Source organism: Wolffia australiana, chromosome 4 (genome assembly GCF_029677425.1).
Source record: "Wolffia australiana isolate 7733 chromosome 4, ASM2967742v1".
In the NCBI taxonomy this organism is placed as follows: Eukaryota; Viridiplantae; Streptophyta; class Magnoliopsida; order Alismatales; family Araceae; genus Wolffia; species Wolffia australiana.
In genome coordinates, this window is record NC_135838.1 from 19,641,171 (window position 1) to 19,698,523 (window position 57,353).

At 38.6% G+C, this 57,353-nt stretch overlaps 4 protein-coding genes across 5 annotated transcripts; all 4 read right to left on the minus strand.

The window, feature by feature from the left end:
- Nucleotides 1–4,015: 4,015 nt before the first annotated feature.
- LOC144702274 (transmembrane protein (DUF2215)) lies at nt 4,016–7,165 on the minus strand. Of its 2 annotated transcripts, XM_078574251.1 has the most exons (9): nt 6,712–7,165; nt 6,477–6,637; nt 6,245–6,390; nt 5,280–5,342; nt 5,104–5,196; nt 4,843–5,004; nt 4,665–4,771; nt 4,511–4,602; nt 4,016–4,439 (listed from the first exon to the last, which is right to left on the minus strand). In XM_078574251.1, the coding sequence occupies exons 1-9, from the start codon at nt 7,017–7,019 to the stop codon at nt 4,183–4,185; spliced, it is 1,389 nt and encodes a 462-aa protein (XP_078430377.1). In that variant the 5' UTR covers nt 7,020–7,165; the 3' UTR covers nt 4,016–4,182. The 2 variants fall into 2 exon arrangements, with proteins under 2 accessions (XP_078430377.1, XP_078430378.1); XM_078574252.1 differs by lacking the exon at nt 4,665–4,771 and having other exon boundaries at nt 4,301–4,439.
- Nucleotides 7,166–7,232: 67 nt separating this feature from the next.
- Nucleotides 7,233–7,816, minus strand: LOC144702275 (uncharacterized). Its single transcript, XM_078574253.1, has 3 exons — nt 7,577–7,816; nt 7,461–7,510; nt 7,233–7,377 (listed from the first exon to the last, which is right to left on the minus strand). The coding sequence occupies exons 1-3, from the start codon at nt 7,785–7,787 to the stop codon at nt 7,291–7,293; spliced, it is 348 nt and encodes a 115-aa protein (XP_078430379.1). The 5' UTR covers nt 7,788–7,816; the 3' UTR covers nt 7,233–7,290.
- Nucleotides 7,817–7,878: 62 nt separating this feature from the next.
- LOC144702273 (nucleobase-ascorbate transporter 4-like) lies at nt 7,879–10,832 on the minus strand. Its single transcript, XM_078574250.1, has 13 exons — nt 10,393–10,832; nt 10,221–10,318; nt 9,966–10,142; nt 9,798–9,898; nt 9,647–9,722; nt 9,505–9,564; nt 9,248–9,432; nt 9,079–9,175; nt 8,847–8,933; nt 8,713–8,771; nt 8,478–8,647; nt 8,249–8,409; nt 7,879–8,177 (listed from the first exon to the last, which is right to left on the minus strand). The coding sequence occupies exons 1-13, from the start codon at nt 10,481–10,483 to the stop codon at nt 7,959–7,961; spliced, it is 1,581 nt and encodes a 526-aa protein (XP_078430376.1). The 5' UTR covers nt 10,484–10,832; the 3' UTR covers nt 7,879–7,958.
- A 34,650-nt stretch (nt 10,833–45,482) lies between these two features.
- LOC144702276 (cyclin-D2-1-like) lies at nt 45,483–47,277 on the minus strand. Its single transcript, XM_078574255.1, has 5 exons — nt 46,634–47,277; nt 46,470–46,556; nt 46,089–46,398; nt 45,889–45,998; nt 45,483–45,803 (listed from the first exon to the last, which is right to left on the minus strand). Exons 1-5 carry the CDS (start codon nt 46,910–46,912, stop codon nt 45,573–45,575), a joined length of 1,017 nt encoding a protein of 338 aa, XP_078430381.1. The 5' UTR covers nt 46,913–47,277; the 3' UTR covers nt 45,483–45,572.
- Nucleotides 47,278–57,353: the final 10,076 nt, after the last annotated feature.

Consider the following 57,353-nt stretch of genomic DNA (forward strand, 5'->3'; position numbering starts at 1 on the left):
TTCTAAGAAAAATATTAATATTGACATGATTGGTAAATTATGATGGATGCTCTTATCTTATATATGATAGTTTGCATTAGGTCTTGATGAGGATTCTAGAGATAGAACTATTGATTTTGAAAAATCTGCTTAAGTGTGATTAATAGTTTTTGGAGGGCACATGTCATTGTTTTAATAACAGATGGCAAGTGGAATAAAGTATGAAGGCAAAATAGGAGAAACAAGTTGATGGCGCACGCCATCGAAGATCGTCGACGACGTCATCCACGTCACCCGCCGCCGTCGTCGATGCTCAGATGAGATTGCTCACTTATCGCTCTCGTTTTCATCGTTCTTTCTCTCGTGTTTGTCTTTTCCCGTTCTCGTCATTTTTTTTTCGTCGCATCCGCGATGCGACACGTATGTCCGTCTTTGTCATCATGGGAAGGGGCCCTTTTCCCTTTTTCCTTTCCCCTTTTCCCTTCCTTTTATATTTTCAATCTCCTCTTCTATTTTGTAATGAGGGGGCCCAATTTATAAGGGCCCCCTTAATGGACCCTTCTTTACCCTTTTGTTGACCCACTTAAGGGCCCAACCCTTCCCCCTTTAGAAGGGAAGAGGGGGGGCGCCCTAGTGTCTTAGACCAGGAAGAAGAGAGAAGCATCGTTGTTTGTTTCTGGTCTCACCTCCCCATGCAGAAAGGCATATCAAGAAGAGGAGAGGGGAAGGGCGAGCAAGGCAACTGAGAGTCATCAGCAGATCAGGGCGGATCCCATCCTTCCCCTGTTTTCCCTCTGCCGTGACCACCCAGTCGAAGGAATTCAACGACCGAGAAAGAAACTGCGTGTGCGCAGACGCAGGGAGAAAGAAACTCTGCCGGTATCGCCTCTTGATCGGCGATCTCTGGAGTTTGCCGTGGCCTCTCTGCAAGTCCTTTGACCACGCGTTCGACGATCGCCCGCGGACGGGGCTTCCATCACGCATGATCTCTCTGCCATGGTGAACGTGGACCGACTCGCTCAGCCGATTTCTCGGTCGCGACGCCGCGACGGGGCGCCCTGGGTATTCTCTTCATGCGTTGACTGGTCTATGGTCTGCCGACAGTCCTGGACGACCATTCTTACCAATCGACTGAGGAACCCTTGGTGCGGGCATTGCCTTCTGAGGTTCCAGCGCCCTTGAGGGAACCTGCAGCACCCGGGATTCCCATCTGGACGCAAGGTGGAACGGCTTGGGCGTGTCGCCGACTCTAGGCCCGGCCTGCCTACGCTGCCTGTGCGATCGATATCCACTCGACGAAAGCTCCAACCCTTCCTGGCTCCCTGCCAGTCGCCTGACCGCCCTGCCTCGTCCCGCGGCTGACTCGCTAGGCTTGGTTCGTTGTTTGAGCTCGTGACCATCGTTCGCCCTGCTCTCTTCTCTTCCAACTGCTTCAGCATTGCATTGCTCGTCGAGCCGCCACCGCTCTCCGGCGCCTCTCTGCCCCACCCGTTTTGGTCTCCGCCGGTCAACGACAAATCGTGCAATCAAGCCCGCCGACGAGGTAGGCCGTCCCCTCCCATCGCTCGATTAATTACTACTTGCAGTAGATTTTAGATTTGACTCTACCGCGCTCGGGCTAGGTAGGTGAAAGAGGCTTTGAGAGAACTACGAATCACTTGAGTGTCTTACCGATACGGACGAGTACGTCTGTTACGTGCGAGGCCAACGGACGGCGTCCGTTCGGCCGTAGTCGCCTACATCGCTCCGATGAGGTTCGAGAGGCCACCGTCCTCGTCACTCAGTGACCCTGTCCCAGCTTGGAGCTCTGCGCCTCCCTCGAGTCGGAGCCTGGATGTACGACACGTAGGGCACTCATTTTGCTGCGCATCGTAGTTACATCGATCTGTTAGGGTTTTGATCCGTCAGACGACGACACCGTCGACGTTCCATACCATCATCTCTTATGGGCACCGAACTATCATATTCGGTGTCGACCGGACGACGTCCTAGACGACGTCCGACATCACAAGTCACTCTCCATCTTAGCTCAAATCTTACATATCATTCTATTATATATTAAATGATATTCACTTTTTTTCTGTTATTCATTTATTTCAAAAAATGAAACTCCTGGTATTTTATTTTTGTAATGATACTAGTCATTTACAATTTATACGGTGAATGCATGTTTAGTAAAATCAATCCTACACACCGTTGGTAATTAAAACTTATTCCTCATTTTCATCCAAATTGTAATAATCCTAAGTCCTAACAGACCATATGAAGTCATAATAGCCATTTATTTATCAGTAAAAATCCCACCTTGATCAGAATAATAAAAATGTAATATTACTCTAGTGATACAGTAATATTAATCTAATGATACCACTTTACTAATATGATAATTCTATGCATGCTAAAAAATTTACGGTCGAAACCAAAAATATTAAAGTATATCAAACTAAAAGAACTATTGAAACATGATTTTTCATAAAATATAATAATTATATTTTAAAATTCTAAACTAACAGTAATTTCGTTCTTGAATGAAAAACACATCATATTTCATGTTAAAATGGGGATTTGATACTTCCGTGAATGATACCTGCTTATTTCTTTAGACCTTCTGTCACTTCAGACCATAACATGATTTCCCACTTTCTCATGGAGACCTTCTACACGCAAGATTCAAACATATATATATATATACTATATTGTGCAATATGCTTCAATAATATATAGTGAATTTATTAAGAAAGAAATAAACTTCAAAATAAGACCAACCTAATAGATCAAATGGACATCATGATGAACGATGAGATATTATTAGGTAAATAATTTATGCACTCTTTTTCTGGAGAAAATTAATTCCACGAGATACTGAGTTATAAATCTCATCAGTATGGATACTTCAAACTGGAGCTTCATGATAAATCTTAATGTTTCTCATGACACTATGTCGTAGAAGGGTAAAATACATTTTAGTTTATAGTTTCGCTTAGTCAAAATTCATGTGGGATCTGATAACAAGTCATTATTATCTAGCGGAAGCACTAAAAAGACTTGTTTAATCGTATTGATTTTGATCCGTGTACGTTTTAATCGAAATGTGTTTCATAAATTCACAAATAATTTTCCTAGGAAGTTACTTGCGAAGTTCTTGATATTCTGGTTGTGGCACCATTCTGCCTGTTTCTATATCTCCTCTATTTCAATGAAAGTATTACAAACTTTATTACCCTACAAATTCACGCGTGGCCGTCAAAGTTTGTTCAATCACACACACAATAGGATTGATATTTGATGCTTGAAAACCTTGTATTCCATAAATAATAACTATTCATTCTTGTCGAATCCAATTTGAAGATCTATTTTTCATTGCGCGATCAAATAATCTCTCTGCTCATCCTGCCATGCTTTCGCCCTGAGAAGATGCTCTCTTCGCGTACAAATGGGATCAACCTTCTCTCTCGGCATGTCGCGGTGGTAAAGAATGTTTAGTTTATCTCTTTTTATCATTATATCTCAGAAGCGATTCACGTAACCCAACTAATGGAACTAAGGCATTTCATTGAATATACGTTACAAATGGGCAGAGACTAAGTTAATTTCAAAGGAACGGATTAAGTAGAACCGACTCCTGGGAATTATTAAGTCACCCCTTGTCCGTAAGTCATTCAGTTTAATCAAACCAGCAAGATTGTTCTTTAAAATGAAGGGCAGTCCCTTAAAAGGAAAAAAATCTCACCTTTGGGATAATCCCAAGAGCAGTAAACACAGTCCCAATGCCTCGTCCACAGGATTGAGGGGTAAGAAGAGACCTTCAAAAGACAGGAGTGGCACAAGGCCCACTTTTAAGAGGAGGATCTCTGATTGGAAGATAATCGATTATCCTCCGCACTTGTCCCGGGGAGAGGAAGAATATCTCTGCCGAATACTTATTGACGGGGATTTCTCAAAGATCATAAGGCCTGAAACAACGCTGGACCTCTCGTTTTTTTTTCTATATATTGCAACAGGGGCGTTTAGTTGACGAAAATACATGCAAAGAGTATCAAATATAAGGATAAAATCAACTTCAAGAAGATAGGAGGTGTGCCCGAGTGAATACACTTCGTCTTGCGTCGAGAGAACGCAAAGTGGAGAATTTTTTTAATCAATCTTTCTTCAGACAAGCTCGAGCAGTTACATCAGTTCGAATCCGGAGAAAGATCGAAACCGTCAGGTTCTCAAAAGCCAATGAAATCGGCGGCGCTCCGTCGCGTCGTTGTCGCCGGCGGGGGGTCGAACGGAGATTCTATCGGCGTTGTTCGCTACCCAGCGAGCGAAGTCAGGAGAAGACGAAAGCTCCGCCATGGCACTTCTAGTCGACTCTCTGGTGAACGCCTTCCACTCCTCCTTTGAGAACTTCCGCTTCTCTGGCGTGCGATGAAAGGTGGAATAATACGTCTCCTCTAATGAAGGTTTCGCCGTTATCCCTGAGAATTCTTTCTTGATTAGAAATTGATGGAATTTTGCCGGGATCTGGATTTGGATTCGTCCCACGGACCTGTGCGCGTAGACGATGCGGTTGATTTCCTCGGGGGAATTCTTAACGGCGAGTTTTCGACTTGGGTTCTTCTTAAAAGTCCACGAAATCGCCTGCAAGGTGGTATTTAGTCGCCGATCGAGTACAGACGATGATGAAACTGAAGAAAATTCACCTGCACAGACGCCGCACAAGTCTCAGCTTTTTCTTCGATCTGAGGCTTAGCGTTAAAATTATAGCCATTATAAGACCTTCCGTTGCCAAAAGAGTGTCGATTGAGCTCTGAAAAATAAAAATAAAAAACCGAAGTTTCAAACAAAGATGAGCAACCCATCTTGCTAATCGAAATTTACCTGCAGAATCATGGCTGCGGCGAAGATCAGCAACGACCACTCCACGAAATAGGCGACATCTTGGTCAACGGACCCCGATTCATCAAGAACAAGCTTCCGAACGCCCCAAAACCCTAGCCAAGCGCCGGCCAGGAACAGACACAACAGAAAGAAAATTCCCAGCTGAAAGGGAAGGTGAGATCAACTTAAACTCGTCTCGCAAAACATCTCAAGCAATCGACAGAATAGAGGGAATTGTTTCACAAAATGAAACTTACATACAGGTTTGTGAATTTCTTCACCGATACCCAATTCTGTCAATGCAGATCGCAGTAATCCAGAGAGATAGTGCAGAAGAAAAGTGGCCACCCCAACCTGTCAGGACGGAAATATGGTATTATAAATAGAAATTAACCGCTAGAAGTTGATGCCAAGACGAAACGGATTCAGGATCTTACGACAGATGAATACAAAAAGATTGCCACTGAGCTCTTTCGGCCTGTCGGCAGTAACTTCATGCCCTGCAGATCATCAATGATTAAGCAATTATATCAAGTAATACAGAAAAATCAGATATTCAGTATTTCGATGTCAAATAGAAATATTTGCACAACTAAGAAGATCTAGTACATCGTTGAGAAAGCTCAGAGAAATTGGAAGCATGAAGATGTTTCAGTGGCAAAAAAATGGATGAAAGTTCAGGAAAATATAATACGAAGTTGCCGATAGAAAACATTGCAATACTTGTGATGATCACTTTAGTGAGCCTCAAGCTTATCTTGGGAGATATGTTATCATTAGAAGATAATTGTAATCCCAGCATAATAAAGAACATTAGGTATCCCCTAACTATTGTGAATCATGCAAATGATTTAACACTTTTAAGAGAAAACAGGAAGACTAAAGTGATCGATTAAGATTGAATTGTGAATTCGTGAACATTCATACATCCATAAATATCCACCCCTGATCAAACTTTTGGAAGAAAGGGTGCATCGACTAACACCAGGTGGGCATCAACAAGCACAGTCGACATAATCAGACAAAACTGATCGATTAAGATTGAATTGTGAATTCGTGAACATCCATACATTCATAAATATCCAACCCTGATCAAACTTTGAGCAGAAAGGGTACATCGACAAACACCAGGTGGGCACCAACAAGCACAGTCGACATAATCAGACTCCTCCGACTTACAATTCGCCCTTCTTTTTTTGTTCAATCATGTCTGCTTTCTTGTCCAGAAGAAGTTCATATCATAAACCAATTCTACATGCCTATTCAAGCTAATACGTAACCGTTTCAAAAACTCCTAGTTTGATCAATGGTTCGATATCATTGACGAGGAAAAACAATGGCCATAAATCATTGTGTTATGAAATAAAAGAGCAAATTTCCGGCAAATTAATCTGAGATGTACCTGAAAAAGAACCATTAAGAACACCAGGATGACACCTACAGCCATCGCACCGCCGTAGTAGAAAACAATCGACTCGCTTAGCAGACGAGCGAGCGCCATCAGAAGAACTCCAACGATCAGAAGCACCACTCGATGCGGCAAGAACTCTGGAAACAAAGATCAGATTAGGGCAAGAAGTCGGAATTTAGCGAATCCCGAACAAATTAGGGCAGCTTATCCCCAAATTCCTCACCATCTTCAGTGGAAATCTCAACAGCAGAGCACGGAAGACCAGGGTTCATCCGCACATCGAGAATCTTATCGGAGAAAGGTGAAGTAGCGTGAATCCAGGACCCTTTAGAAAGCTTCTGCCATTCGCCTGAACGACACATCCCCACACCCATTGATGAATTCCTGCGCAAGAAAAGATTACCGCGATCGGGCAATCACGACTGAAGATCGAACAGAGAAAGAGGAAAGCTGTTCACCTATGAAGGCAGACCTCGAGGGCCGGAATCCGCGAGCCAAGATAGGCCGCGTCGAGCTCCACCTTCACCTTCAACGAGTGAAAGAACAGATTGAGATGGCGTGCCCTAGAAACCCCCCGGACATGGATTCTGCCACACGAAAGCGCGGACCCGGGTTTGGAACCGGGGGAACCTTCAACGAGCTCACAAGGAGGAAGTTGAAGCTTCGCAGGAGGCCAACCAACAACCCGACCAGGATTTTCGTCCCTAGAGGCTGAATTCAGCGAAAACGCCATGAACAGGAAGAACAATCGCAGAGAAATCGGCATGGAGAAATCGCCCTCGTCGCAAGAAGTACTCTTTCTTTAAAAATTCCGACAAAAAAACAGACTCTTTATACCCTCCCCATTAATTAACTAGCGAGATTTCCGCCAAATTCAAGTTTCTCGGGCGGCGCTTCACGAGGGAGATCAAGACCGCGATCGGCCATAAGAAAGAAACCGACTTTCGGCACGCTTTTCACGAGTTTATGTTCTGAGACGAAGCAAAGAAAAAATTCTATCACGGGTTAGAACTTGGAACTTATAAACCAGAGAAAAATCAGATCTCCGAGATGCTCTGCAGCGACGGCCTCCACTGCCCCGGCCTCGCGACTCTACCGCGGGCGACTCTGCCCAATTCCTCTTCCTGGGCAAGAAATCGGGACACGATCAAACAAACAAGAAGAGAAAAACGAGAATTAAAGAAGAGATTAAGAACGAGGCGATCACCTTCTCCAGCCGAAGAAGAAGCTTCTCCGAGGAGAGCTCCTTCAACACCTCTGCGAAACAGCGAGACGAGTCAGTCTGAGATGGAGAAGGCGAAGGAAATCAGAGAAGAGGAGGACCCTCGAAGGAAACGAGACGGTAGACGCGGCCGGCGCAGAGAACATCGTCGGGCCGAAGAAGCTTCCGCCGCGTCGCCGCCGCTAAGTAGTGGCCCGGGTGAGCGCTCATAACATCGCTAGCGGCGATCGCACAGCGCACTCTCACCACCTTCCCTTCCTTAGTCTCCACACACACCGCCGAAGCCACCTCCGCCGCCTGGCAATTCCCCATCTCAACTCTCACAGACTAAGTCCCAAACAGAGAGCGAACGAGCGATAGAGAGAGCGGTGAAGCTACGTTTAAGGGGGGAGGGAATTGTAACTCAGGAAAACGCCATGGCCGCTGCCATTAAATTGAAGCACGTTTCTGGGTGTAAAACACCGAAAGGAATTACTCTTTGTCTTAGTAGGAAGGGAAGTATTTGCTGAGATTGTATGGCAGAGAGTAGAACTCCTCGCTTCTTGGGTCTCCTGAGAAGGTCCGGAAACTACGCCACCAGTGCCTCCCGCTGTCTTTCATGGCGTCCGCGTCGCCTCTTGAGAGAGTGCAATCGAGGAAGAACGCCGCCGTGGCGGCCACCATCGCCGCCGAGGAGAAGACCGCGTTGAGAGTATCGTTGAACTGCGGCCGGTGAAGAAGAGATTAGATCAGATTAGATTGTATTTTAATCTTGTTTGTTTGATTGAACTCACCGCTCTTGAACTCGAGTGGACTGGGCCGTGGCCGGCGATGAGGAAGAACTCTTTGAAGTACTGCGCCACGGACAGGCCGAGGAAGAAGGAGAAGCCGAGGATGAACTTGGAGCGGAAGCTGTTCAAGTTGCAGAATTGCAGAAGGCCGAGACCCGCCGAAGCTGCGCAAAATCAACGATTTTGATCTTCTCGTGACTGTGCGAATCTCTTGTCTGCGCAAAAAACTCACCGACGTAGGCGAATTGAACGCAGTAGAGAGCTGCAAAGATCGGAAGAGGAATCGACGCGAGGATCGCGCCGAATTTGCCGAGAATTGAGAAGAAGATCATGAAACCGGCGGAAATCTCGACGACCCTTCTGCTCCCCACTCGCGTCAACCCCAACAAGCCGACGTTCTCCCTTAACCGATTGAAGAACAGATCAGATTCGAACAGCGAGAGAAGAGAAGAAAGAGTTTCGCTTACACTGACGTAGCAGACCCGTTACCAGTTCCGAAGAGCCCGTCTAGTAAAACCCCGATTCCCTGGAAATCATCGGAGAAGAAGAGAGAAACGAGTTCAGAGTTTGGAGACGAGCGAAAGAGAGATTTAGATTTAACCTGCCAACCCACGCCGCGACTGAACACCGAGGGCGGCACGGGGGTCGAGCTTGCGAGCCTCTGCGCAGCGATTAGCGCGCCTGTCGACTGCGCAGACTCAGAAACTTGAGAGAAAATCGATCTTCTTGAAGGAGTAATGGAGTTGACAATGAAAATCGATCTTCTTGAAGGAATAATAGAGTTGAGAATGAAAATCGATCTTCTTGAAGGAATAATGGAGTTGAGAAAGAACCTCGACGAGAGCCACGAGAGAGGCCGCCATCATCGCAAAACCTTCTCCCGCGTTGAAGATGGGTCTTCCCCATTGAAGCGGATAAGGAATCCTAATCCTGCAAAACCCGGAAGAACGATACTCCTGAAGAACACCTTCCAATAGGAAGAAGATTCAAGGGTTTGATCACCATGGAGAAGCGGAAATAAGCTCTGCGCTGTGCCCTCCGCAGCTGAACTGAGTGGCTGGCTTTCTGTTCTTGTAGGCTCCCGCGGCGGTCAAAATGAAAGCGTAAACCCAAATAATTCCCACGGTGATCGCCATGGAGAATCGTTCGAAGATGATTCTCTTGCTCTTAATCACGTTGGGCGCGTACTGCAGATATATCCGTAGTTGGTGAAACGGTTCGATCGAAACAGTCTCCTGGAAAGAAAGACTGACAGATACCTGAGAGAGAAAGACCAGTAGAACGATCGCCGGAAGACCAATCTCCACGCAGTTGGCAGCCTAGAATTTCACAAAAAAAAAAAAAAAAATTGTACGTTGGAACAGCGGAGAAGAAGAACTGGGGAGATTGTTTGATCTTTACGACGGGGAAGCCGCTGCAGAAAAGCCCGAGCCCGGCGAGCGTGACGAGAGGTACAGCGGCGAGCGGGCTTAGAAACCTGCTCGAACCCAGAGAAGAAAATCAAGAATCGGAAAAGAGAAAGAGATGAGAAGATTAGTTGATTTGGTGAGACCTCACTACAATCCCCCAAACTCCCAAGAATCCGAAGGCTATCTGGAGACTGGAAGCGATGATCAGCGCCCCCTGAGTTGCCCTCATCGTTTGGTTGAATCTCTGATCATCCGAAATCCAAGATGAATGAACCACGGGTAAGATCGTAAGAACAAAGGAAGATGGAGACCTCTTGCGGGCTGAAAACGTCGTTGTAGCGCTGAGAATAGATGATAGAGAGAGTTGGGAGGATGAACGTCCGAGAGGAACTGATCACCGCTGGAAGACGTGTCCCGAAGTTGATTTGTAGCAGAGTGTTGATTCCGGTGACGAACACCATGGTTTGTATGACCTTACCCTTCTCCTCCTACAAGATTTGAAATCGAGAAACGCATAAACTAGTCTTAGAAAATCATTCATTGAGAGAAGATTGATGAATATCCACCCGTCCGCCTCCCATCCGATGGACTAGAATGTTGGCGATGAAGACCATGCTTCCCAGAGAAGCGACGTAGTGCTGGAAACCAAGTAAGATCGCCTCCGCTGCAACGGAAGAGAAATGAATTGACTATCGATCCGAGATTTCTATCACAATCTACGGAAAAATTGAAGTAAACCCCATCGAGGAGGGCTGTTTATGCAGTAATCGACGCCGGGCAGCTGCTCCTTCGCTGGGAAAGGCTGGAAATCGTCCTGCTTGCTCGCCATTGCAGGATCTCCCTGTTTTCACGCGTACCCTTTACAGACCGCAAATAGGAGAAGAGTTTAAACAATACGAGAATCTCTCTCGACGTACGTTTCAGAGGAAATCGCGAGGAAGATGGGGAGGTAGAACGACGACAGATTTGGGAATTTGCGTTGGTAACGGGGAAAGGAAGACGAACAAACTGGGCAAAATTGCAGAAGAAGAAGTAGAAGTAGAAGAAGAAGAAGAAGACTGCGTTCGGTATCATCTTTTTCCAATGTTGGAGACAATCCCAACGGTTACTGGAGACGAAGTTCGTACTGCATGCAGAGTCGTCGCCGGCGCAGCAGGCGACAATTCTCTGCCAGATCGACAAGACAGCCCGCCAAGTCATTCGAAGTGTGATATTTCTCCTTTCATAAGATAAACTTACGTCAAGGGATTCGTTTACTGAAATTAATTATCGGGGATTCGATCTGATGGTTCGAATGTTCGATCGGAGCGTTCGAATGATCGAATCCGAACCTCGATCTTAGGCTCGTGTTTTTCGATCCGGCCCATGTCCGGATCGAATAATGAGATTCGATTCCATTCGAACTGGCTGCTCGCATCGGATCGGATCGAATTGTTCGAATTATTTAGAAAACAAAATACATATATAATAAATGAAATGAGAGAGAGAATGAGAAAAGGAACCAAGAACGAGAACGGAGGTAGAAGAAAAGGAGTGGAGAGAATGAAGAAGAAGAGATAGAGTGAGGGATGATGATATTAGATCATTTGAAATCCGCAAACGTTGGTTCTTATTTATAATACCATATAATAGTTTTTTATAAACGTTTTAATCCTAGCCGTTATAATTGTTATAACGGCTAGAACGAGTTCTATCCTAACCGTCAGTTTGTTATCTACCTTTGATGAGATCCTATCTGTCTAAGTTTAATCCTATCTAGATTGAATCCTATCCGTCTATATTTGAACCTATATATAATCCTATCCGCCTATTTCTCTTAACGAGTATAGGGTATGTGTTCAATTCTTACTAGTTAATCTTTATTAAAAATCCTATTGGATCCGCTTTGCTGACGTGGCTGCTGGGTTGTTCACTCTACTTTGTCTTCGTCTTCTTCTTCCTTAACGCCCCCCTTCAAGCGAAACAGGGAAGGAGCGACATTGAGCTTGTCCCGAAGAATAGAAAAACGAGCTTTAGGAAGTGGCTTCGTGAGCGCATCAGCTATTTTTCCATTGCTTGGAATGAATCTGATTTGTAATTTCTTCTCTGCAACTTGTTCTGGGACAAAATGGAAGTCGATTTCCACATGTTTTGTCCTAGCATGAAAATGGGATTAGCTGCAAGATAAGTAGCTCCTATGTTATCACACCAAAGTATTGGGGCTGTTTTTGTGCTGATGTGGAGCTCCTTTAAGAGATATTGAATCCTCAGAACTTCTGTGGTAACATTTGCCAAAGCTTCATACTCGGCTTCAGTGCTTGACCTTGCAACTGTTGGCTGCTTTTTAGAGCTCCATGAGACTAAATTATTTCCTATGTACACTAATAATGCACTAGTAGACATCAAATTGATCTCCAGCCCAATCTGCATCACTAAAGACATTGATAGTTAAATCCGATTTTTTATGAAATAACAAATCATATAAATTTTTTCCTTTTAAATATCTTAATAAATGTTTTAAAAACTTCCAATCCTCATTTGTGGGCAAATGCATTTTCTGACTGGCTTTACTTACAGCATAAGAAATATTGGGTATAGTTAGTGTCAAATATTGTAAAGATCCTACTATCTTTTGATATAAAGTATGATCTATAGTGCTTTCTTCTGTAAGTATTGCTTTTGATAAACTACAAGGAGTACCAGATGCTTTGCAATGTTCCATATTGGACTGATGTAGAATTTGAGAAATATATTTTAACTGTGATAGTATATATCCATTGTCATTTTTAATAAACTCTATTCCAAGAAAATAATGCGCAGGTCCAAGATCTTTAATTGCAAAAACAGACTGTAACTGTGAGATTAAGTGAGTAATGTCATGGATGTGGTGAGATTATAACAACACCATCAACATAAATAAGAACAAAAATAGAATAATTTTTAAAAATTTAAAGAACAAGGATGCATCAGTTTTCGATCCAGAAAAACCATGTGTGTTTAGAAATACAGCCAATTTTGTAAACCAAGCTCTTGGCGGCTGCTTAAGACCATATATGGATTTATTATGTTTACAAACATGATTCGGAAAATTAGGAATTTTAAAACCCGGAGGTTGCTTCATATATATTGTTTCATTTGGATCACTATGTAAGAATGCATTGGAGAAATCCAGTTGATGAATTTTCCAGTCATGGCTTACAGCAATTGAAAGTAACAAGCGAATGGTTGTGTGTTTAACTACAAGACTGAAAGTTCATTGTAATCATAACCTTCTTGCTGGTTAAATCCTTTAGCAACCAGTCTGGCTTTTTACTTTTCTATACTACCATTTGAGTCAAATTTAATCCTGTAAACCCATTTACATCAAATAACATGAAAATTTTGATGTCTAGGTACTAAATCCCACGTGTTATTCGCATTAAATCATGTATTTTAGTAGTCATAGCATTCATCCAATCACTACTTTTGGATGCTATGCTAAAATTAGTTGGTTCATTATTATGAACATAAACAGTTAAACATTGAAGAAGTGTATGTTTCATTGCAGAAAATACTAAGCTTTTCTTTCGTTTTGTGCTCCTTTTGACACACAATTATTTAGATTATTTTCTTCTTGCAATTAGATGTCTGAAAGACTCTTATTCTTTAAGATATCACCTTGCTCAGGAGAATAATCCAGTGTACTTAGAATCAATTTTTCTAAGGCTGAAGGATTATTAGGATTACATGTTAATATTTTGATAGATTCATGAAGACACTGAATGTTCATAGGAATTTCAGCATTTTCAACATTTTCTGATGTCTGTTCTGATTGATCACTTAAATAAGCATCCATTGTGTCTCTGTTATAAGAACGATCTACCAAATCAGTTTCAGAATTTGAAATATCATCAATTTCAGGAAAAACATCACTACTTCTAGTTATTTTCGGATCATGAAATGACCCAAGCACTCCATCGTTGAGTAAACCTGGACATGTATCAAAAGGAAACATTTCTTCAAAGAATATAAAATGTCTAGAAATAAAAAAACTACGTGTAAGAAGTGACAGACACCTGTACCCAGATGTCGAGAGCTGTATCACAAGAAAACACACTTTCTGACTTGGGATCTAATTTATTCTTTGCATAAGGCTTCAGAAAAGGGTAACAAAGACATCCAAACATTTTAAGTACAGAATAATCTGTTTTATTTTTGAAAATGATTTCATATGGAGACTTATGATTCAATACTGATGTAACTAATCTATTAATAAGAAAAACTGCTATTACTACTACTTCATCCCAAAATTGTTTTGGCATTTTAGCATGATGCAGTAATGTAAGTGCAGTTTTGACTATATGTCGATGTTTCCTTTCAGTTGTACCATTTTGTTCTGGGGTATGGGGACATGATACCCTGTGAACAATACCAGCTGTTTTTAAGTATGGTTTGAGAGCTTGATACGCTCCACCCCAATCAGATTTAAAGTATTTTATTTTAGATGAAATTTTTTTTCAACTTGTTTTTGAAATTGTGCAGATGTGTCAAAAAGGTCACTCTTTCGTTTAAGTGGAAAAAGCCATGAATATTTGCTAAAATCATCTAAAAATATAAAATAATACAAATAAGACGTGTGAGACATGATCGGTGCTGGTTCCAATAGATCTGAATGAATAACTTCCAATACATGATTAGAAAGATGGTTAGTGGAAATTAAATGTAGTAAATGAGATTTTGAAACACTACAAGAATCACATATAAGTTTTTGTTTGCAATGAAAGAAGGGAAGTCCAAATTTATGGACAATAGTTTTCAACACTTTAAAATGGGGATGTCCTAATCTTTAATGCCAATTTTTAAATGAGGTCTTTTCTCCCATGCTGGCAGATTTTGTCGAAGGATTATCCAGAAAGTAGAGCCCATTCTTAGTTGTTCCTCAGAGAAGAATTTGGTTGGTTGTTTTGTCCTTCACAAGACAATAATAAGAATGAAATTAAAAAATATATATTATTGTTAGTGGTCAATTTATGTATTGATAAAAGATTTTTAGTAATTTTCTGGAACATGCAGAATATGATTTAGAAAAAGAGTTTTGTCAGAGGTAGTGATTTTTTATGATCATAAAAAATAATCAAGTTTTGACAGAGTTTTGACAGAATATGTATTGACAATTGTAAGCTTGAAGCTTGATGGACACAGCATTTCCTGGTGGAACAACAATGGAGACTCCTCCAAGAAAACTTGGGCTGGATGGAACAATGGCGGCAGTGGCAGTAGTCGTGGTGAGCTTCTCTTCAGCCATGCTAGATGCACTTTTGGAGCTCTGATACCATGTGAATATTCTTGAATCTTCTGTTTACTCAAGAACAAGAATGGAGGTAGAAGAAAAGGAGTAGAGAGAATGAAGAAGAAGAGATAGAGTGAGAGATGATGATATTAGATCATTTGAAATATGCAAATATTTCATCGAACTTTGGTTATTATTTATAATACCATATAATAGTTTGTTATAAACGTTTTAATCCTAGCCTTTATAATTGTCATAACGGCTAGAACGAGTTCTATCCTAACCGTCAGTTTGTTATCTACCTTTGATGAGATCCTATATGTCTAAGTTTAATCCTATCTAGGTTGAATCCTACCCGTCTATATTTGAACCTATATATAATCCTATCCGTCTATTTCTCTTAACGAGTATAGGGTACATGTTCAATTCTTACTAGCTAATCTTTATTAAAAATTCTATTGGATCCGCTTTGCTGACGTGGCTGCCGAGTTGTTCAATCTACTTCTTCGTCTTCGTCTTCTTCTTCCTTAACAAGGAGAACGTGAGACAGAGAGATCTAGGGAGAGAAGAAGAAATAGAGAGCAAGCGAGAGATAATGAGAGAGGAGAACTAGAAGAGGAAGAGACAGAGAGCGGGAGAGAGGCAAGAGAGAGAGAGAGAAAGAGAGGCAAGAGCCAAAGGAAGAGAGAAAACATCAGACAGCTAGAGAGAAAGAGGACCAGAGCGAGCGAGAACAAGAGAGAGAGAGAGAACGAGAGAAAGAGAGAGCAAAAGAGGGAGAGAAAGAGAGAACAAAAGAGGGAGAGAGAGAGAGCCAGAGGGAGAGATAGAACGACAGAACGAGAGAGACAGAGGGAGATAGAGAACGCGGAGCGAGAGAGAACAAGAGAGAGAGAGAGAGAGAGAGAGAGAGAGAGAACACGAGAGCAAGAGATAGAGATGTCCAAATGTGCGACCAAAACTTTTTTGAGCGATTGTGCGGTGCGGTGCGATTTTCGCACTGCACCTCGCCCTGAATATTCCACACCGCATCGCATACCGCACAGACCTCTGTGCATTGCGAATGTGCGAGTTTTTGAGGACCCATTTGAGACTCGGGAGTTCTCTCTTGCATGTCAGCTCGTATGAACGAGTACCAGACAGACTACGTGCTTATTAGAGCCGGCTCACCAGGCCTGAAACTCAGAGAAGGAAAGACATCTGCTGAGAAAGAGATTTTGGCTTACACGGGCTCCTGCGACGAAGATTTCTACGCGATTTTTGTGTCGCTACTCGTTCTAAGGACATGCCCAGCTTGTGTCGGGGATCATTTTGTTCGGTGACTCATCTGTGGACGTGGGCAACAACATTATCTTCCCATGCTCTTCAGATCCGACTTTCTGCCTTACGGAAGGGACTTCGTGACGAAGAGCCCTACCGGGAGATTCTGCAACGACAAGCTTGCCACAGATATCACCGGTGAGATTATCGCAGAGGCTTCTCTTTAAAGTGTCGAGAGATGGGAAAAACAGAAATAAAATAGGAACAGGAAATGAGATTCAGAGAATGAGAATGTTTTTCCCTTGTCCCTGTAAAGAGGTGTATAAAGTTATTTATAGGAAAAAATGTTCCTCAGTTTATAGAATGAAAGAAATAAATTTAAATGGAGTCCGACTATAGTTTAATCATGATGACGCTTAATGTCAGATTATGGGTGAAGACGCTTGGTGTCAGGCATCGGAGGATAAGTCGGTGGCGGGTCAGACGATTCTTCACTGGCCTGATCTTGACATGTGTCTTTAACACCCTCCGGCAAGCTCAAGCCTAGTAGAAAGTTGAGTTTGGATCGAAGAAGACATAATGGGGTACGAGTGATCAGTTTTGTAGTAGATCAGCAAGTTGGTCTCGCGTAGAGTTAAATGAAACCTGCATCAAACCCTTGGAAACATATTCTCAAACAAAGTGATAATCAATTTCAATATGTTTTGTACGAGCATGAAACACAGGATTTTTACTAAGATAAGTAGCATATTGTCACACGAGAGTGTGAACAGAGAAATTGATGGAATGCGTAATTCATGAATAAGGGATTTTACCCAGATTAGTTCAGCTGTGGCATTGGCCACAGCTTTGTACTGTGCCTCAGTGCTGGAGCGTGCCATAGTGGTTTGCTTTTTGGAGGTCCAAGGTTTCGTACTGCAAACTGGTTACTTAGAGCATGAATTGTCTGAGAGACGTGAGTTGAGTTAGGGCCAAGAATTAGAATATCATTGACATAAACAAGAACATATTGTGGAGTTTTATCAACTATTTTAAAGAATAATGATGAATCAGTTCGAGAGCCAATAAAGCCATCAATGGAGAAATATGAACTTAGCTTTTGAAACCAATCACGTGGTGCTTGTTTTAGTCCATATAAGGTTGAGACGACAGACGTGTTGAGGATGTGTTGTAGATACAAAGCCAGGAGGTTGACGCATGCAAATGGTTTTAGCAGGCTCACCATGAATATATGCATTAGAAATATCAAGTTGATGCATATACCATCTATAGCTGGCAGCCAGAGAGAGTAAGATTCAAAGTGAAGTCATTTTAAGAACAGGACTATATGTTTCATGGTAGTCAATACCTGGTGTTTGACTGAAGCCTTGCACTACTAAGTGTGCTTTGCATCGATCAAATGATCCGTCTGATTGTAAATTTCCATGAAACACCCATTTATATCCAACAAATTTGGTGTTAGATTGTGCGGGAACTTGATCCCAAGTATGATTCTCAAGTAGAGCATCATATTCTTCATACATGGCTTTCCGCCAGAGAGGATCCTTAAGAGCAGTGTTTATGTCTGTGGTTCTTTAGGAAGATTGATTGATAAATGACATGATGGCAGACGATGCTTAGTTGAGGTGTGATATAGCTCGAAGATTCTCCGAAATCATTTTGGAGTTATTGAGGTGGGCGGTGTGGTTTGAACTGGGGTTGTCGGTAACGGGCTGGAGGGAGCAGTGTTGGATGAGTGTGTTTTTGTAATCGGTGACTCTTCTTCTAAAAGTTGAGCTAAGGATGTTTTTGATAGGAGGTTTCATTTTCTAATAATAAGTGTGGTGTAGGCCAGGAAGATACAAATGAAGGACTTGGTTGATGGTTAGATAGTGGTGATGTGGGGGGGTGAGCTGAGGCAAAAGGATACGTATTTTCATCAAATAAAATATCTCTAGAGATAATAATTTTGTTTTTATGAATGTTGAGACACCTGTACCCTTTATGGCGGGAGTTCTAGCCAAAGAACACGCATCTTTCAAAGCAGGAGCTCAGCGTGGAGGTTGCATATGGCTTGAGATCTGGGAAACACAAGCACCCAAAATTTTTAAGAAAATTATAATTTGGAGGTTGAGTTTGAAGTTCCTTGAAGGGAGATTTTAGTCCCAACTGCACTATTGGGAGATGATTGATAAGATAGACTGCAGTTATAGAGGCTTCATCCCAGTAGCATTGAGGTAAAACTGCATGATGCATGAGCGAGAGGGCAGTTTCAATAATGTGGCGATGCTTTTGTTCAGCTACGCCATTTTGTTGATAGGCATAAGGACACGATATGCAATGTTGAATTACTTCCTTACGTAGTACTTGATGTAGACCAATCTGATTGAAAAGCTTGAATCTTGTAGTTGAATTGTCGTTCAACTGAATTTTGAAACATAAGTAAGCTCTCTAGTAGATCACTCTTTCTCTTTAGAGGAAACAGCCAGCTGTATCAACTAAACGCATCAATAAAAGTAACATAATATGAGAAAGCAAGATGAGAAATTACTGGGGCAGGACCCCAAAGATCAGAATGTATAAGTTCCAAAGGTTTGACAAAAACATGTTGCGATCAACCATATGGTAATTGTGTGGCCTTCGACATAGCACATGGTTCACACACACGTGGTTGAGGCAAATCAGTAAAAGGGAAATCAAAACGTAAAACGATATTTTTTGATGTACCACAAATCATGCTTGGAAATCAAAAAAATTTAAGGATTTATCAAGTCATATAATTAAATGAACATGCATTTTTATGTTAAATTCCATTTTCATGCAATCATTCATTCAGTATGTAAAATGTTCTATTTTTAATGATTTTTTGCATTACTAAAAAGTTATAATGAAACTCGCTGATTAAGTAGAAAGAAAATTAAAAGAAAAAATAAATGTATATATATAATAGCATTAAATAATAAAAAAGAGCTTCTTAGGAGCCGCTAAGGTGCGCAGCCAATGCTGCACCACAGGCGCCACCTGCAACCACAGCCAAGGTCATAGCTGCAAGCGACCCCCACAGACACAGCCAAGACCGCACTTTCAAAGCGGCTCCAAGGCGACAACTCAGCGTGAAGCGCCAACGTGGACAAATCAGACTTCGACACGTGGACGCTGGAGGTGACCTAGATGTTGCTGAGTGGGTCGAGTCCACTGAAACTAAAGATCGTTCACGGCTACAATTTAATCTTAGCTCTCGAATCCTCTAATAGACGATCTAACGGCTCTGGATCACCAACGGCCTAATTCAACCTCTGGTCGACATCTTCGTCTCTAGCGACCAAACACTGAGGACGAGGAGGCAAATCTCTGCCATCTCACCGCTGAAAAGCAATGAGAAATCATTCTACATCGCCGAATACAAGCTCAGGTGAGGTCCTACCCTATAAAATTCCATTGTATTGTCCTCAACAGGGATCTTTCGCCGCCGAATTTCAAGACATAAATTTAGAGTTTTCTTGAATGGAGGTGCCACATTTCCAGTATTCTCTTCTTGGTTATCTCAATCGTCGGTCTTGACAGGTCTGTGACCTGAAGGGAGATCTAAAAGAGAAAGACATTTGAAGAAAGATCAAAATGCTCTTACCATAAGGATGACACGGCTGGAGGCGGGGTCAAGAGTCATCGGCGACCTCCACCTACTGCAGAAATAAAGTAAATACAAACTGGTTATTTTTAGTTGATATAATCTACTATAATAAAGGATTGAGGATTCATCCTCAATCCATTTATTAAAATCGAAGTAATTTGATTTTGAGCAAAAGAATAAAAAATACCAAAAACTCCATTTAGGCATTTTATCAAACACTTCATTTTCAATATTTGACTCTTATTTTTCTCTGACCAATCAAATCCAAAAAATTATACAAAAATTTCCTTAAATCACTAATATACCTCTAATACATATGTATAAAATTTTAGATCCAAATAAAATCTTTATATGGGACTTCCTTTATAAAATCACTAGTAAATTCTCTCTTCTTTTCTCATAGTCATTACAACAAACACTTAATGGTGTTTGTATCTCACTATTGTGGACAGTACCTTCAACCAACATTACATCTCAATTAAATCGTTGTCTAAAAATTCATAAACACTTCCTTATATACTATTTAAATATTAATAATCACATAAATTCATTTCAGTATTATCCTCCTAAGCTCCTTCCTCGCTTTACTCTTCTAATCATTAGTTAAATTTGTTCTAAGAGCCAATCCCTGCGGAGATGACCTTACTCAACACCATACAATTCTGAGTAAGTTTACAAACAGAAAAATTTTATTTGATTGAAGCGAAAATAATAACAACGATAAAATTAACACCCCATTTTTGGTTCGTCATTTTTCAAAATTCTTAAAGCAGGATGACCAAGCCTCTGATGCCAAAGCTCTGCAGAGACTTCTCTGACAAAAGGTTGTTGTGGTGCAGGTGATGTCAGATGATATAGCCCATGTCGAACGTCACCCTTGAGTAGAATGGCCCTTGTCCATCGATCCTTAACAAAACAATCATGTGGATGAAATTCAAAACACACATTATTGTCAAGTGTGAGTTGTCGAACAGGTAGAAGATTTTTGGTGATCTTGGGCACATGTAAGATGTTTTGAAGAGAGATATTATGTGATTTTGTATAAAGAGAGGAATTTCCAGAGTCATGGATAGGCAAACCTGAACCATCGCCGATGTATGGTTTATCTGATCCTTGATAGGGTGTTGGCTGATTGATCACTTGAGGGTTTGAAGTGATGTGATGAGTCGCTCCACTGTCAGGATACCAGTGTGTTTGTGTAGGCGTTGATGGTACCGATGTAGTTCCTGGAGAAAGGAAATACGCTTGGACTGGAGGTTGAGTATGCCTGATGTTTTGTGATGGAGGAACATTGCAAAGAGTTATGGTCCAAATCTGTCATAACACACATCTGCATGGTGTCCAAACTTGAAGCAAATTTGACATCGAGGATTTGTTCATGTTGGTTGGGTTGAGTTTTATGATCCATGACGTCTGCGTACATGACCTCCGTGTCCTCTAGTGGATCACATTTGTTGCTGATCAATGTGAGCTTTGTTTGCTTTTGGAGGCGGCTGCTCTTCACCTTCCTCCGCATTACCAAAAGTTAGCATATTCTCTTCAGATCACAACATAGCAACTATTGCATCAAAGGAAAGAAGACCAATGTGAGTGTCCACACGTTCAAAATGCTTGATATTTAGACCCAGGTTCCCCAAGAAGGACAAACTTCATGGTATGTTCAAGAACGGTGTCCCTGACTGCACCAAGAGCATTGCCAACGATGTGTATTTCTTGAACAAACTCATCGAAAGTTCGTGTACCTTTTCGAATGTTGTGTAGCTTGTTTGTCACTCCATGACCCTCAATTCTGAACTGGAGGAGAGTTCAGTGTAGAGTATTCTCCATGCTTCAAGAGCAGTCATACTTTCTTGTATGATTGGGATAACTTCCTCGCTCATGGATGATATCATTGTGTCTATGACTGCCATATCCTTCTTCCACCATGGGTGTTCAGGATCTGTAAACATTGGCACAAAAGAAGGTCTTTCATGGGTAAGGTGCTTACCTAACCCTTGTGGCACCAGGGTAGCCCGTACACAATGCATCCACAACGGGTAGTTTGCCCAAGTAAGCTTGATTCTGACTGGAGGGACATGTGTAGTTGGGGCTCTTTCAGGCAATCTCGTTCGTCGCCTTTTGCATTGGATAACACCTTCATTAGAGGAACCTTCAGATTTGGACGGAGCATGCTCTAATACCATGTTAAGAGAATGGGAAAAATAGAAATAAAATAGGAACAGGAAATGAGATTCAGAGAATGAGAATGTTTTTCCCTTGTCCCTGTAAAGAGGTGTATACAAGTATTTATAGGAACAGAGGTTCCTTAGTTTATAGAGTGAAAGAAATAAATTTAAATGGAGTCGGACTGCAGTTTAATCATGGCAGTCCGACTCCATGTCAGATTATGGGCAAAGATGTTTGGTGTCAGGCAGCAGAGGATCAGTCAGCAGCCTGTCAGACGATTCTTCAATGGCCTGATCTTGACATGTGTCTTTTAACATAAAGAAATGCATCTCGCTCTTCGTTTCTTGAAAGATATGGTTCATAAATTGTGCATATGAGAATCTAGGCTTTGACGAGTAACTGAGAGCGTATCTTAGCCCTGAGGCTTTGGGAAAGAACCTGCTCATTGGGGCTGATTTTGGTTCTGCGGGCTCGGGCTACTACGATGCACCCGCGTTGATCCTGATAAGTCTTCATGTCAATAGTGATGCATGGCTAAACTTTTGTTATTTTAGACAGAGTTCCAAACATTTATCTCGTATTCTCGGCAGAAATACATGGTTCATCTATCTCGCCCAAGACATTAAAGCTTAATAGAATGGCCCCCGTAAATTACTTTAAAAATGCATTGCTGTCACATTCAATCTTAAAAATGACGTCGAGACCGTAAAATATCACATGTAACGCTCCTGGGATTTTCAGTTTTATTTCGACTTGTCATCTTTTATAATCAAAGATTTGAGTCTGTATGCAGAACATGATTCCATTGTCCCAGCAACTGGAGTACTACAAGGAGTACCAATCGAGGCTGGAGTGGGTGGCTCGCGAGAACACATCTTCCATTATCACCGAAGCTCTTACATCGTGAGCGCAGGGAGCACAGACTTTGTGCAAAACTACTATGTAAATCCCCTTATCAACAAGGTTTACTCCCCCGAAGAATTCTCGTCTTTCCTTGTCAGCATCCTCTTCACCTTCATCAGGGTTAGTTCGTTCTTCCCCTACGTAAAAGTCTCAAAGTTTTGTGTCCTCTTCATAACCATCTGAGATAAATGTGCCAAAGAGCAGCCATTACTATTTCTACTACTACTTCTCCTCAGAAACATTTTGCTTGTTTTTTGTTCTGAAAGCATAAGCCAGATACCAGCATGTGTGAATTTGTGTGATGTGCGATGCGGATTACCTTACGAATTTGGACCGCCCATCACACAGTGGCTTTCGTGCGATCAAAAATTTGCACAAAAGGTGCAAAATGTCGCATCACACCGCACGACCATCTCTAGAGAGAGAGAGAAAAAGGGAGAGAGGGAGAGAGATCCAGAGGGAGAGAGAGAGAGAAAGCAAGTGAGAGAGAACGAGAGAGAGCAAGCAAGAGAGGGCAAGAAAAAGACAGGAAGTGAGAGAGAGAGATAATGGGAGAGGGAGAGGGATAACGAGTAAGAGAGAGAGAGAGAACGAACAAGGGGCGGGAGAGCGAGGAAGCCCGAGAGGGAGTTGTCATTTTTTCTTGAACTGTTCAATTTGTTTGAACAGTTCGAATAAAATTCGATCAATTTTGATTTTTCAAATCAAACTGATCAAAAAATCTAGATTGAACTTGACCTACAACCTTGATCGATCAAAATATTCAATCCAAACCTCAATTCCTACTTCACAGTAACAAGTAATGCTTTGTTTAATTTGAAAAAATATTATATTTTGATTGAAAATGATAAACATTGAATTGAAGCATACAAACGAGGGTGTATGTTGCAATATTTTTTATCATGCAGCCACATTGCAGCTATGAGTTGATTGAGCACAAATATTGTGACGTATGAGGCTTGTTTCTTGAATGCTAGGTTGATGGCTTGTGTTCCAAGAACTACAAATGAAGCTAACTGAAAGCCTAATTGAGCTGAAAATTCTTTTATCATCCATTCATTTCCTAACATATCATCATATTTTTGCAAGCACTCCAAAACTTCTGTCATTAGAGAATACCATTCAATTATTCACCTCTATTGGCCCCGCCATTGCAAGATGTTTGAATTAGAAACTTTGGGCTACTGTTAACCATATCTAATCATCTTCCTTATACTCCAGATCGTTGGGAATCTTTCAAATATCAGATCCTTTAACTCCAAGTACTAGATCAACCTTTCCCTCTAGAGGCATGTAATACTTTTTGGCAACAAGTGGCGCAACATGGGTTGATCCACTCTCTAGTTCCTCAGTTAATAAATAATGACTAACTACTATTTTTCAAGACAAATCATGATCACATAATTTGTATCAGTAATATTAATTAATTCCCTCTCATCAACTCAAAATACTATTTTTTGTGCTTCTTATTTATAAATTTCAATAATTTACTAAAAATTGTTGAGATATTTTGGCTCTCTTTTCCAAAGATGTTTTGGCTATTTTATGATCACATCGTGACTTATCAAAAAGTATCTTGATAAGCACCTTATTTTATTTATTATTTCATGCAGTTGTTTGGCATTTGGAAATTTTAGCAGATACGTAATACAGACTTGAAATAAAATCAAATTTTGGTCTTTGTAGATTGGTCTGTTTGATAATAACTCAAACTATCAAACTTTGATATTTTCAAATTTTTATTTATAAGTTTCCAATCTTTTAAGTGGGCCAACCTTAGGACCAAAATTTTGGCTTAAAATAAGGAACGAATAAAATTAAACTAACAGTTGAAAACCTAAACCAAGTAATATGCTGTAGTTATATTTGTCTGAGGTCCATATAAAATATATGGATTGCAAGACATGTACTTCACTTACAGAACCCTCTGCCTAGTAATGGAGGCTAAGTGTACCTAGTATGAGATCTGAGGTCCTCTTTATATGTCACCTATAGAAACATGAATATATTGGCCCTCCTCAGAAATCTCCAAATAAAATTATAAATATTCCTTCGAAATAGTTCCAATGGAGAGGGAGAAGGAGTTGAATATAAGGAGTTTACAGGCTAATATTGCATATTATTAAGAATAATAAATTTATCATTGATCACAAAACATCATTTATGGTAAACCATACTTAGGGATTAAAAAGGTTATCTAAGGCTTCTCACTAATGCAAAAATAGGTGTAATTTTTTTCATATTATATGGCATTTGAAGGAGAAACCCACTCTGAGTAGGTAATGAGATACCACATTTTCAATTAAAGTATATTTTTATGAATATAAGAAGGATTCTATTAATTTTAGTATTTGTATTTTATTTAATGTTATAAATTGTGAATTCCTAATAGTATTTGTATTAAGAATAATTTATGTTTTAAAATCCTAATTTGATGAATAAAATAAACTTAAAACATGGAATTTGGCCAAGTCAACTCCAAATAGGGTGGGTCAACTTGGTTTGATTGGTCATGAGAAAGATTTTCAGTTAGGCAGGCAGGCAGGTGGAAGTTGCACTCCTGACTTCTTGCAAAAAAGGGGCCAGCATTTCTGGTCATAAACGATGTGTTGTGGAAGTAGGTGTGGCTTGATTCAGGCTTAGAAGGAGATATAGGAGGTATTACTTTGCCCCTATTTTTTTAGTTGATCAATGTTAGAATGTGAAATAGAACTGGAGGGGCTCTCCTATTATCGCAAACTACCTTGATCCTAGAGGAATATAAGGATCTATGGTAAGTCTCGTTGCACTTACATAATCATCTTCTTTTCGACATCCTTCTCTTTTACATCCATCCATCCACATCCATCTAATTCACATACATACACCCAGTCCATATCATCCATATTAATATAATTTACCCATCATCATGTTTCATCCTTCCCTCCTAATTTCATTATAATAAGCATTTATATTCACCTGTTATAACATATATATCCATAATTATTATCCTTCACATCTCTATGTATTTCTTATTTTATACAATATATATCTGCATCATTAATTACCCTTTAAAAAGTGTTAATTCCCTCAGATTTGTTCCCTATGGAGACCACCCTTTCACACCTATGACTATCATATTTTTAGCTGCTGAAAGTCTAAATTATTTTGACTAACCCAAATGTTAACGATGAATTAACACCCTGAAATTAGGTTCATCAATTATGACATTGACATGATGCTGATAAGGAAACACAGTAGCTCACATCTTGATTAGGTAATTATATTTGGCTCCATCATGAGTGAGGCTCACAAATTCCTGAAATAGTGAAACTATAAACATCTACTTATTAAGCTGCAATCACTATGCGAATAAAACTTTCAGAAACACCAAGAATCATGTAATTGAATGTAATATATTGCTATTGAATATTTCATCAAATAATAATCAATCAAAATTACATTTCTACATTTTCATATCCTTCATTTAGATTTAAAAGTTTTCTATGATGCATCATTTTTCCATCATTAATAATTAAGTTAAAAAAGATATCTTCAATACGTATCCATCTAGTCATTGTTTATTCATGATACTTACAAGTAAATGATATTTTTAATAGTAGTTTCATATATTATACATGTTTATTTCCATTGAAATGTTCATAAATGTATATTCCTAATTATTAGCATGTTTTATTATATTTTTAGAATAATAATCTGATTTTTCCCAATTTTCCAGTACTTTAAAAATTCTGGCACAAGATTCATAAATTTATAAATTGATAAGTCAGGATACAAATTGATGGATTTATTCAAATATGTCTCACATTTTCAAATGGTTTATTTTTCTCTTCCAGATGGCGCAAACTAATTAGTTTGAACTGCAAGCCAATCGATTCCTGCATATAATGATTGATTGTTGCATCATTCCACATATTTCTTTATTATTAATTTCTATGTTAATTACTTTGCATCCCATAGAAAACGTTATACACTTTTACATAGTAAATATTAATTGACTGTGTGAAATATGCGAAAATGAGAAAATCTAAGATTTATTTTGTACAATATGAGGGGGTCATTTTTTGTGACTGCACACATGGCATCATATACTTTATGGAAGGAAAAAGTCACTCTTAATGCACCAAAAATCCTTTTTGTTCTTACCAATGTTTAGAGCATAAAATCATTGCAAATGATTCACATATATCATAATTGAGGGCACATGTTAGGGCTTTATTGTAACGTGCTTAAATGCAGACTTTGAGGTAGAACCCTTTGGAAAGCTGAGAAATATTTTTCATGCTGGTAATCTGTGATGAGAGTGAATTCAACAACGACCCATATTTCTCCAACTTCAAAATAAGATATCTAACAATAGACAAGGACGTTTTGGGCTGAAAATTTTTGGGTAGTTTTATCTTCAACTCCTCCAATCATCCATGGTCTCGAATCTTTAAATAGACCCTCATCTTTGTATAGAAAGGCACACATGGATTGTATTCCTTATTAAAAAATTTGGGTATGTTGAGTTTTGAGAAAAGTGATATGATCCAGACGCATGAAGATAAATCATCACTCAGCCTGTTAGTGATGTGATGTTGAGATTAGTGTAATTTTAAATATTTTTAAGAATGATTTCTTCATCCATTTTTTATAGCTTCATCCCTGAGGATAACATATGTTTTTCACCTTCCACCACCAGCACCATTGAATACGTTCCTCGCTGGTGCATACGCACCACTATATTTGCTTCTGAGTTGTGAAATACTACTTCACTCACCCCACTCCATCACTCATCAGCCTGTATCCATCGCCATCTCTACTACAATATACGTGGTAAAAACACTATTCTCTGTCCACATGACAACCAGAATTCCATCATCTGGTGCCACTGAAGCACCAGTTAAGGTAATTTAATAATAATTCATTGTTACATCTCATTCAAATGTTCTATAAATTTCCTGAATTATTTGATAAAATATTGATAAATTAGGATAAATAAGAGTAAAATTTTATCACCTTCCACGAATTATTTTAATCTTGTTTTCACTATTTTTACTTTAATAAATTATGTTAACTTCCTAAAATATATATTTCTTAAAATAAAGAAATAAAGTAAATTTGCTTTTTGCAATATTTTCTAGCATTACTTTTTTTTTTTAATGAAATTTATAAATATTAATGTTTAATATCAGAAATAGTAAATGAGATAATTAACTCTAATTTATGGTTTATCAGTCCACGTGGCTAAAAGCTAGCAATTTATGTGAATGGTGAGGGATTATCCCCAGATTCCCTAATTGAGACCCTTAGATGATGATTTGATGATTATCCTACGTATGACTATGTGGGTCTTGGTATGCATCACCTGACCTACTAACCAATATTCTCATTAAAACATGGGCCCTGCAAAGTTTATGACCTTTGGTTCCCTACTGACAGTGTAATCATGTCCAAGCTTGGGCTGGCCATCATTTTAACTATTTTATATTTAAAATATTTATGCATAAAACATGAAACCATATGACTATTTTTCAATCAAATAAAATCACTTGATTAAGATATTAAATTCTTCAAAATCATTGAAAAAAGGAAATCATATCCTAAAAAATTGGGTAATATTTATCTAGTTTTCAAGTGAAGATTTATGAAAGTGGATCCCATAACGAATAGGAAATAAATGTTTAATTGTATGATCTACTTTATATATTGATATGAAATTCCTTTTTATTGAATTAACTTATATTACATGCATTTAAAAAATATATTGCTGACATTGAAAATTTTATGGTATTATTGTGAGTGGATCTCATTTCATATGTGTTAGCCTTTTACTGTATCTTTTGTTATGACACTTATATTTTAATGGTTATTTATCTTATCAAGTGTATTATTAACTGGCCCATGATAATCTGATTGCCTCTTTCTATTTTTATAACTCATCGTTTATTAATCTCGTCTGTATAATATATTTCCATAAAACCTTAAATTTTTGTGAGAAATCCTTTTTAAATTACACATTCTCATGCCAAATTGACATTCTTGATTAAATTCCTCGACATGAAAGCTCACGAGTTAGCTCATCATTATACAAATTTATTTTTCTACACCTATATTTTGACACGTTAATTCTCCTCAAATATAACTTTTTCTCTTGTTTGCGTTGTTGAGTTATTTTACCAGTTCAGATCTCTGATAATATTCCTTCAAGACCAGCTATTAAGATATAACTTCTTCTGTGGCCATATCAAAGTCAAAGTATGCTAGGTTCTCTAGTCAGACTAAACCATAAATGATGGCAGACGCCATCAAGGATCATCGACAACGTCGTCCATGCCACCCGGCACTGTCATTAACAACCGAGTGAAAATATGCTCGTTATCGCATTTTCATTCACATCATTTTTAGTCGTGTTTTGTGTTTTCCCGTTCTCGTCGTCCTGTTTTTGTTGCACTACAATGCGTCCCATCTACGCCGCTGATATCTCAGATTTTGGGGTAATTAGTGATGAGTTAACTTCACTAATTAGTGTCGTTGGTTTATCCGAATTAAAACAACAAAAATTTATAATAACCTTACTAGCGTAGGGAGAGTAAGGGTCGATCCACAGGGAGCAAGGGTTTTTTTCTTAGGAATTTGTGCTTTAGTTATGTATTTTTAAATAATTTTAGAGGTAGGTTTACTACATATGAAGATAAATAACTAATGAAATAAAAATATATAACAAAGAAAAATAAAATATTATTATAATATTATAATAATATTAATAGGCAGAAAATAATATTTTTTTATTTTTTAGGAGTATTTGAAAGCTAAAACAAAATAGGAAATGAAACAGTTTGGCGCTCTGGACTTAGTCAAAATTTGGCTAAGTCCGGATGCCAAATGGGGAAGGTGCCTTGGTGGAGGAGAGAGAAAAAAATGGACTGTACTAAAATCACTCTAGAATGAGTTCTAGAACGAATTTTAGAGCGTGGTTGGATGCACTGGAACCGTCTCGATATTTTCTAGCTGATCCAAGACTAACCAAAAGAAAAAAGACGAACAGAAAAGAATGAAAAAGGAGAAACAATAAGGTAACCTCTTTGTCACACCCGCTAAGGTCCAAGGGACTTCTTCTTCTCCTTTCCACCAGCTTCTTCAGCCCTGGATGCTTCCTGCTCAGCCTGGCACTCACTGAGCTGAATGGATCTATGACTCAATTTCACTTAGGCCACCAAACATTACTTTGGATTGAATCACAAGATGAATTTTACAATAGGGTGAAGGGGTTTATATAGGGAGAGAGAGCAAAGGAGAGCCATTGAATTTTTAATACAATGGATGGCCAGATCTTCTTTTCAGGGTCATGATCCACATCCATTATGGTCCTACAATCAGCATTGAGACCTTTGAAATACCCGTTGGACGTTCAAGGCTTCTTTCCTTAATTAGCATTAAAGGTGCTATCTTTAAGTCTCCACCCTTGGATGTTTTGTGGATTGAATGGCTGGATCTTCTTCTCTGGCTTGGATCCACGTCCAAGGTTGTCCTCCAATCATCATTTAAGCCCCTGAAATATTCATAAATAATCATGACTGGACCTTCCCCTTGCCCTCCTTTCTTTGGCCCAACATGCCTCTCCTAGTGGGCTTAGTGGAGCTTCCTTAGTGGGCCTTTAGACTAGAGCCAACTGTCTTGCTTTGGGCCTTCTTTCTTGGCCCAGGGTTGTGGCTGAGCCTGCTCCTCTGGTCCAAATAGCTTCCTCTTCATTTAATTATCCCCTTTATTCATGAAAGTTTCACCTAATTCCTGTATCTTCCACATAAACTAAGAAGAGAGTGAGTTTCATTCCACTTAACTCATTGAGTTAAGTGGGGTTAGTCCCAGAAATGATAATAATTAACTCCAAATTAGAAAAAGGTGATTTTGGTTCATGATGTTTCACAACTTAACATAAATGTTGATAATATATCCAGATAAAGATAAAGAAGTAGATAAATTAGCTGAAATTGCACATATATATTACTATCATTTTGGATTTATCAGCCGCGTGTTTGTGCTGTCATGTGGGAGGTGGGTCCTTAGCAATGCGGACCCTCCTCCCTCATTTCCCCTTTGTTTCTTTTATGTGTTCATTTTCTTTATTTTAAAATGGGGGAGCCCATTATATAAGCCCTCCCCCCCCTTTAATGGAGAAGACTTCCCTCCCTCTTTGTTGACCCGCTTAAGAGCCCATTTCCTCCCCCTTTATAAGGGAAGAGGGGGGCACCCTAAGAGGCAGACCAGGAACAAGAAGAAGAAGAATCATCGTTCATTTGATTTTCTGGTCTCCCCCTTCTTCAGAGAAGAGATATCAGAAAGGGATCAGGAGAGAAATTTGATCAGCCTGCAGGTCGTCTTGCCTCTCAAACACAAGTGGAAGCATTGGCCCCTCGCTGGGCAAGCAATTCAAGTTACAGTGGATCAACGACCGTCAAATAGGTGAAAGGGAAATTCCGTTGTGCAGTGCGAGATCGAACGGAATTGGAATCATCAGGTCTCCCTAGGGGTGTGCTTCCCGCCACCAAGCCCTGGCGCTGGTTCAAGATCGGTTGGGCCCCTTCGATTTAGCAGAGTCAACGGACGTGAGAAAAATCAGACATCATTTTCTTACGCTCGGCGGCCCAGCATTAGAATTGCGGACGGTGACTTCAGATTCTGCCGGAGAATTTCAGGCACTAGGCTCCAGGATTACTGCAGAAAGGATTGTTCGGGGTCGGTCGACCAGGTAAGAAGCCATAATCGGAAGCTGGGTCCTTATCTCCACCGCACGAGATCTCGATCGTCTGAGACAAAGATAAAGAATTGTTGTGCCAACAACATCCCTCCTACGACAACGCTGGTGAATTCTGCTGGGCCTTCGACCCAGCCCCCTTCCTGGTCGGTTGGCCGCCCATTACCGCTTGCCTCATGGGATGCCACCGTGACTGGCACACCCACTAATGTTGAGGTCACCTGGGTTGTTGAGTTCCACCTCATTGAACTCCTCCGCCAGGTGTTGACCAACCCTCTTGAAGTTGGGCCTTCCCACCTGTTCGCACTACGCAGGTCAACCCATTACAGTTGGGGCTAACCTTCCCGAGCGTTGTGTGGACACGTCGATCGACCACACCATCGCGCCAGCCATCGCGCTATTGGGCGGGTATTCTGCCACGAAGGCAAAATCATCCGTTGCCGCTCGCTCGCCGTAGCTATCCATCGTGATGGCGTCGTGCAACCATCACAATGAGCCGATCAAGACCAGTTCTGGCTGGAGCCGCGGTTGTTGCCGCTCTCGTCATCCTCTCCTCCTCCAACCTTTACCATTGCTCCGACATCATCATTCGCTTGTCGAGCCACCGTCCACTCTCCGGCTGAGGCCCACCTGCTTCAACCGCTGCCGACCGTCAATGAACTCTGCACCATGAGCCATGCCGAGGAGATATGCCATCCTCTCCTATCGCTCGTTTAATTATCTCTTGTAGTAAATTTTTGTCTTGACTACATCGCGCTCGGGCTAGGTAGGTGAGAGAGGTTGTGAGATAAACTACGATATATTTGAGTGTCTTTTCGGTACGGACGAGCCCGTCCGTTACGTGTGAGCCCTATGGCTTGACTCTGTTCGGCCGTATGCACCTTCATCTCTCCGACAAGGTTTGAGAGGCCACCGTCGCCGTCACCCGGCGACCCCGTCCAAGCTTGGAGCTCAGCGCCTCCCTCGAGTCGGAGCCTCCACGTACGACACATAGGACATTCATTCATTACATCGTAGCCACATCGACTCATTAGGGTTCACCCATCGGACGACGACACCGTCGACGTTCGATACCACCATCCACTAGCTTGGCCCAAACCATCATATTCAGTGACGACCGGACGACGTCCTTGACGACGTCCGACATCAATAAATTAATGATGATTTACATTAATTTTGTTAGGAAACATGATTAAGGGTTGAATCCACATAGAATATGTATTGAAAATTTTAATCATTAATATATATTAAGAAAATATTGAGAATCCATTTAATATATATCTACTGAGAAAAATATTGATTTGTAACAAAATAATGACACCCCTATTAATCATTAAATCTACTTTTACTTAGAATACTGTTTTTTTTATTTGGTTTATTTGCTTCAAAAAGTAACATGACTTACATAATAAAGTTTAGTATTTAGACTTATTAATTCTCATGGAATATATATATATATATATATATATTATGTATAATAGATTACACAACACGTTATACCAAGGACTAAGCACTAAACTCTAAAAATGAAAATATATGGGCATTTAATCCATGATTTATAAACTTATGTGACACCTAGTGCTCCACCAGGCCCCCTTAAATAAAAATTATATTTTTTCAATGGTGGGTTTTGACAGTTTTACTTGCCTTTATATACCTTTTTTCAATTCTCCTTTGGAATAAGTTTGAATATGAAAGTGCTTCCCATTTCATTGTAATCACGAAAAGATGAAATGAGACTCCATGAATCGACAAAATACGTGGGATTATAGAACACTCTGTACCCTCAATACTAGAAATTTCACAACTTTTGCCAAAAGCAATAGACTGTAATAAAAATGGAAATGTGTAAGATAAAAAATATTTGGAGGTCAACAGAAAACTACATAGGAGTCGCATAAACCATTAGGTACTTCTATATTTGTGAAAATAAATCTAAAAGCATGAAGGGAGGCTAGTGTTGACCATAATCCAATTTTGAAGAGTAAAAAAGATGGGCATATCAGTTGATCAGTTGTCTTAGTATCTCTTGCATTGGTACATCAACTTTTTGTTGGTCAGTTGTTCATATACTTGTAAAAAGTTTAATTTCCCTTAGAGTGCATTAATGTGTTAATATAGATGACATGTTATGACGTGATTCATCATTATTTCTTTATTTATTAGAATTATGGGATTAATTAAATTTAGTCAATTTGGGTGATTAATGAACATTATTTGCAAAGGCTAAGACTAATTAAAATAATTAGATAAGTAAGGGATAGATTAAAAAGGATTGAGTCTCTCGTCTTCCTATTAGTTGATGTCACAGTTTTTTTGGTCATATGTTCAATCAACTTTTTTCCTAGGCTTCCGAACACTCAATTAATAAAATGATTCCTTATTGATACTCAAATAAACTCCTTACAAGAAAAGCTAAAGGATTTTACTCTATTGAAGGAGAAATAGACAACTCCATATGATTTATGCTGATATTTATTTAGTTCATCCTAAATAAATACTACAAGTGTTCCTTCAGATCTATCAAGTGTATCAGACCCACACATGTATGAACTGAATTCGTACCTTCAGTTTTCACTATAATATTTTGCTCAATACAAGGCAGAAAAGTTATGTTTTCCCAATTATTATATATATATATTGTTATTATCTTGAGGTATAATTAAAATTTTTGTGACAAGCATAATGTTTTACATTGAATCATAAAATTTTTAATAATAGTTTTGCATAATTATGTTTCATATTATTTATATTTTATTTCAAAACTAAAATTCGTGCGTTGATGGTTCATTGAATTATTCCTACATTTTATACTATGAATCTTACATGCTTTAGAAACTGAATATCTGATAGAGATAATATCATGAAATCATGTTTACTTGAAAATTATGACCTTGATAGGAGAAATAACATGATAACAAAAAGAAGAAGAAATGAACAAAGAAACAAGAGCAAAAAGAGAGGAGTGTGCACATGATAGCAGTATGTGCACAGCAGCATGGATGATAGCAGCTAGAAAAGCATGCTGAATTTGGGGGCCATAAATCCCTCGCCCTTGCTCACTCAAATCAAGCTGACTCTAGTCTCTTCCTAAAAAAGTTTTGGTAAAATATATTTCTTAGTTTTCTTTGAATTAGACTGATTTCAGACTGAAGCAGTTTTTCAACTGGATTTCTTAGAATATCATCATCGAGGCATCTTGTCAAACACATTGAGCCATTCTGAAATTCCATCAATTTTTGGGTTATTTTTCACCAATTTTATATTATAAAAGTACCATAAATAAATTACTAACTATATGAATCTATATACCCTTATTTTACTTATATAATCTACCATCTTCTACTTAATTTTCCTAAATAAGCATCATCAACTTGATATTACTCTTCTCACCCTTAACACTTTTCCTCCTTATTCATTGTCTCTTATATATTGTTAAAAAGAAACTATATCTTTTCACTATTTCAGCAAACCTCTAACCTTCTTACAATAATTTAAATACATCTTCTATTCACACATATACCCTTAATGTGACTTGTAAATAAGATAAGCATAGCATTTATTCTTCTAAAATATTATCCAAATATTATTATTTCGCCCTTCTATCCTTATTTATTATGGAGTATTAAACCATCCTTGGGCATCTCATAGATATACAACCTAACTATTATAGTATTAGTCTTATTATATCCTTATTATATTTATTATCATTATCTTACTCAGTTTATGTTCTTTTGTAATTTATACTTAGTATACTTCCTATTATTATTTTTAATATCATCTTACTCTTCTTTATAATAAATACATTAGATCTATTTATAAGAATAAGTCGCTGTCAAGACAACCTCTTTTATCACTAGACATCCTGAGCGAGTTTAAACAATCATACAATTTATTTGATCAAAGAAAATTTCAAGTACAACAACATCAAAGTTATAAACTTCATTTGGTTTGTTCAATGCGTAAAATCCCATAGATGGCCCCAAAACTGATGTAAAAGAGGTGTTCCTGATTTTATGTTGTGGATTTTAGTGACACTTATATACACTTCTAATTATACTCTTTTTAGAATTCCCTTGTTATGATGCTTTTAAAAAAATAATCATAAAATAATACTAAAAAATAATATATCATATTTATTTAACAACTCTTGTTTGATGCTTAAGACCCTTATTGCAAAGCCTATATAATTGAGTCATTACTCATGTTTGAGTATTTTTTAATATCCCGAGACCAGATATGGATAATCCAGTATGTATCGGCATACACCATCATCGACATACTGTCTATATCCTGACAGATATCAGCTATTGTGATGGCGCCTAGACAAATACCAATATCCGCATCTGGATCTGTCCCAATTTTACTGAATATGCAATATTGAGTGGTCTGATATCACATAGCAGGACGAGTTCTAGAATGGGATATAGACTGATCATCACAATTTTTTGTGGCGTCATCAGTTTCGAGTGTTGAACAATAATTTATATTTCATGTTGTTATTGACTCAGGCTGCAACAAAAACTCAGACCACTGTAGTTTCTGTTGATGTTAAAAAATTAAGGGATTAGAGAGAGAGAGAGATGACTAAATCAAGGAGAAAAAGAGCAAACAGTTTAAATCCAAATATTATAGAACTTGCAACTGATGCATTAATCTGATGTCTCTAGAACAAAAGTCAGCTTGTCGCAGATTTCTTCATGTCCACACAAAGGTCCTCATCCACAGGTGGCAGCATTCTTCTCCATGGCAGTAGTAGATTTGCCACCAAGGTAAAACAGTGGTTCAGCTCAGAGGAAGCCAAGTCGCACTAGCTTTGAATAACCCAGTATGGATGGGTGGCCGACCCTCCAAATGTACTAAATGACTAAGTACGAGCTTCGAGGCCTAGAGAAAATGGTGTTCCATGTGGCCTAGAGGGGACCTGGATCCTTCTGGAGCCAAAAATGAGTTTTGGGAAACTGGGTGTCAAAGTAGCGCACCAAGGACCATAGAAACGAATAAATAAATAAAAGGGAGAGGAACGGGAACAATACAAAATCAATGATGACAAATGGTGCATGCATGAGGGAGAAGATAATTTTGAATATGTTTAACTCATTTTGGGTTAAGATTGATAACCCTGATATGTTAGATAAATCAAGAATATATGTCCACCACAAGTGTTGGTTCATGTCAAAAGGCAATTTAGTGCTGGATGAGACAATATACACCCAAAATCAATTCGAGCATTCTGAAGTACATGCCTATATATATTGGGGTGTTGATTTGAACTATCCTGAAAAAGTGAGCTTTAGTGCAAAAAATGATTCCTCTAATAAGTTAGATGTTATGTGCACTTTTTCAATTTTAGTAATATCCAACCAAAATGAAATCTTCGCCCTTGACTAGACTAATCACACATGATGATGAACCCATGACAAATACCTATTTTGTTTATTTGTGTGGCGAGTTTATCACCAAACATGTGTTATTGTCAACCTCTTCTATCACTTACAGTTATTATCATAAATGTTGCACAAGTGATCTTGTAGTGTTAGTATTTGTCACAGGTTGTAAAGACGTCATTAATAAAACATGAAATTAGGCACTTGTGCACAGATCACTTATGATTTCTTGGATCCTCGAGCGTCACAAGTCGATCTGCTTATGTGTGCAACCTCTAGACATATTCACACAGTCCATGGCACGTTGAATCTCCTCCTTCACATTAACAACTTTGTTCACCCTTCATCTTCATTGTAACGACGTCTTGATTGCGTGGGGAATGGAGAGGAGCCATAGGGAGAAGGGAGAAGAAGGGGAAGGCCCCTCAACAATTCTGGCATTGGTGAATTTTGTTCAGGGCCTTACCCTATTTTTTACTTAGTGGATATTTTTCATAAAACCCCCAAAACTTAAGTATATCTTCCAACGTTCAAAAGACCATTTTTGTGTGACCCTCTAAGCCCATATATTAGTCTAGTTAACAACTCCAACAGCCTAATAACATTTATTTTACATAAAAATTAGTTAAAGATATCATCAAATAGATTAATTAATGTCAGATCAAATTAACCAATTGATATATTGACCCTCCAACCGTGGGGTGCTAAAGTACACCTTGTGCTCTAGAAGATACAGAGGAGTGTGTATCGACTCACTCATATAACATGTTTTTAATTCGTTATCGTGTAGGTATATTCCCTATCTACTTGACGCTCCTAGGATGACTTAGGGTATGGTCAAATGTCAAACCCTAATCAATCATCCAAGTTAGTATTGGAGAAATATTCTCTGATATTTCACTGCCATGGCCAAGGACTTCATCGCATCATCTTCCTTGAGTTGTCTGCTTGTATACTAAGGGGAGACGATCCTATCTCGATCACTCAATCACATTCATGAACTTCTTGATGCACCTGAAATATGATTATTTCAAATCCCATGATTAGAGACTCATTTGTCATACTCAAAGTACAATTGTTCGTCCACGAGACGTCTTTAGTTTCTTAGGTCTAAGGACCACTTACATAATAGTGATGTGAATCAACATGATTGACAGTTTGGGATAATAACATTCAAGGATTCGTGGGGATAAATTCAGTGAACTCTTTCCACTAAAGACTATCTATCCTTAATATATCCACACTAATGGCTAAAGGACTGGCCATACTCATCATATGAGTGACGCCAGACAGAGCTATTCTATCCAAGTACTTTGATATCCTTCTCGTGTATCCTTCCAATATGAATATTTAGAAATCATTCTTAAAGACTAGTGGTCTCCATATTACAATCTCACCATAGTTCACTAAGTTTAATCATCTATTCATGGACTTCATTATAAGCATCACACACACACACTACAATAAATATGTTCTATTAATGAACATGGAACAAGATAAGGATTGTGTGATTGGCTTGATGGCCACATACTTCCTTCAATAATTTCATGGCCCACGAGCAGCAAACTTCTGGGCTAGAGTATGTACACGCCTCAGATTAAACATGTTATGAGTATTCAACGTTTTCTCATGAATGGTGATTCAGTTCAAATATAAATGTGCTCTTTAATGAGCACGTACTGTCTTTGTGATTTATCAAAATAAAAAACCATTCAAAGATAATTTTATTAACCAAAGATGATGCACTAATGTTTCAATCAATATGTTTTAATGAGGATGTACTACATATGTGATCCAATTTCTAATGTAACTTGTTATCTTCCTTTTAAGAACCCTTGGAAACTTGAATATATTATCGTTTATTGCAAAAAAGCAGGCTTCTTGAATTCTGCCAATACGAGTGTCACTTCAACACTACTTTATCATAATCATATTTCAACCATGAAATGAGATATTTCAGAACACATAATCTGATATGTCAAATATGAATGGATGTGATGGACCAAATGTTGGGTTATATGACCTTGATCTGGATGAAAGAAAGTGGATTCTTGCTGTGGAAGATATGGAACAAAATGAAACACCATCTACAAAAAATTTGATCAAATCACTAGGGCACATATATGATCCTCGAGTGAGACATGTTGAGCTTCTCAAGTGTGCATCAAATATCCTCGAGTGAGATCTGTGATTTATTGTATCCCTGTTATCTATGGTACATCAAATATCCTCCTTCACCTTGATGAGTCCCCTCACCCTCCATTGCCATCGTTACACCATCACGAATGCATCAAGAATTGAGATGATACAAGGGGAGAAGGGAGAAGAAGGTGAAAAGCCGTGAAAAATTCTGGTTTGGTGAATTTCATTCAAGGCCTTCCCATACTTAATATGTAGTGGGTGTTTTTCATAAAACCCCCATACTTATAGTATATATTCTGAGGGGTCAAAAGACCAGTTGTGTGGGATCCTCTATGCCCTTCTATTTGTCTAGTCAATTACTCCAATGACCCAATAACCTTTATTGGACATCCAAATTAATTCACTATGTCATTAAATAGGTTTTTTTAATGATGGATTGATTTAACCTAGTCAATGGGTTGAGTCTCCAAGCCATTGGCCGCCAAGTTATGCCATCATTGTTTGTCCATGTGTCATCTTTGGTGTCTCAGGTCTACGGACCACTTATATAACCATTTCATGAATCAAATTGATTGATAGTTTGGTATAATATCATTCAGGAATTTTTACGGATCAGTTCAGCAAACTCTTTCAACTAAAGAGCATGTGTAATCTATCCATAGTATTTCAACCCTAATGGCTGTAGAACCAGCCATATTAATGATATGTGTGAGCCTAAATAGTGTTATTCTATCCAGATACTTCGATGCCCTTCTTTAGTATCCTTCAAATAGTAATGTGTGAACACATGCTTAATGTCTAGGGATCTCCTTATACGATGTCATCATAATTCACCAAGTCATATAATGTATTCATGGACTTCATTATAAGCATCACACGTGCGCTATAATGAATATATTGTATTGATGAACATGAAACATAATACGGAATGTCGTATTGGCTTACCGGATCGTATTCATCAAACACATTGTTTTTTTCTTCTATAGTATTAGTATAGTTTTTTCAACAGTGAATCCTGCCTCAGTACCATCAAACAAATGGTGGGTGGATTCCGGAACTACCATTCATATCAGTACATCAATTTAGGTTTTCTCCATTGTGAGGATAAACTAATGGTGAAATATTCATTAACATAAATAAAAAATAGATGGTATTAGTGTAGATGATGGTTACAATTAGATTGCAAAAAATTTGTGTCCATCACCCATTTTTTGATGAGACATCTGGTTTACCATATTTTAGATGAAGCATATTTCTACTAACTTGAGACATTTTATTATAGTTCCCACCACAAAGATAGTAAATCTAACCTCTTTAATGAATTTTTTTTTTTTACATATCTCTATCAAATTATTGGAGCCTATACATGCTTGATTGTATCTTATCTTCAGATAAAAAGATCCATAGTTATGAATTAGATGCAAATAGCAATTTAAATGGTGAGAATTATTAAGCTTTGTGGAAAAAAATATTTAGATCAAATGCCTGATTGGACGTTCAAAATTTGATATCCGACAGAACTTTTGATCATTCTGTTCATTTGGATTTGACACCTGAATCAAGCATATCAAGGAAAAATAAATTAAACACCAATATAAATGGGTATCATCAATATTCAGGCATATTAGAAATATTTAAATACACATATTTGTGATTTATTTCCTATGTCATTGTGGAATGTAAAATGATGCTTTGTCATATTTATATATCAGTATTCTCAAGATGGCTACCTATATAACATTCCTTAGAAATTGAAATCAATGGAAATTATAAATATCTATAAAGGTAGAGTTGAGAATTAACTTGAAAATGGTTTAAGAGTGGAAAATAAAACCCTGGTGGACAATATTCTGATACTTTTGAAACAAATCCTGAAGGGTTTTGTTATTTTTCCTCAATAAATCTAGTCATGTTCTCCATGCAAAAGAAATATAGCTCAGGGACAAAATAGAATACTTCAAGACATATTTAGATATAAAATTATTGAGAAAATATATATTCCCATAAAACCTAAGTTGAGACATTAAAAATGATAGCTGATCTTCTCAATAGATTTCTGGCTAGAGAAATGGTAGAACCTATAATGATATTAGGATAGAAAGAAAACTTGGTGTAAGTCATTTGCACATTTAGTGTTCTCGAGTAGATTCAAGTTCATATGCGCCTCACAAATGAAATATGGTCCTTTGAAAAATGAATTTATAGTTTTCGATATCTCAAAGGTCACAAGGTTTTACATTTCATCATTATGCTACTAAATTATAATTTTTATATAATAAAAGAAAAATTATTTCGTGATAAATTTAGTTTATAAGGGTAGGTAATGCCAAAGACAGTCTTTCAAGAAAAACACAACAACACTCCTAGAATTAGTACTGAAGATGGTGAAGATGATCCAATATTCATGTGTTTGTCCAAAAGTAGTTCCAGTTCAAGGCAATGGTTCTCATTCCTTGGCACATAATTAATTAAACTAAACAACCTCAAGAAAGGCTACCATTGAAAAGATACATGCATGGCTATTTGTTGACACCAATCATGTGAGTATGCTTTGGGACACTGAGAAGTTTGTACTAAGTCATTTTGAGATGAAGGATCTCTATGAAGACTCTAACAAATTGACATATATCTCAAAAATACCGAGCCTGTCAAAAGATGTTGAACTAAAAAGGTTATTAAATTATATTGAATCAAAGAGTTTAACTCACTTAATACTCTTGTAACATAAGTATAAGATTTAGTCTAACACATCACCCAAATAGTAATTTAGAACATGGGATATGAAACTGATCACATATGCATCAGTTTAAGATAGTCTTATAAATGCAAAAGTGTGTGTTCAGAATTTACTTTTATCAGTCGATTTCCTTGTCAATAATAGGTTAATTGAGGCATATAACAAATGAAATCATCAATGTGATTCATAATATAGATTTAGAGGACGCTGAAAAATTTCTCGTATAAAAGATATAAGATCACTTGGAAATCATTGGGTATCTGATTTTTAGCTAGATGTCGCGATAGAACAAGATTCATTTCAAGCTACATCTATAGCTGGAAGGAGGAGCTATTCCAAGGGAAGTACTAAACACACGCTTATGAAGTCTTTCAACATGGTAGCAGAATATATAGCATCACATGAAGTATCCAACTATGATAATTAGCTGAAGACTTTTGTCTTCATCTTTAAAAAGTTTCATGGAATCCAAAGACTACTGAATCTCTATTGTGAAAATATGTCAAACCTTATGTTTGACAATACAGGCTTACATTTAAACACATAATCATCACATTTCTTGGTTGCCAAAGAAAGGGTTCATAAAATTAATTACTTTCTCGATTGTACCAAGTATCCAACTATGATAATTAGCTGAAGACTTTTGTCTCTATCTTTAAAAAGTTTTGTGGAATCCAAAGACCACTGAATATCTATTGTGAAAATATGTCAAACTTTATGTTTGACAATACAGGCTTACATTTTAACATATAATCATCACATTTCTTGGTTGCCAAAGAAATGGTTCATAAAATAAATTTATTTCTCGATTGTACCAAGAAAAATCCCATAATGGCAGATCCACTATCAAAAGAACATCTTTCTGAAGTTTTTCAAGAACTCGATGCTCATATGGCTTTGAACATACTAGGATCGAATATCCTTGAAAGTTTAGAATTAGATGCTTATTTGTCACTTTTATTATTTGTGTCATTTGTATGGCCGAATATCTCATCCAAATTGATAATTCAGTGGTCTATGTAGGAAGTGTACGTTTATAAGTCATTTTCATGTAATTTGCTTGTTACACGTCCACACTTTATCTATGGAATTTATTGAATCAGTATGTACGATAATTTTTTGGGTTTAGTTACAATTTATTGTGAAAAAGCCCACTGGTGTGATGTTGGTTTGATGATGGATACAATTAAATTAAATATCTTACTATGATTGCAAAATATTTTAGCTCATGAAGTGATGATCTCGAAATTAGGTCGCATGTACTATGACTTAGAGGGTACTGTGGAGTTCAATTTTTTTGGGTAGACATTAATATGAGTTGTAATAGACTATTAAATGTTATTGGGTCCCTCGAGTGATTTACTTATGATAATTATGGGATAAATACTCATAAATTACTTGTGGCGATTAAACATATGTCTACAGGCAAAATCGATCTTAATTATGATGCGCCGATAATTAGAATCAGACTAAGGGTCAGTAAAGCTCTCCTCTTCCTATAAACAGGTGCCATGGCCCCTTGGATCAATACTTTTCATCGCATAAGTACAAAATGAGGTGATTCACCCCGTAAAGACTCAAGAGACCCCTCAAGAAAGCTTAAAGATATTTTCTTTCTTAAAGAAGCGATTGAGTTTGGATAGCGAACAATGAAAGTATTTTAAAGAGAACAATCAAAGTATATAGGAAGAGGATTATCAAAATATTTCCAAGACCCTCTTTTCCGATCTCTTAAATACTGGATTATCAATTCAAATGAACAATCTTTGAATGAGAATTAAAACATCTTCCTTCTCTCCGTCATTTTCTTGTTCTCCTCCGTTCTTACTCTATGAGGAAAGTATCCACCAATAAACGGTGTAGAGCCTTTGAATTAAGTTGTCGCGCGGAGATGAAGGTAGGCAGAGGTCAACGTCACCAAGCATGAACACATGCTCATTTATTGTGTGGACTGAATTCAAAGTTCAGATGTTGAAAAATAAACAAGCTTCATCCGGACAGGCCTTGAAAATTAAACAAGTTTCACCGGGGGCTAAAAGAGAGTATGGTAAATACATTAATGTATTTTACATACCATGTTTTTAGGAAGCCCATTTTCTCCAAAGAAGGCCGGGATGCTCGTGGTACGAGGGCATGCGCCTTTTACGGTGGTAATCCCAGCCATATGTGGTCGGTTTGGCAGTACCATCTGATTTCACCCCCCCCCCCACGGCAGCAATCAGAACAGACTGGGTTCTAGGGAAGAGAATAGAGTCCCACTTGTCAGTATTTTCTCTATTCAATATCCTCCTTCGTCTTTGAAGAGGACGTGAGATAAAGGAACAAAAGATAGACCAGCTCTTCCTTTCATCTTCGAAGTCTGACGCGTGGGAGATCATTTTAATTTGTTTTCATCCGAATCGTAAATTTTGTCATGTGATGAAGCTCCATGTTTCAAGTGACCACGTCGAACGCATGTCGCCACAAACACAAACAAAAACACAAACACAAACACTTGTTCTTAGCGACGTTGTGTATTTCCGAGGTCAACGACAACGGAGGGCCGTGATGGGTCATTTTCTCTACTGCTGCTTCAACTTCCCGTCTTTCTTGATCTCTTTTCTTTATCACTTAACGTACGACGCCGGCGCGGACCGATCCCCGAGGAACGTCAATAAGAGTTAGCTTCCAAAAATCCTTAAATGCTCTCCTTTGCTTGAGGGTCTCACAGTACCGTTCAGAGAGCAAGGGTCGACTTAATATCCGCCACTCGCGAGTTGCGACCCATCACCCGGGAAACGAAAAGATGATAACTTTACAAAACTTCGAGGGAGGCAAACAAATTGCTGAGATTTGAATCCCGGCCAGCCCACGCCAGACCTGAGTTCCAGGAACATTCAATCGAGTTCACGAGATGGCAGCTCTGTGTCTATAAGAAATCGCGATCGGCTCTTTCTCGATCTCGACAATCCTTTTAAATTTATTACCATCACTGCGGGCAGTTAACAACGCCCTCTCCTTCTCTCCACAGAGCCGCAGTAAGCAACAGTCTTCCCTTAACGCTGGCCCCGATAGTCTCTCCCTTAACGCTGGCCAGCGCTATCGATATTACTCTCCAGGAAGGCTCGATTCCACTGCACCGTGCATCGCAGAGATTCCCAGTGGACCCCTTAATCGCCATGAAATCCTGGTGAGAGCGGGAAGAAAAAAAAGGATAGCTGTTTTCTCAGTAGCAGTTAATAAATAATTCCCTTGTCTCTTCCTAAAGTGGCGCCACCTACGGTCCGGATAGAGCTTTCCTCTTACAGACAGCGGTCGTCGCACCCCCCCGAATCTGGACCAGCGGCTGGCCCTCATCGTAAAATGCTCGTTGACTGCCATCGCCAGACCTCACATGTACGATACGCTTTCCCTTCGGTCTTGCAGAAGATCGCGCTCTTTAGCCGGTCCTCCTCGCGACAACACTGCCTGGGAGGAGTAGGTCCTATCTGAGTTTTAATTTAAGTCCCGCCGCCCAAATCTGTTCTCTTTAAGGGACCATTGCCGGGTCTTACGGCGACGAACTCCGGTGAAGGTATTGCACCGCTATTGCAGCAATCTGCGTATTAACGCCGTGGGCGGTGGCTACGTTGAGACAAACACGACAGCTCAGCCCCCGCCAATCAAAACCGTGGAGGAAATGTGAATTCACTCATACGAATCAGAATGGAAGAGAGTTGCAGGGAATCGACGACTGGAGAGGATCGTCGTCAACAAGGATTTACGCCGCTCGTGGAGGCGGCGATTGTTTTCCGCCTCTTAGAGGGGGGAGAGAGCTCGGCGAGTTTGAGGGCCGCATCGGAGACTGTCTTGTCCGTGTCGCAGCTGCCACAGTTTGCAGCGTCGAGCACACCGGAGGGGCTTCGCGGGGCTGGTGGCTTAACCGGCGGCGCCGCTCCCCCGCAGACGGCGAACAGTTGGCGGCACTCTTCTACCGCCTCCTGCGATGACGATAAAAACGGAGAATATAAGAACCCAAATCAGATGAAACGGCTTCGATATCAAATACGACGATAGTTTACGTACCTTTAGGACGGCATTAAAGAAGGCCGACGATTCTTCGACGTGCTCGCCGGATGCGCAGAGAACGGCGGCCGCTGCCACCGCTGAAGATGGGAAGCTCACGAAACCGATGACTGTAGATGCAAAATATAATCGAGATTCACGATAAGCCGGAAAGGCGAAAACTTGCGTCTTTTTTCCTCGTTATCGGCGAAATCACGTACCGTGATGGCTGGCGCGGACGAGACTCGACGCGCGACGAAGCAGCGCGACCCAGGCCTCAGCCCCGGCGCAGCGAGATAGAACAAGGCCGCAGAAGTAGCCCAAGAAATCGAAGGGCGTGACGGACCGCATCCGCCACTGCAGTGCCGCCATGAGCAGGAGCTCCATCCGGCGCACTGTCCGCGGCTCGAACACGTACCCGGGGTCAAGAATCTGCAAGTCGACGAGCAGAGGGACGTGGGTCTCCTCTATCTTCGCGGCGATCGAGAGGCACGCGACGGAGAGCAGCTGCCACGGCCACCCGAGCCCTCTCTGCGCCGCCCGCCACTCTTCATATCTCCATCATCACAAATACCACGCAGAGAGAAAGACTCGATACCTACCGGCAGCGCCTGCGAGGAGAGGAACCGGTCGAGATAGTTGACGGCGAGGGCCGCCGTGGTGGGGAGAAACCGATAGAAGCTGTGAACCTGCAAAAAGACGATATCTTTATCAACTCTTCAAGCCGATAATCAAGAGAGAGAAGAAGTGGGCAGCGATTCATTGCCTTGAGGATCCAGTTGACGGCGTTCTGGCGCGCGGCGCAGTCGAGAGAGCCGTCGCGGAAGCGGGCGAGGTAGTCGGACCGGGGCATGTGAAGAAGCTCCGCGGCGAAGAGTTGGTCGATCGGACGAGGGGCCTCGCGGGCCGACGAAGAGGAGGTTATCAGGTCGAGAGGCGAGTCCGGCGAAGACGATAGCTCCCACTCGGAGCCGTCCCAAGAGGCGACGTCGTCGGCGTCCTCGCCGCAGAACAAGTTACCAGGAGCGAGCTCGAAGGCCTGCATTTTTCCGTCGATGGCCGAGCTTAGAGCTCGTATCGCTTCAGCATGAGAGAGCGGGGAGAAGAGGGCTCTCTCTCTCTCTACTTCTTCTCCTCTATCTATCTATCTGTCTCTTGCAGGGGAGGCCTCTGCGATGTTGCTTGCCGCGGTCTTGCAGAGCAGCGCCAGTTATCAGAAGAGGTGACGCTTCGCGTGGACTGAATAGCGGCGCGGCCTCGCTCTATAGGCACGTCCTCGCAGGATCTTCTCAGCCGTCAGATGACAAATGACTGCTTCGCCCTCTTCTCCTGTCCTGTCTCTCGAGCTTTCTTGCCCTCTGTAAGGGAAAAATGATGGGCGCTGCGCATGGCCTGCTCCAATGGCCGCCTTCCTATCTCTCTAAACCCCCCCCCCCCACCAAAGCTCTTTTTTTACCCCTCTGATTGTCCATTTCTCGACCCTCTCCTCTCTGAATACATGTATTATTTCCATGCCCAGTAATTTTTTATTTTCTTCAATACCGAAGTCTCTGGTCTAGTCAACGGAGGAGAGGGAAAGATCGCGTATCTATGAACGACCCTCTTATTCCCACCCTTTCCCAGGATAATCTCCTTGTAAAGTGCAGAAGTTTATGAATGATTTCATTGATAGAGATAAGGCCCACATAATCAGAGGCCCACGTGGAGTACATCAATTGCATTCAAACTATCTTGATATTGTGCATTTAACTTCCTTCTACCCACTTGCTCTTCTTTTCCCCCACCGCCCATACGGTGGATTGGACCCTTGCATTCGCACTTTAGACCCGCACACAGTTGCAACGTTTTGAAACTGGTCTTCTTCACACTTCCAGGCTGGTTGGATTTATTTTTTGGAATTCCTCTTTCTGCTCTCTACAGCACTGTTGTGGGGCTTTTATGTTCTTCCGGTTTCTAATAAAATTCTTGATATAAGTTCACAGTCCATCTGTCTAAATTGGAGATTATTGGTTGTCATACATACCCTGTTCACAATAGGGTTGGTATACTTTTAGCTCAAGAATCACACAACTCGGCCCCATAATATATTTGACTTGGTTATTCCTCACAGTTTGAACCTCAATCTGACGAAAGAAATTATAAGAAAAAGTTTAAGCACACCAACCTAGGATAGGTCATCTCCTCACATTACAGGGATTAGGGTTGCAAGTGACTACTAAATGAGGTGGAGGGATGAAGATATGAGAAGCTATAAATATCTAAAGAAAGAGATGATAAAAATTATAAGTGAAATCTAGGGTTCATGGCACAAGCCTACGAGGACGAGAATTTGAAGAATATATTTTTAGACTTTTAAGTTCTATTGGTCACCAACGACAAATACTAGCAAGTAGACTAAATGAGAACTTCAAGATTCAGTCCTCGTAAAAAATCCAAATATTTCCCCAGGGTAAGCCCTTTTTTCTCTCAATATGATCTTGAGCACATGCGATGTGACATCAAGCTTCCCATGGATCACTACAATAAAAAGTCAATCTGGAGTTATTTCTGCCTTTTTATCTTGATAAAGTAATAAGGAAACACAGTTTGATTTTCTATCACTAAAAATCTATTTTGAAAATTTTAGGGAATGAATGATAAAAGGAAAGATGGAGGAAGAAATCTTCAAGATTTCACCACAAAATTCATTTTTTATTCAAATCTAAAGCCTTATTATATGAGAGATTTAGCAACATTTAGTTGCTGTAAACCAATTAAGAGTTAGTTATCACCAATAAAACTTATAATTATTTTTCTTGCCGCAATCTGGGGCAATGGTGGACATTATTGAAGTAATCTACATCCAGTATTAATCATATTCTCCATATTTTTTTAATGCTGATCGTGTCAACCCAGCAGGCTTGAGCCATGACCTAGGTACATCAAAATAATCACCATCTCATTTAGTCCATGACATATGATTTTTATGCTAGAATATGATGCATCCCAATCTAGATTCCGTAAGTGTCAACATTCATTGCATAAATACTAAATCTTTTTTTGACATGACATAAATTTACCAGTTCATTTATTTGTGATCAGTACTTAACCACGTAAAAAATGAAAACGGTATACTTAATACATAATTTGGTAAAAATGTGAAAAGAAGGTTTTGTGGATACTAATTCTGCTAAATTACATCTTTACATATATACCAGAGATCTGGGTCATCTAAATCATTAAATCTTAAAAATAATATTCATAAAATTCAGAAACGAGATATTCATTCATTATAATGAATAACGTTATATATTAATTTGAAATTGGTGCAGTAAAAGCATTCATGTTGATTACTTAAGATTTATTTTTTATCTTTGTAAGGATACAAATAGTTATACGAACCATATTATTTACACGATGAAAGAGTAAAAAATATATAATATTTTATACAAGTGTGGGATGATCTATAATATTTTCTTCTGTACTCTCTTTTGCAACATTCTCAGTCTCACACTAGTATCATCAATATTGGAACACAAATAATTTTGCACCCAAAATAAGGGAAACATACTAAAACAGAGAAAATGAAAGAGATATAATTATCCATTATAATGAATAACCTTTAGAAGCTTGGAGATGTATCTTCTAGGCCTCATCAACCTAGACCTTTACCACTTGGATCAAAATTCTTAGACTTATAATTATCCATCCCCAAAGGACTCTTGAAATATTATCAATGTTTATTCTTCAACCTAATGTTTCTTAAAACTTTGAAATGAAAAACTTAACATGTGATAAACTGTTAGCAAGAGAAAAATGAAATATAAATCTATATTTTACTATTTGTATCATATCTTTAATTCCCTCTATCTTTATTTGCGTTAATGTTTCCCGATATCTATTTCAGTTCCTTTATCTCACTTTATCTCTTTCCCTAAACATCCATCTCAAATATCAATTTCGTGTCAGGATGTACATACAAATAATTGTTTTGTTACCACCTAATTCATTGAGTATTTTTAGCAGACTTCATGAGCAGTCCATATACTGTGTAGAAATAAAAAATGAGCACTATAAAAAATCTTAACAAAGTAAAATGATAAAAGTTATTTTAATTTCAAATTAGAAGTGCAGGCAGACATCAGGTGATGGCAGTCCCACTACTAAAGAGTAACTTACAGATTAGGTTCCACCTACTAAGTTTGGGGCCACATTTTGAGCTCAATTTAACTTGAGTATTTCTTATTATTCAATGTATATTACTGAAAAAAATTGCATTTGGCATATGAATAAAATAAAATAGTTATAATAAAATCTGAAATGTACTTTAAATATTATAGTTGTTACATCGCAAGTATGATTTTTTCTAACTGAAATAAGCTGAGGTACTTTATAATGATGTCTTCACCATGAAAATTGAATCAAGATGTTCGTCTACATTTTCAATCACCTGGAAAAAGTAGTGGAATAAGGATGTTTGCCTAGAATATTCCAGATACCTTTATAAGCCATCGTCAAAGTCAAACGATATTTGATTTTCTCTTTAAAACTTTTGAATTTATGCAACTGTGTGGCTCTTGGATAGTAGGATTCTGATTCATAAACCTTGTTGGAGAAAATGATGCAAGATGAGACTAACAAGTGAATAGATTTCGCAGAGTCAGTGCCAAAATTATATATTATGCTAATGATTATGTCAGTCAATTGAGTAGGGATGCAACTTAAATTTTGTAAAGTTTGTGGTCATTTGATTTTATCATCGACAACCTTACTAGGACTCATCAATTCATCATAAACTAATAATGTGTTCACTGTTGGGTTCTAGAGGCCTTGAGATGGATGAAGAAATCAAAACGACGGGCAGCGGAAGACTTGAACGGAATCGAATGACATCAATAAAATCATGCAACGAAGTACCTTTGCACAGATCGCATCTGCAATTTCTTGGATCTTAGAGTGAGCCAAGTCGAGCTACTCAAATGTGCAGCCTCTAGATGTATCCACACAATCCTCGGCATGTCGGATCTCCTCCTTTTCGTTGACGAGGCCTGTTATTTCTCCGTCGTCGTCGTTACGTCGTCCCTATCGCATCGGGGATGAAGAGGGGGTGTTGGGAGATGGGAGAAGAAGGGAAAAGGCCCCTGAAAAATTCTGGCATGGGTGAATTTTGTTCAGGGCCTTCCCTATTTATACTAAGTGGGTATTTTTAATAAAAGCCCCCAAAACTTAAGTATATCTTCCGACGTCTAAAAGACCATTTGCGTGTGACCCTCTAGGCCCATGAATCAGTCTAGTTAACAACTCCAATGGCCCAATAACCTTTATTGGCCTTCCAAATTAATTAATTATATCATCATATAGGGGGTGTTGGGAGATGAGGAAAGACAACAAGATAATCGAGGGATTCTAGAGTCAATGCCAAAACATTTATCAGGAGCTATTAAGTGAAAAATCATTACAGAATATTGTTTCTCCAAATTCAGAGGTTCATGCCATTGTTTTAATTTAGACTGAAGAAACATTAATTAATCTGACATTAATTAATCTAAATGATATATAATTAATTAATTTGGAAGGCCAACAAAGGTTATTGGGCCATTGGAGTCGTTAACTAGACTGATACATGGGCCTAAAGGGTCACACACAAATGTTCTTTTGGATGTCGGAAGATATACTTAATTTTTGGGGGCTTTTATTAAAAGTACGCACTTAGTATAAATAGGGGCCTTCCCCTTCTTCTCAAATCTCCCTACACCCCCTCTCCATGCTCGAAGCAATTGGAATGACATAACAATGATAGTGGAGGTAGAAAGGAGCTCGTCAAGGAGAAGGAGGAGATTTGACGTGCCAAGGATCGCGTGGATACATCTAGAGGCTACGCAATTGAACAACTCAGCTCGTCCCACTCTGGGATCCAAGGAATCACGGATGTGATTCGTGCAAAGGTTCTTCGTTTCATGTTTTGTTGATGCCGTTCAAATTTAACAAAAGTCTTCTGATGCAGATTGTTTTGACTTTTTCATTCAAACCTAGGCCTATATAACCCAACAAAGACACCCTTGATGGACCTTCAAAATGTCTCTCTCTTTTAATCTGCCTCTGTAGAAGGAAGTGAAATTAAATATGTTTTTTACAAAGACCTGAAGCTAAATTTATAGATCCAACTATATGGATGGATTGAGGACATAAAGGCAAAGCTACCCATAAAAATTCAGCACAATCGTAGTTCTGGATTGTCAAATATCAAGCATGGAAGTTGGACAATGTCTAGTAGTTAATTTAATCAAAAGATGTCTCTCTCCTCATCCTTGTCAGTGCCTTCAACATTCAATTAGGTTTTTGTGTCATCCTAGCAGTTAATGAGATGATTTGCTCAGATTCTTCCTTGTCATCATTGATCGACGGCTCTAGTAGCGTCACATGTCACCGTGCGAAAAAGGTAAAAAGAAAGAATGACAATATAATATTTAAATTGTCAAGGATGTGTGATGTGGTGCCGCAATAGAGAGCATCATGCCATCGTCCTCTATTAGATTGTCCAATGAGAGAGAACCACATAGGCGCCATGTGTACACATGTGAGCCACATGTCACATGACACATCATTAGACACCACTATATTTGACCAGTCAGAAGAGAAAGACTAGAAAACTAATATTTTTTAATTTTGACTTTGCCTTAGTCCACACATCACATTTATTGCAAAAAATACATCCTTTGTTTTATTGCACTACATTACCCTCTACTAGTAAACTTTAAAAGAACAATTATCATTTAGTGTCACTATGGCATTGCTAATCGCGATGCCATAACGGTTTAGGTAAATGATTGACTGACGCCAATCATGAACTGGGTTTAATGATTGATTGTTGCCAATCATCATCCCTAACCATAGTTGGTACCTGTTCGACGCATCTCACGGTGACACGTGGCATCGGAAAAATTAAGGGTTAAAAATATTCTAAAATTCATATTAAATTAAATAAAGCCCAAAATTTTATAAAGAAATATGTATTTCAACTTAGAAAAATCATATCTTTACAAATTTAATGTCAAATAATTCCATAAAAAATAACTCTGACTAAAAAATTATATTCTTTCAAGATTTGATGTCAGAAATATCCTTAAAAATACCTAAAAATGAATTTAATAAATTTAAGCTTCACAATATGTATATATAATAAATTTAATGCAAATAAACATGTAAATGTAGTCATATTAAGCTACTAAAGGTGGCAGTTATCAATTTGGCCGTCAACACAATCACACTTGCATTTAATTTTTAAATTCACTCTTATTAATTATTAATTGTGTGACGTTTATAATGAAGTCCTTGAATACATGCAATGATTACTTAATTATAATGATATTATAATAAAATCCTCACTAGTCTTTAAATATGTATTAAAGAGTCCTATTCCAATGATACTCAAAATGGTTGTTAAACTATTAAGAAAGAATATCATAATCTGATGCTACTAAGATTATTATGGATGATCATGAGCCCATTTGTGTAGAGACACTCGGAACAGATGGTGAGTGCTCTTTAGGGGTAGCTTTCATTGATATGATACATATGAATTTGTAAATTCTGTCATACCAAAACACCAGTCAGGTTGATTCACATCATGAACAACTACATTTTGACTAAGATATACGAGTACATAATCATGGAATTCAAAATAGTAATAGCTTGGATATAGCAAGAAGTACACAAATGTGATTCAGGAGTTTTGATTCAATGAATAAGATTATAACTAAGAAATTGGAGGACTTTCCCAAATGATCTACATAACATATCAGTACTAATTGAAATGATATATTAGGGTTTGAAGGTAAAAGATGTCCTAACTCATTATGGAGTATCACACAGATAATAAATTATACATTTGTGATAATTAATGATGGTAAAGGTTCCGTGATAGAGTTCATTTTCCACTTATCTTCTAGAGCATTAGATGTAGCTTAACAACCTGTGGGATGGAAACTTAGCCAATCGATTAGTTAAATTGATCCTCAATTTATTCATATATATGCCAATATAGTTAATTCATAACTTTCATCAATATGTTATTATATCTAATTAATTAAGTTGGGCCTAGAGAGTCACATAGACGAGATATATGGAATTTGGTAGACATGAAAAGTTACAAAATAACTATCAATATAAGGGTTTCCCGTTGGACAATCATTTAATGATAAATATGTATGACTATGTTTCTTAAAAAAAAATGATTATGTTTTATTTATTTATTATCCATATTATAGAGTACATCTATTAAATGACCTATTGAGTCTTAATTAATTGAACGCACTAGTTTATGAGACTAAGCCCACATGATTCTCTCAGATCAAGTGGATTGTTCATACTCTTTTGTTGGATTTTTATTGAATTTGAATATTTATGTAAATAAAATATTGAACTATGGATACAAATGGAAGATAAAGAGAAGCCCAAGCCAGTTCTTGGATCAGTATAGAAGTCCAAATATTTGAGAAAAAAGAGAAAATGCTGAACATGACCCCCTTCAGGGACCATGTGAAAGTGAGACATGATTTGTGGAAGTAAAAGTATTTTGTTTCAAGGCTGGATTTCCACACATAGCATCATCCTAATTCCCTAGAACTAGATTTCTAGTCCTGAAGAACAGTAATAATCCTCTATTTAAACTTCTCTTTCCCCCTGTTTGAATCACATTCTTGAATTCTGTCACAATACATTGTTGGCAGCATGTTGCATAAATTTTTCTTGGTTCCACTCATTCTTAAGGGTTTCTGATTTATAGGGCAGTGATATAAATCCATTTATATCAGGGAGAATAAGAAAGAACACCAGCTTGGGCCATAACTGGTGTGACAAAAGGTATGTGTGTTTTTTTTAACAATTACAGGAATATATCCTACACTCAGAACTTTCCAATGCATCAAACCAAGATAAAATAATCATAATGTCGCAAAGGTTACTACATTTATTATACTTCACTGGCCCATCGCAATTTTGTGGCTTGCCATGCGCTGCCATGCCCAATAGCTACCTGCTTTCAGTGTGGGTGTCCACCATTGCCAACCAGACCATGTGGCTGGACTTAAAAATATTTATTTACAATGCCCTAAAATTCCAATAGAATTTATAAAGTTGTTAAAATCTCTTATAATTTAGTAAAAAACTAAACTATAGAAGTAAATATTTTTTTAGAAAATACTTTTAAAATTTATTGCATAAATCAAACCCTCTCCTTTTCTCAAATTCTGGTTTATCAAGTCCCCTATCATCTCCTTTTCTCAAATTTCTCCTACTTTTAGGTAGCCTATATGGTAAGAAGATAAACTCTGTCCTCGAGGAGGGTTGAAGAAGTTTAAGAGGATATCCATTGACACAGTGATTGTAAATATACTTCTAGAGGGTGGACATGTGAACGGCTTCAAGTCACTCTTTGTGGGAACAAGTTCAAAGTAGTACCAATTCTACATAGTTGATGAAAATATAGTGGCCGACAAGCCAATCACACATTCCATATCTTGTTACATTTTCAGTAATAAAACATATTCATTATAGTGCATGTGTGATGCTTATAATGAAGTCAATGAATACATGATCGGACTTAGTGAATTATGATGAGACCGTAATACGGAGATCACTAGTTTGAGTAAAATATTTATCTTTACCCTATCTGGTTTATATTAAAACTTACGTTCAAAATGATTAAGTTTGGATTTGTCCCTAACTTTCCATGTGAGAGTGTCCTTTAAAAAAAAATTGTGGCTTCTCTGAAGGGAACTTTTGGAGGAAAGAAATTGAAAAAATTCCACTATGATTTCTCCCCTTATTCAATTTTAGTTATGGCATTTTTTTTATACATAGTTTTTCTGAAAATTTTGTCACTAGAAAGATGTGTCTCGTTTACCCTATAACATTAAAATGTTCAGTATGGTGATATTTATGAGTATAAAATGGGCTTTAAATTTATGAATTAAAATTCAGGTATGTTAACTAAATAAATATCAATTTTTTTTAAAAAATTATATGTATTTATTTAGTTGACATCTATGAAGTTTCTTCCCAACTCTCATTTTTTTCTCTTCTCTCTCTCCCAACACTTCCACCACATTTTCTCTGCCCTCATTGCTCGCACCTGCCTTTATGGAGCTTTCTTTCTTTTGTTCATCATTTTCTCTCCGTTTTCCTTCTTATCATATATCTCAGAGGTTTCCCTATCCTCTTTATTTTTTCATTACTCATTTTTATTTCTCATGACTGTCACATTTTTATGTATATTCTCTTGTGCTGCTGGCTTTTCTACATTCCCTTCAATTTCTCCAACTTGTCTAGCTCCCAAACTCTCTCTCCTTCCTCTGGTCTCGTCATTATTTTCTTCTTCCCCCTTATTTCTATCTCTTTTTGAGTATCTCTTCCCTCTGAATTTAACTTCTTTCATCTTTGATTATTATGTCCCCTACTGTCTTCTAAATACTCTCTCTCTTTTTTTACCATGTAGTTTCTATCGTCTTGTCTTTTACTTTATCTCCCCCAGATTTTTTCTGTCATCCTTTTTACCAAAACGATTTTTATCCTGCCACCACGTGGTTCTTACATGATCCATTCTCAAATGATCTCTCATATCTCCCCATTATCCTTTCCCTCTGATAACGCTTCTTTAGTTCTCCTTGATCACATTCTCTTCTTTAAGTTGTTTTATTTCCCTTTACATAGCTAGGGGCAAAAAATGAAACAATATATCCTCATTATGAGTATAAAAATTTATTTCTCTCTACTTGTGGCTGTGTGTCGCTAACTCATGATCATGCATGACAAAGCCGTTGAGATGGGAATTTTAATTTCTGACTTAGAATGAACACTGGTCATCAATGAATGAGTAGCAAAAATTCTCATTCGTGCTTGGTTCATCCACATTTGTTCATGAATGAATCACTGTTCAGTGAGTAAATCTTAAGGAATAGAAAATTATAGAAAATATGTCAAAGAATGTCTTGGTCCATAACCAAAGGAGACCATTCCAGGTATCGTGGTGTCTCTGTATTGACCCCTATTCATAACCCAAAAAATGTCACTACAAGTCTCTACCAATAACCTAATGTGACTCATAGAGCAAGCTCTCTCTCTCTCTCCACATTGCGCAAGATAGAAAAAAAGTGTGAAGCCATCTCTTTTTACAGGCATAATGAAGAAATAATTAACACATGGGCCTCAGACTGACACAACCATGATTTAATAACGCCCTGACACTCCAACATGAGATGTCTGCAAAGGGTCAACCCAAAAAATAGCCGATTAGCAAAAATAGGGTTCAAAATGACATTTAAGGTTCTTATTTAAGAAAAAAAATATTTAACATACTTTCCTCAATACATTAAGTTATTAATGGTCTAAACATATCAGGTAAAAAATATCAGGTATTAAATCAATTAGTATTTTGTAAAATATGTCTTCATATACCTTTAATAGTGTTTCTGTACCTTTTAGGATTCTAGGATTTTTTTAAGAATAAA

Coding starts and splice junctions, on each gene's coding strand:
- LOC144702274 (XM_078574251.1), bottom strand. CDS start 7,019: ATGCCGATTTCTCTGCGATTGTTCTTCCTGTTCATGGCGTTTTCGCTG. Junction 5,197..5,279: donor TCTTTTTGTATTCATCTGTC/GTAAGATCCTGA, acceptor CCGTCCTGACAG/GTTGGGGTGGCCACTTTTCT. Junction 4,603..4,664: donor CTTGTGCGGCGTCTGTGCAG/GTGAATTTTCTT, acceptor ACCACCTTGCAG/GCGATTTCGTGGACTTTTAA.
- LOC144702275 (XM_078574253.1), bottom strand. CDS start 7,787: ATGGGGAATTGCCAGGCGGCGGAGGTGGCTTCGGCGGTGTGTGTGGAG. Junction 7,511..7,576: donor CCGTCTCGTTTCCTTCGAGG/GTCCTCCTCTTC, acceptor GCTGTTTCGCAG/AGGTGTTGAAGGAGCTCTCC. Junction 7,378..7,460: donor TTCTTCTTCGGCTGGAGAAG/GTGATCGCCTCG, acceptor TTTCTTGCCCAG/GAAGAGGAATTGGGCAGAGT.
- LOC144702273 (XM_078574250.1), bottom strand. CDS start 10,483: ATGGCGAGCAAGCAGGACGATTTCCAGCCTTTCCCAGCGAAGGAGCAG. Junction 8,772..8,846: donor GTCGCGGCGTGGGTTGGCAG/GTTAAATCTAAA, acceptor GATGATTTCCAG/GGAATCGGGGTTTTACTAGA. Junction 8,178..8,248: donor TCCACTCGAGTTCAAGAGCG/GTGAGTTCAATC, acceptor CACCGGCCGCAG/TTCAACGATACTCTCAACGC.
- LOC144702276 (XM_078574255.1), bottom strand. CDS start 46,912: ATGCAGGCCTTCGAGCTCGCTCCTGGTAACTTGTTCTGCGGCGAGGAC. Junction 45,999..46,088: donor CGTCCGCGCCAGCCATCACG/GTACGTGATTTC, acceptor TTGCATCTACAG/TCATCGGTTTCGTGAGCTTC. Junction 45,804..45,888: donor TCTTTAATGCCGTCCTAAAG/GTACGTAAACTA, acceptor TCGTCATCGCAG/GAGGCGGTAGAAGAGTGCCG.